This window comes from Gossypium raimondii, chromosome 5 (genome assembly GCF_025698545.1).
Source record: "Gossypium raimondii isolate GPD5lz chromosome 5, ASM2569854v1, whole genome shotgun sequence".
Taxonomy (NCBI): domain Eukaryota; kingdom Viridiplantae; phylum Streptophyta; class Magnoliopsida; order Malvales; family Malvaceae; genus Gossypium; species Gossypium raimondii.
Genome location: NC_068569.1, coordinates 20,903,554 through 20,972,149, shown reverse-complemented (window position 1 = coordinate 20,972,149; position 68,596 = coordinate 20,903,554). Strand labels below are relative to the sequence as shown.

The following is a 68,596-nucleotide window of genomic DNA, read 5'->3' as shown; positions in this document are numbered from 1 at the left end:
AAATCAATTTTTTCTCATTCTTGAGAGGCCAAAGTGTAATTTTACCATATACTAATTTAAAATTTTTAAAATTATAAAAGGACTAAAGGTGAAAATTTCTATTTTTTTAGGGGGGCTGCCAACCCCCTTTGGCCTCGCCCCTGATTGCAGTTATAACAAGTTAGAAATACATCAAATGGATATAAACCCAATTTTCCTAAATGGTAACCTTGATTAAGAGGTTTACATACAACAAATCTGACGTGTTTATTATAAAAGGAAAAAAAATAAGGTGTGTAAATTTGTTAGGTCATTGTATAGCTTATAACATGATCAAGTCTAGAAAGAACATATTAATTAAAAAGTTTTGGCATGAAAGACTTGGGTGTTGCAGATGTTGCACGTTTTGAAGATGCTTGATGGACTTGTGTTGTCTCAATCTCATCATGTTGAAAAAACTTCTTCGAAATTTTTGTGAAGATCACAATAGTATTGCAAAATATTGATGGACTTAGTACATCTATCAAATAATAAAGGAGAAGGAATACACTAATTGCAATATTCTAGGAAGCTTAGTGTGCACATTATGAATTGCACAACACTCTGAGTAAATTTACTAATAATTTCAGATAGAATCATAGAAAGAAATAAGAAGGGTACTCAAATATTTGAGATAGAAGTACACGATAAATAATGAACTCTGCTATACAAGATACCTTGCAGTATAAGAGCGCTAGAGTGATGTAAATTGAACATTCGATAGTAAAGATATAATATCCCCATGAGGATATGTTTTTACGTTTGCTAGAGCTATAGTGTATTGGGAATCCTCCAAGCAAACATGTATCACAAGATTCATGATGGAATTAGAGTTTATCGCTCTTGATTTTATATATACTAGTTTCTAATGTTAGATGCAATGCATGTTAATTTACGTGTTTAATTTTTAATTAATTTTAAATAATATAAAAATTGGAATTATATAATAAAGTAAACTATAGTTTTTTTTTGAAAAAATATAAGAAAAGGTAAAACAACATGTAGCAATTATAATAATAGTTAATGATAAATTTCAAAACAAACCCACAAAACATTTTTCACTTATGCAAGTAAATAAAAAGGGAAACGGTTTTAAGATGACTTGTTTCATATAATATAAACATATATAGAAAAATTAAAAATTTAATTTAATTTTTATGTATGTACGTGTGTGTGAATTCATTAATCAGACCCTTAATTAATTTATTATATACAGTCATGGTACGGCAAGAAATAAATTCCCAAAGACGTGGGGGATTTAGGATCACTGAAACCAAGTCAATGAGATCTCTCATTCAACATCCTATTGGCTATTACACATAAAATGAGCCATTAATTAATGTGTAAAACTGAGTGGGTAAACATAGATAGAGAGGTTGAATGAAAATGCAAGGCAATGTGAAAGTTTAAGCATGAAAAGACCATTTAACAACCGGGATGTAGTTTATAGCAAAACAGAGAGTGGGGCAGAGGTGTTTGATGTGGGGATGGATAAGTTGAAAAAATAACAATTCTCCCATTTACATCTCTACTGCCATGGGATGGACCACCATCATGGTGTTAAACTCCCACAGTTGTACGCTGCTCCACAATTAATTTCACCTAAAGTCAGGATCACAATGATAAACAATTAACATATATGTGTCATGTTGGACCATCTTTGTGGGGGGAACATTCCTAAATGCACCACAGTGGTGTGGGAGAGTGCATTCTTAAGGGGAATATTAAGCCCATTCAAAGCATGGAATTGGGGTACCCCTAAAATTGCATAAACAGATGTGAGGATGAAAGGATTAGGCACGACTCAATCAAATTTTGATGCATGATTATTTCATACACTGCCTCCTTCTAAAGTTTTTAGACCATAAAGTAAAATTTTCATGTAACAATTTTATTAAAAAAAAAAATTAAATGCGATTTTAATTGAAATGTTTAAGTTGACAACATCAAACTTACTTAAGGACATTATTAATAGTTAAATATTTAATTTAGTGTAGTGTCAGAAGTCAATCAAGTATTAATTCAGTTAAAAGAATTACAAAAATATCTTTCATATTTAAAATAAATTTTTTGATCCACATTATTTGTATTTGAACTTATGCCTGCTTATTTAAAGTGTTGTATCAAGTTGATGTCATAAGTCAACTCGAGACTTGTATCAAGTTGATGTCATAAGTCAACTCGAGACTAATTCAATTAAAAAATTACTTAAAAGTCATTTTTTAATAAAGAATTAATATCAATTTAATGGTGTCTTCGTCTTTCACCATTTTATGAAATGTTTAAATAAAACAACTAAAATACAATATTGTTTGAGGATTGAACTCAAACTTAAAAGAATGTTTAATTATAAACACTTTACCATTTAACTTATAACTCAAATTTTTATTTTTAAATATAATTTTAATATCATTTCTTTCACCCACATCATGGCTGTGACAAAATCTAATAATGATAATGTTGTTAATTGAGTTGGTATCACAAACCAATTCAACACTAACTCAATATTGATCTAAGTTTTAAAAAATAATTACCACCTTACCTATGACTCAATGAGTCAATTGTCAAATAAATATTTTATAACTATATTTTTAAAGTTGATTTTTTACCAACATTGTGACATTTCGATAAGTAATTTTTACCTAATATGACGCCATTTTAACGTGCTATAGAAAAATAACAACACGAGCTAAAAAGTAATTTGAGTGCATCTAATATTCTTAATCACAAGTATTTACACATTTAAACTTATTTTTACTCACAATTTAAATTAATTTTAAATATGTTAATTTTTATGTATTATATATATGTTGTTATTTCATATGCTTTATTATTTATTGAATGTTATTTTAAATGCATACTTATATTAAAAACCGTGATTTTCGGTGCAATTTAGTTACTAATAAATTATTATTAGTATAGAAATAAATTAATAGAGTTATTTAGTTAAATTTAATATCACGAGTGAAATGCGACTAAAACGATAACATTTTATAAATTTATATTATAATTTACCTTATATCAATTTATTAACTCATGTTCTTTTTCCTTTCATTACGTGTTCAGTGTCTTTTAATTTTGAAATTGAGCAAATTAGTATTTCTTAAAATTTTAAATCTTTTAATCTATGTCAATTTCTAAAGTGGGCATCAAGGACAATTAATCACATAGTTAATATCTTTCGTCAATTGCACATAATTTTGATTTATATAATAACAAATTTAACCTTCAATGTTTACATATTTTATTAATTTAGTCTTGATTCTAAAATTTGACAAATTTAGCCCTATCATTTATATATTTATAAACATATTACGGGCTAAATTTGTTAAATCATGACCAAATTGATGAATTTGTAAATTATAAGAGCCAAATTTGTTATTTTACCAGTCAAATTTATGTAAAATTGATGGAAAGCACTAAGGTTACGATTATTATCCTTAGTTGCTAACTTTCAAAATTGATAGAGATTAAATTATTTCGATTTTTTTATAAGGATCAATTTATTTAAGGGTAAACTACACCCATGGTCACTTTTGTTTACCTTAGGTTACGTTTTAGTCACTTATGTTTGAAATGTTACGTTTTAGTCATTTACGTTATCATGTTGTAACATTTTAGTCCTTGAGCCATTAATAAATCGTTAATGGTGTAACGGTAAGTGACGTGTACGTTAAATCATCATTTCAAACAAAATTTTAGGTTAAATTATACAATTGATCCCCATATTTTTTCGTTTTAAGTAATTTAATTTTTTCTTTTATGTTCTTTAAACTTTCCTCTTTTTTCCATTCTCTTTTGTTTCTCCCTATGTTTTCATACCTTTCCCATTTCTTTTAACATATTAGGAAGTCGAATTGGCAATGAAAAAAGAAGTAAGAAGTCGACTGTCATCATTTGCCTATAACCAAAACCCATAAACCCATACCATGCTTCTTTTTTCACTACCAATTCGACTTCCTGGTATGTTAAAAGAAATAAAGAAGGTAGAAAACAGAGGGAGAAGTAGAAGAGAATGGAAAAAAAAAAGAAAAAAAGTTAAAAGAACATAAAAGAATTAAATTGCTCAAAACGAAAAATTATGGGGACCAATTGTATAATTTAACCTAAAGTTTTTGTTTGAAATGATGATTTAACATGCCACGTCAGCTTACCATTACACCATTAATGACAATTAACGGCTCAGTGGCTAAAATGTTACAACACGATAACATAAGTGACTAAAATGTAACATTTCAAACATAAGTGACTGAAATGTAATCTAAAGTAAACAAAAGTGACCATGGGTGTAGTTTACCCTTTATTTAATATCAAAATTGAGGTTTTTACCATAATTGTATTAGTAGTATAATCAATCAGTTCTATTTTGTTTCACTTGCAAGTTGCAACCTAAAAGGCTTAAAATCCAATCCTTCACTGTTGAGACGGAAAGAACAAAGAGGGAGCGAAAAGAATGGCAAGCGAGGAAGAGAGCGCGGTGAAGGAGCCTTTGGATTTGATAAGGCTCAGCCTCGACGAGCGTATTTACGTCAAGCTCCGCTCTGACCGTGAGCTCCGTGGCAAGCTCCATGTTCGTTTCCTTTTTCCCCTTTTCTAGATATCTCTAACTCTAGGGTTCCCTTTTCCACCTCTTTTACTTTCAATGTTCCGTCTTCCAATTCCATTTTAGGGTTCCTTAATTTGAGTTTTTTCTTCTTCTTTTTTTCTTCCTTTTTCTTAAATTTAGGATATTCTACTTCAGATAGTATCAGCTAGCCCTTGATACACGTAATGCTTAATTATGAGTATGCTAATTCAGATAGTATTGGCTAACCCTAGGATATTGCTACTTCTATGCTCATATGCGAAATGCTACCAATTGCATGAATATACTTAATATGCCTAAACTGGATGAATTGAAATCTTCGTTATCTTTCCCCCCAAATTGTACGACTTGTTGCCTGTTGTGCAATTGATGTGCTGCAATGATGCTACTTTTTGTTTGATTAGTAAAATTTCTAGATCATCCTTTCCTGTTTGTGAAGAGCTTGAGAGGGCATTATTAGTTTGTCTATTGGATGATTCATCTACTCGATGACAATAATCTATGTTCTTAATTTCTAGATCCCTTTGATTCTTCGAGAAGAGTTTTTTTCTTGCTTAATAATAGTAATTAGGAATTATATCCTTATTACTTGGAAATATAATTGGCCTTAACATTTAGAAGCTTGTAGCTCTTATTTTGATGCCTAGTTCTTCTCTAATGTGGCTTGCAGGCTTATGATCAGCATTTGAATATGATTCTAGGGGATGTTGAAGAGGTTGTTACAACGGTTGAAATAGATGATGAAACCTATGAAGAGATTGTTCGGGTAGGTTATCTTATTACTTTTCCCTTTCAATATGATTGTTATTTGTTCTGATAGCTAATGTTTGAACTAGAGGTAATAGGCAAGTTTAGTAGTAAGTTTTGGCTGCAATAGTCACAAGTAATTTACTCCTTTTATTTGCCATGAAGAACACATGCTTTTTTTTTATTAGGTGTTAGCATTTTCAGAGTTGTTTTAACTTTTCATTTGAAGTTAGAAGAATGACTGCTTATTCACGACTCAAACCACAATCATACTGGCTTGTTATAATTAGTTTTTAGCTATGATTCCTTACTAATACAACCTTAAAGGTGTTTGTTTAGTGACGAACAGAATGAGCTCATTTTATCTTGGTAATGCAAGAATCTGGATATAGAGTGGAAGCAAACATGAACTTCTCCTATTAAGCTGGAAATTTTCTTTCTGATTTATGGTTATTGTTTCATGTTTTTGGATGATAACCCCATTTTCCTCGTTTCAGACTACAAAGCGCACGGTTCCATTTCTCTTTGTTAGGGGAGATGGAGTTATATTGGTTTCTCCACCTCTACGGACTGCTTGATTATGAGAACGAAGTTTCTAGTCGCTTTTTATGGGAATGAATCACACTATGAATCCTTTCATCAAATTTCCTACACTAAGCTGTTGGTTGATGCTGTAGTATGATTGATCCTCTAAAAGATAATTACTACATGTTGATGGAATTTGCACATTTTTAGATCATTGATGGAATATTTTTGTATGATCTACTATTTCAGACAAAAGGGGGTAATGGAACACAACTCTTTTCATTGTCTGCTTAAGTTTCAAATGTGAACCATTTGGACATGAAATTCTTGGCTTTTATCTGGCAAGCTAACTTGCCATGAATGGTACTGGAGGTGAAAGAATGAAATGGTTTTGACCGTAGATTATACTTCATTTCATGTTTGATGATTGATCCGAGCTGTGCTGGTTGAATCATCCCATGGTTTTAACCGTTACTCAAATAATCGTCAACACCTTAATGTTTATATGTTATTAAATAAATGGGAGAATGCAACGCCGCTATGGAGGCGGTACAAGGATTGCTCTATACTGCTTCGTCTTGCATTATTTTAAACACATATTATAAAATATAAATATGATTTATTAATGAGCATAGTTTAATATATATATATATATATATATAACCCCTTTTTTTAGAAAAAAAATGCATAACTAATATATATAAATTATATGTAACATTAGTATATATCTAGTATGTAAGCTAAAATGGATAGGGATATTAAAAATATTTTAGGTGTTAAAATAATGATTTTAAAAGCTAGTTAGCAAAATAAGCATTTATCCAAATCTTGCCTTACGTTTCAGGTTAATTTGTGAATCGGCATCCAAATTATACCCTTTCTAGTGATATTTGTAGGGCAAATTTATTATTTTTTTTAAAAAAAAAGAAACAATTAGTACGGTACTTTTTATCAAGTGAACCAAAGCGAAGAGCTTCAGAGGGGGACAAAATTGCAGTGGAAGAGAAAAAAAAAAAAAAAAGGGAAGAGGTTGTAACATTTGCATGCTAATATGTTTCCCCACTAACAGCAAACGCAGACCTTGAATGCCGGGATTTTTTAGATAGTACTAAATTGTTTTAAAAAATAACTTAATTTTTACTGTGTCAAAGGGTGCCTCTACTTCCTACAGTGGCACCACCTCTAAAAACTGATCCAATCATTGCTTTATAATTATAGAAATAATGGGATAAAAATCATTTGTTTTTTTGTGTCGTCACTTCCTAAGCGGCTCCCGTATAAATTTTTCATATTTTCCTATATATTTTTAAAGTTAATAAAAAATAATATATATTTTTTATTTTTGGTGCCGCCTCCTTTAATGGAGGCACTAAATTGGATTAAAAAAAACTTCTGATGTCGCATTCTTCCATGAAGTGACTAATATCTGTAAAAAAAAATTTCCCTGATGATTACTTGAGATGTGGCGGCAACAATATTAATTTTAAAATTTTTTAATGTCGCCACTTTACATGGTATTTCTAAAACAGTTTAAAATCTTTTTTTTCGTGGTCCCTACTATACCCTCAACCTCAACACAAGATCCTAATTTTTTTTCTTGTTACGTTGAAAGAAAAAAAAATGTTGAAGGAAGGGGAGATATTTATTATTATATTCTTTAACGAAAAAATTGTTTCGTTATGACCATCATCTATATAACAACACGTAAAATATAATATCGTTTTTAAGATAATAGTTAAGCGGTTAAGAGGTTTTATTCGTAGTGGTTACGCGGTTAATAGTCCATATCGAAATATCCCATTTAAAACTAAGGGACATGAGGGCTTATATCTCAAGTAGTCATTAGAGAAAAAGTTTTTCCTTTTTTTACAGATATTGATCACTTCATGGAAGGAGACCAAAAAAGTTTTTTTTAATTCAATTTGGTGCCTCCATTAAAAGAGGCGGCACCAGAAATAATAAAAAAAATTCAATTAACTCTGAAAGTACACGAAAAAATATGAAAATTTTATACAGGTGTCGCCTAGGGAAGTGGTAACAAAAAAATGACTTTTTTCATCTTATTATTTCTGTAATTATAAAGCAATGATTGAGTCACTTTTTGAGGTGGTGCCGCCATAGGAAGTGGAGGCACCCTTTAACACTGTAGAAATTAAGTCATTTTTCTAAATAATCTAGTACTAGGGTCATTTTCATAATTTTTTAATTTTTTAGGGTTAGTTATCTAAAAAACCCTTGAATGCCCATTTGATTGACGTAAGAGATGAGATCATCCTTTTTTTCCCCTCAGTGTTTAACAATTAACACATGAAAATTGAAGTAGAATGTCAATGATTACAGGAAATACACAACAGAACCTGAAAAGAAAGAAACCAGGAAAATAACTTACCTCCTTGTTTGCAATCAACCAGGTTTACCACTATCTTGCCACCTTTTCCGTTCCAGCGTGTTTCTCAGCAGCAGGAACACTACGGTAAGAATCCCTTAGACGATACATTCACACTATACTAGGAGGGTCCCCGATCCAATTACAAACAGCACGAGGCCAGCGTGTTCTAATGCAGTCTGCCAATGGTGCATGCTGGGGAGGTTGTTCTGGTTTAGCTACTTCTGCATCTTTCTGACTTGATTCACTCCCTGCATTACCAGGGGCAACCGCTGCATCAGCCATAAATTCCTCAGGAGTCCACCTTGGGGGTACTGAAACCCTCAATTTTGTAAGCCTGGGTCGTTGTACCGGAGTCTCACCTTCGGTTGTTGCTTGGCTGCCATTCAAATCTGATTTTGCAATCCCATTAAAATGGTAGAGATCAAATATCTTTCTACCCATCTGTCCAGTTGAATCCTTAAGACCTCCCAAGTTCTTGTCTAAATCCAAAATAACCTGCCAGAACTCACTCCATACTATGAAGCCTGAGTTGCAGAGGCTATCAAGTTTCTCAGATGGAAGTCGGATACTTGTCTCCCTCAGCACTTGATGGAAAGCTTCCACGCTAATAAACCCACCACCTCCACTCTGATCTTGGGCATCAAAAGCTTTCCGGATCTGTGATTCTCTTTCTTCCAATTCATTCTCATCTTGAACAGCTGTATCCAGAGCAAACAGGACAGTATAATGGGACTCACTTCCAACAACCCATATCGGCCATTTTGGGCATTTTAGATTTTGACCAACCTTACAGAAATTAAGGGATTCCAGAAGGGTGAGGAACCCAACCTCCACACTTGTAGATATACCCTTCAAAAACATGCCACCACCTAAATCCATCCTCCCATCAAATACATTTGGAACAGCTTGCCCGCAGAGCAATAAGTTCACAATTTCCTGAAATAAATTTGTATAAGGTGCAATTACAATGGAAGAATGCATCAAGGACAGCACTACCAATTTGGAGATATTAAAGCCCCATCCCTTCAATGGATATAGGAAAATTTACATACCTGAGAAGCATGGCCAAATGGTGCAGTTACTAGGGGTTGGCTGGGATCATCACGGTCAGCTTGAACACAGTCCTAAAGAAATAAGGAAGCACAGATAAAATTACATCCCCATGCAAACAAAATCTTAACTTTGGACATACAGGTATATGCTTCCTCTTGGGTTAAAGTACTTGGGAAGTCCCTGTATTATAGGGACTGGATTAAATTATTCCCTCTATTATTAAATGGTTCAATTTAGTCCCTATACAAATAAAAGGAATCAATCAAGTCCAAATTCTAACAGAGCTGACATTTACTCTGTAAAAGATGTCTTGAAAATTTTTTTCAATTGCAGTTAAGTTCAAAACAAAAGATTTCATTTACAGAACGATAAGAATTTTAAAAACTCTGTTGAACTTTAAACGATATTTCTTAAAGAGTAAATGTTAACTCTATTTCAATTTGGCCTTATATGAATCTTTTTAATAGTACAAGGACTAAATTGATCCATTTAATAGTAGAGGGACCTCTCAGGTACATTCACCCTTTTGAATTCCGAACTATCAGAAATATTGATGAAGATAAGGAGTTTTCAAGCCAACAAACTCACCAATCCTCGAGAAAGTAATGCCGAGATAAGGAATAGCAGCGCTCCCATGCGACTTTGAAAAATGGGAATCATTGCTTCAAGCCTCTTAAAGGCACTTGTAGGTGATGTGTATCTGTCTACTCTCAGAACTTTCTGCAAATCAGAAGCAGACTCAATTGAAAGACCTTCAAGTGCTTGTGCAATGATCTGACAAACACAAACAATTATCAGCATGCAATAATACAGAAAAGGGCATAGCGGCAATTTATTAAGAATTTAGGTCAACACAATTCCACTAACCACATCCTTTGAACTGCCTTCAGATCCTTCAATGCCGTGGGAAATAACACTTAAAGTTGCAATCACAGCCCTTTTGTTATTTCCACATAAAAATAACATCTCACTCATACTTTTAACCAGGGCTCTGTGTACAGAAACAAAAAATTCAATGAAATAGATAACAGGAAAAAGAAAAGGTTATGACTTATGAAACAGCTGCAAAACTTGAATAAGAAAGCAAATATTCCTTCCAAACTGATTATTACAGAAATAATGCAAAATATATACCACTAGCAGTCCACACAAACAACAATGCACCTCAGGAAAGACGCCTACAAATGAGAAATTGCACAATCCACCCAACTTCGCCTAACGAGAGCAGGCATTTTAACTTTTCCCAATTTCTTGACCAAACAACAATTTTAGCAGTACAGATTCTATCATTCATAAAAGCAATCATTAGAACGAACATTGAGACATGGGAGATAATTAGATGATTAATAAAACAAATACGAAGGCAACCATAGGCAGGAAAAGGAGTTACACTGTTGGATAAAATTGCAACTAAAAGTGCTCATGTGTTTAATCCTTTCATATCATGAACCATATGCTAGAAAACTTTGAAACACAAATGTGAGTTAAGAACACCTGTCCTTACGCAGTTTAGAAATAGACCATACAATTTAGCAGTAAAATTTAATTACCTTGCTTTTGCATCTTCAGTAAAAGCAGAAAAATTATTTGACGCAACATATTGACTTTTGGATCTCCTGGAATTCAAATTCTGTGGCATGTTTGCTGCGACTTTACCCAATTCATCAGGAAAGAAAAGAAGATGTTTAAGAACAAATGCCTGTACAGAGACGAAACATTGCCAGCAGAAGCGGCATTGAATGTTTATCAAGGGACAAACATCAAAACAGAAATCAAACTAGGTTAAATAAGGTGGCCATGCTAAAGAATGTAGTAATAAGGTCATCAATTCAGCATGTATCAATTGAAGTTCTCTTAAAAATGAACATCCAAAAAAGTTGCAGAAAATAAGTAAATAAGTACAGTGCATCACTGGTGGAAATAATATATCTAAGGTAGATTTTAAATAAGTGCATCATAGACAAAAATAATAAGTTTAAGCCATCACTGGTGAAAATAACAAGTTTAAGTCAATTTAACAGCTATGTTTTAAATGGATCCAATATTCCTCATATTTGAATATCCATTCAATAATATGATAATTCTATTCAATAACTAAAAAGCAAGGAACAAGCAATCCAGAGAATAAATTTTTTCTAAGGTCAGTGCATAATATTAGCCCACTCAGAAAAAAAAAAGGCAATTACATAAATTCTGGTTTTGCAAAATAAATCAAATAATTGTTGAAAGCATTAGGAACTCCAGATGGCACACCAATTGACAATTTACAAGCTGCCTGGTAGATGAAACTCACACACACTGAGAAATAAAGGAATTACTTGTATGGTTGCTAAGACACCACAGGGCCCACCTTCATGCTGCACTAGGCCCATAGATGTTTCTGGATCAGGGCTAAATCTGCATAATATTTAGGCATGTATTAGGCAATAAGCAAATATAAGAATCACCAGAAATTTCCAGGCCAGGTTCAGAACATGCAATCATAATACATTAAGATGAGGCAGTTTAGCACAAAGAATTGCAAATGATCATAGCCTGCTAGCATTCCGATAATAGGAAGATGCACATGTTGGATTTATAACTAGACAAACTTACTCACAATTGCCATCATCTCTAAGATCTTTCAGTTTAAGATTTACTATCCCTTTTCATGCCTTTTACCAGCTAGGCCACCAATCAAATTACCAGCATGTGAACATAGTGGATCCAGGATTTATGTTCATCAAGGTATGAACTACTGCAGTGTGGTTGGGCTTTTTAATGAGTTGATCGCTAGGTTGATTAGAATTTCAGGGGTTAATTTCTAGGATTATTAAAGGTAGAAGGAAAGGGAATTTATGTCAAGTATTCAACTTAAAATCAATTGACAATAGGAGATTCAACTTGAACATAGTCATAGCAAACCGAGACTTAACCATGTCATAACACAGTCCAAAGAAGGGTCTACTTCTGGATTTCATACTTGGATAACATACACTGTAAGAGGTCAAGATCCAAGATTTTGTACACTCTTAAGTCCAAGATGCTTAGTCACTTTTGATTCAAGGCTTTCACTTAATAAATTAACATGCAAGAGGTAACTTCTTCCAATTAATATAGAACAAGTATGACAGATATTTAGCACCTTGAGCATGAAAGGCCTATGGAAACTTAAGAATCATGCTGAAAAAGTCTGTGTAAAGCCTGGATTCATCTTCTTCTCTAATTTCCAGACTTTGATTGAACCCTTGTAGACTTGAACCTAACTGAAATGTGCTGACCATGAAACTCTACTCTTGAACTGCTAAACATTGTTCACAACACTATTCATGGCTATTGTCCACAGTACCAGGATGGCTCCAATGTGGCTTTCTAAATCTCATATTTCTTCATCAATTCTTAACCCCATGCAACAACAAATTTTAATTATTAGTCAACTTCAACAGAGTTTTTCATTAAGAAACCCTAGTCGTTAACCTTAATCATCCTAACCATTTCTAATAAGTTTGCTGTGAGATAAACATGTGCATAGTAGCAAGTGTTGATTGTTCTAGCAATTCATTTGAAACGCATTACGGATTGTTTGCATATACCAATGAAGAAAACATTCAGACTCCTAATATTGGTTTTATTCCAGGTAAAAAGTGTTTACCTCATAAACTAAGACGAAACTTTCCACCAACTACAGTAAGCATACCAAAATGAAGTACAAAAATTAACCAAATAATTAAAATTTTCCATCGAAGTCTGATATGCAGAAAACCGTCCATAGCATGTCCTATTCCATTATATAGGAAAAGTAGTTTGATGCTAGTGTAACAAATTCAAATTGCAATTTAGGCCGCCAATTTATCTTGGGATCAAAATCTTTAACCACCATATTTAAGGAAAATTCAATTGAGCCATCAATTTTAAATCCTTAAGTAACTCCCAATCTACGAGCAGTGAAATTAATTAAAAAACAAATTAAAATTTTAAAGTATTAGTAAAATAATATACTTTACCTTATACCCTGATTGCTCCACTGAGCAAGTATATCCTTTGAAACGCCAGTTCCAAACACCATAGCAAATAACTGATGAGCTTCTTTGTCTGACAATTCATTCCCTAAATTAACTTCTTTGGCTTTCTTTTCTGCCTCTTTCATTTCGAAATCTCCACTTCTTTCGTTTTTGGACTGAGAACTAGAAGGCGGAGCGGCTTTAGCCGCAGCCAGCACCCGTTTCTCAGCTGCGGCTGCCATGAGCTCGCGCTGCAACTGGCGGCTCTCCTCCGGCGTTGTCGCCGCCGGTAAGATGGCAGTGTCTCTGGGCTTGCTCCGTTTAGGCTCTGGCGGCGAATTCTGCATGCTCATCCGTAGAGCCATTCTCAGGTCTTCTTCTTCTTGTTGATCCGCCATTTGATAACCAGCAACCGAATTTTAGCAATTCAAGGCTTCGAAACAGTTGAATTTATATAGGGATCAATCGAATTGAACAAAACATTTAACTTCCATATGTTTACGAATTTGATTTTGATTCAGATTCAATGACTGATAAATACTAAAATAAAAAATAGAAAACCCTGAAAAACAAGTTAGGGTTTCAAATTTCAGGCTGGCTTTAACGAGCTGCACATTAAATTGAAGCGAGTGGAAATTCCGTTTAAGAAAACAAGGACGACCGATTTGATTAAAATTTTCGGTAGGGTTAAAATAGGAAAAGTAAAGTCATGAGGAAAAAAACTGAAGGCGTACGGCATATTGAATGACCATTACGTCCCTGATGCGTTACACAGGGTTTTCCACGTGAATTTGGAGAAAAGGTTAGGGCATTTTGGGTGATAAGGTATTTTGCTGTACTTTTAAGAAGAGGAAAGGTGGTGGAAACATTTTTCACCACTAGCAATTTACTTCTCCAGAGAGTATTCGTAACGAGAGAATTAGTCATTGAGAATGACTATAGATATACTGGTTTTGACCAAAAAAAAAAAAAAGAAAGAAGAGTGGTGCCTTCCTTGGCTTGCATTCCATGGGGGTGCTTTTGTTGTTGAGGACTGTAAGCAGATACCATAATCTAGCAATATATCGTATTATTGTACTTAATTTTGTTTATATATTATATTGAATTTTTCATGTATTATCATTTGTGGTTAAATTATCAATTACTATTGAATGCAATGGTAAGGAATATTGTACTCTTAATAAGAGAACTCATATTTGAATCTTCGAGATGACATTGTTTGGAGGGATAACTACGAACCTTAAATATGAATCGTAAAATAGAGGTAAAGATTATATCCAATTAAATTAACATGAATTAATTTAATTAAAAAAAAGTTAAATTCTAATCTAAAAATTAAATACACTTCACATTCTAAAAACATCCACTCAATAATAAAATCTAAATTATGGTTATTTGAGCCGGTTGAGTATAAGTTCGGAGAAAGGCTTTAGATAGATTGAATCAAGAATTGATATCGATAGGTTCAACTACTAAAAAATTGGTTGGATCGACTTTTAACATTTTTATTAATTTTTTAATAATTTATTTAATCAAATTGTCCAAACCGATAAAATTAATTGAACCGATGACTTGATCAATTCAACCATAAATCTCATTCGAAAAGCTTGATCTAGACTTAAAAATACTTTATTTTGAAAAACTTGAAAAAAACCGTTAAATTAAAAGAAAATTACTTCTTTAGTTATTTAACTTCATGTTATCAAATAACTAGATTGTTACCATGCAATGTCAAAGTAATTTTTTTTTGGAATAAATGTCAAAGTTAATTTTATTTGTAATATTGATACATAAATTTTACTTTTAATTAAAATGCTCTGAAATAAATTTTAAAATAATATTTTATATTTTAAAATTATTTTTTATACTATGCCTATCTCTAAATATAACCAACGAAGCTAACATTATTAATTTTAATTAACAAAAGGTAATTATGGATATATTGTATTATAATGGTGATATAATCGTAGCAAAGGCTTATAAACACCTCAATGAAAATGATTGGGGATTGAAAGAGGATAGATGGCGAGAAGTTTGGCATTACGAAAGACACAAAGAGTCGGGAATTTTCTTTGGCTTGCAAGTGAGGGGTATCCGACCGCTCATTATGTCATATTTGTGGTGAAACACAAGAGTCAATTCTCCATGTGCAACTTTTACAAATAGTTTCTTTAATGCTTCTCTAACCTTGGGGCTTAAAAATAATTTGCAAATAATGTGTGCCGGGGATAAACTTGGTTTAAGCAACGAACAAATAAAATAATGAAGAAATTGAAAAAATTAAACATAAATATTTTACATAGAAAACCCCCTCTAAAGATGATAAAAACTACGAGCAAAAATAATTTCACTAAAACGGTAAAAACAAAAAGTACAAAATATGGAGATAAAACTAAACCCCAAAACCCGAAATAAGAAACCTCAAAACGTAAACACAAAAATTCTCTGAAAGCTTGTAAAAGCTAATACCTAAATATGTAATGAATTATCTTTCTAGGGTGAAAAAATGATCTATTTATAGGCTAAATTTGTAGGCCAAATAATATTAAAATAAGCTACACTAATCAAAGTTTAAGTGGGAAACTAACATTAAAATAACCTATACTAATCAGAGTTTAAGTGGGAAACTTAAAATAGAGTTTAACGAGGAGAAGAAAAGCCGAAAAATATGAGGCATAACTCCACAAATCTCCACATTGACTCGTATTTCCACAACGCCTTCTTTGCCAAAGCATACTATGAGCTTATCTTGAACTATGCAGGATATTAACCGAGTCGAAGTTGTGCTTAGAAACTGGAAGACTTTTTGTCTTTGACTTGTGCACTGCCAAATCAAAACTGACCTGGGTCTGATTTCTACGAACGCAGTGCCCTATATTTTCAATTCTTGCACCCAAAAGAGAACATCTCTTATATGAAACAGTTATATATTTTTCTCTTCTATGACCAAGTTGTCTTAGCTTCAAATGAGTTGACTTCGACTTTTTAACAAACGAGGGATATCCTTCAATTCTTTTACCTTTTATCAAAATGAGAGCCCCACGAGATACATTAATGTCACTTGACTTGATGTTAATTCTACAACCCTTCAAGTGCAAAGTTTCTAAGTAGATGAGATTTTTCTTTAAGTCAAACACATGTCTGACATCTGATAGTGTCCTAATTGTCCCGTCATGCATCCTGATCTGAACAATACCAATATTAATTACATTACTGGGTAAACCATTCCTCATGTGCACAACTCCACCTTCAACTGAACTATATATGGAGAACCAGTCATTGTTGGGACTCATGTGGAAAGAACACCCCAAATCCAAGACTCATTCAGACGTAAGCTCGGAGCTTTCACTTGCTGATACCAAAAAGAAATCATAACCCTTGTCATTGGTCAAATTAGCACTGGCTAATTTTTCCTCGTTGCTCTCAATAGTCTTTTTATTTCATAATTTGTAACAATCTGTCTTGACGTGACCTAACTTTTTACAATAGTGACATCTCTTATCTCACTTCCTTAATGCTACCAAAACCGAGGCTTACCTATTTGACTTGCTATCTGAACCAAACTCATTGTCGAGCTTTTCTTTGCTCAACAGATGACCCTTCACATCCTCGAATCAGAGATTATCTTTGCCATAAATTATGGTATCTCTAAAATACTTGTATGAATGGGGTAAAGAGCACAATAATAGCATAACCTGATCTTCATCGTCAATATGAACCTCAACATTTTTTAAATCATTTAAAATAGTAATAAACTGACTGATGTGACCTATAAAGTGCACACTTTCGTCTATGCGGAACGTGTATAGAAGCTATTTTTAACACCAATCGGTTAGCCAAAGACTTTGTCACGTAGAGGGTTTCTAACCTTTTCCACAAGGTGAATGTCATTTTCTCCATCAAAACCTCTTGTAAGACATTATTTGTTAGACACAATTGAATCATGGATATAGCTTTTTTTTATCTAACCTATCCCATTCTGATTTATCCATGTCTGCAGGCTTCTTCTCTATAATGACATTCTTAAGATTGCTCTCAATCAAAATTGTCGTCATCCGAACTTGCCACAGATTGAAATTTGTGATGCCATTGAATTTATCAATATCAAACATTGTTGCTGCTATCTCTAAACTGGTTGATTGTAGAAATCGAACTAGCTTTAATACCAGTTTGTTGGGAGATAAACCTGGTTTAAACAACAAACAAGTAAAATAACGAAAAAATTTAAAAATTGAACATAAATATTTTACGTGAAAAACCCCATTCGAAAAGGATAAAAAAATCCACAGATAAAGATAATTTCACTAAAACGGAAAAAATGAAGAGTACAAAAGATGAAGATAAAACTAAACCCTAAACCTTGAAATAAGAACCTTTAAGCGTAAACACAAAATTACCTGAAAGCTTGTAAAAGCTAAGACCTAAATATGTAATGAGTTATCTTTCTAGGGTAGAAAAAATGGTCTATTTATAGGCTAAATTTGTAGGTCAAATAATATTAAAATAACCTACACTAATTAGAGTTTAAGTGAGAAACTAATATTAAAATAACCTACACTAATCAGAGTTTAAGTAGAAAACTAAAAACAGAGTTTAATTGGGAGAAGAAAAGCCGAAAAATACGAGGCATAGCTCCACATTATAAAACAATCAAGGGCATTGACTAGAGCTTGATCTTTGAGCTTGTCACCTAAAAAATATGGGAACAGCTCACTAATCTTATAATGTTGGATTACAGGCCTAGTCGAATAGTGGTTTGGGACCACAAATCCGACGAGGAAAATATGGTTATTATTATATTTTATGGTCTACAATTTCACGGAAAATTTTAGTAAAAATTTCGTTCGAAAATTTCGACGTTTGGGCACTCAATTTAGTCAAAAGGACTAAATTGTAAATAGTCAAAAGTTGAGTTCTACATCTTAGAGGTGTCTAATTGTTATGAAATTTTAAATTGGAGGTCTTTATGTAGTAATTAGACCATTAGTTAGTTGATGGACAAAAATAGACATAAGAAATGGGTGAAATAGATTTTTTTTAAATGGGGCATTTTAGTCATTTGGTTATTAAATAGAATTAAATGGGAAAAAGATGGCAAAATATGCTCATCTTCTTCATGGTGAACGAAATCAGCAAGGGGAAGCCATATTTAGGGTTTTAAGCTTTCAAGCTCCATAGTAAGTGATTCTAAGCCCGTTTTAATGTTCTTCGTATTTTGGAGTCCGGTAACTTGGTTTAGCTTATTCTACCATTAATTAGTGTTAGGGTTCATATTTGGAAAAATATCCATAGGTGAAATGTGTTTATTTTGCTGTTTTATGGTGGAATATGAAGCTACAGATTTTGTTAAACAACTTTTGCTAAGCAATTTTAAGCTTAAGCAGGTAAATAGACATAATCGGTAAAAATAATTAATATTCAAAAGTATGTGTTGGAGTAGAATTTGATGTTTCCATAGAAGGAAAAATGTTCAGCATGTTATAAAACTTAAGAATAAGTGATGAAGTTTAATTTCCGAGCTTGGGGACAAAAGTGTAATTATGCAAAAGTTTGGGGGCAAAATTGTAATTTTCAAAAAGTTGGGTGGTGGATTATTTTAATAAATGTGAATATTAAACGAGTTAAATTTGCTATTATAGATCAAGAAAGGCGTGAAGAGTATATCAAGCGGGAAAAGGAAAGATAGTGGAGTAAAGTGCAAAATTACGATATTTTGCACGAGGTAAGTAAACACGTGACTTAATGTATTATTTTGATATTATTTGATATATGTTGAGATTTATTTGGAATTAAAATAAATGTTTGGCAATATCCTAAAAATGTTGTTAAATCGGGAAAGGTGATAAAGGGTTGCAATATATGGGTTATGGGTTGAACACTCGGAATAAGCCGTAGTATGTTGTATATAAAAGGGGTTGCTGTGTGCTGATTCCCCGATTTATGGGTGGTGCTATGTCGTGATCCACCATATCTTTGAAATGTGAAAGGGGTTGCTATGTCTGATTCCCCAGGGGTTGCTAAGTCTTGATTCCTCGATTTCATTGGTGGTGCTAAGTGCGATATCCACCATATCTTTGAAATGAAAAGGGGGTTGCTATGTCTGATTCCCCGAGGGTTGCTAAGTGCTGATTCCCGATTCATTGGTGGTGCTAAGTCGATATCCACCATATCTTTGAAATAAAAGGGGTTGCTATGTCTGATTCCCAGGGGTTGCTAAGTCTTGATTCCCGATTCGGTGGTGGTGCTAAGTCGGGATCCACCAATAACGGCTAACATTCAGTGTTCAACGAAAAGTGTGAAAGATGAATATTGCCATATGGTGGAAAATTTTATGGGGTAAATATTGAGTTGAATACTAAATCGACCCATGTATGAGATGGGAGAAAATATCAAAAAGCATAAAAGGAACGATTTAATTATAAACTGTGTTGAACAACAGCAATTGGGTAACTTTGAAAAATCACCATAAATGGTGGAAAATGAATGGGAAGCTGAATAATATATGAAATTGAAGTTGAATGTATCTATTCTCATATGAAAGAAATAGAATAAGCAAAGGAGTTGTATTTTTGGAGATATCTGAATTTTACTGAAACAGGGCTGGATTGACTTCGAGATCCCTGTTCTAACTTTGGAAAATTACCAAAATTGTAAAAAATAATTATGGCATGAAATTTATATCCCTGGAATCCTTATTGAGTCTATTTTATTAGAAACAAGCGAAACCATTTTCAAATTTTGTACAGAGAGTTAAGTAAATTTTAGTGAGGAAGGGTCAGAACCGTTGGGCAGTAAAACATGGGAAGGTTTAATGAATAAACTGTACCAATTTGCTGGGTTAAAAATTCTGAAATTTTTATGGTGAAATGGTATATGAGTCTAGTTTCAGGGAAAATTTACGGAACTCAATTTGGAGCCCTGTAGCTCCAGATAAAAATAAATTAGCGACTATGACGCAGAAAAACAGCTTGCTGGAAATTGCCTAAACAATAAAGTTATTCATGAATAAGTTTATATTTTGGTGTAGTTATGGGAGTAATTACTTATTTATTATGTGTTTACTTACTAAGCTATATGCTTACTCGATTTTATTTTTCTCTTGGTTATAGTGACTTCCAACAACTCGGAAATTGGAACAAAGTCAGACAATCATCTACACTATCCTTCACATTTGGGGTATTTTACTACTAGTGTTCCGAAATTTTATGGCATGTATAGACACTTTATGTAATGTGGGATCATCATGTAAATATATGTTATGGTTCCCTTTTAAATGTAGTGTTTATTAATAGTTAAACTATATGTGTGTTTATACAAATGAAATTGGTTGGTATATTGGAATGTGTTCTAAATTTGCAGGAGGTTTAAGCAAAAATAAGTAGGAATACTGTCGAAAATTTTTAATAATTTAGTAATACCTCATACTCTGTTCCGGTAAGGAATACGGGTAAGGGGTGTTACAAATCTTTACTAGAGGAAGTTCTTGGTTAGACAAACTCATGCCCAATGTTTGAATTTTACCAGATATGTGGTCATCATCGATGAGAAAATAAGAGATAAAACTCCCAGGATTGGAAAGCAATTTGATTGCAAGATACCACCTAAAGAATGCTCAATATTAGGCCTGAAAATATCAAGAGGAGGTGAATTAGTATTTTAAAATTTTCTTAAAAACTATTCTAAATGATAATATCAAGGGAAAATAGTTTTTGGTATCAATTGTCTATCTCCACTATCTTAGTTGTCCACCACTAAAGATTTTTCAATTCACTACTAGAATTGATATCTTTCAAAGGAGAAACTATAATAGAACCTTTTCCCCTAGCTTTTATGATTAAATTAGGATCCTTCTTGATTTTTATGGTTCAACTAAAACTATCCCAATTTACAATTGGTGAAAGTAGGAAGGTGGATGTTTCCAAGTTTAAGCTTTAAATACAGAGATATGTTAATGGTAAAAGTTTTGACACCTATCTCTAAGAGAATATTTACAATAAAAATGAAAGAAGGAGATTTGAAAACTTTTCTCTTAATCTTTAATCTTGGATGTTGCTCTCATATATCTTTCAGTAGTCTTAAAGAATACTTACACTAATGAATGATTTTGTGGACATTTATGGTTGTTGAGGTGACATAGAGTCATTAGAAGCACTAGTTTCGGGTTAAAAAAGTGTCCCTGCGACTTATGTCTCAAGACTTAAGAGTTTTGTGTCTCAAGAGTCTTGAGGCTTAATTACTAAAACGCCTTAAAAACATTTTAAACACCTCAAACCACTTTAGTATAAACTCAAATACATTTGGATAAATTAAAAAATATTTGAAATATGTTTTTGAGTATATCGTAAGTATTTGAAAATGGTTGATAAAGTTTTCTACTATGTTTTCACCAAATGACTTAAGAAATAAATAATAAATATTTATCTTAAATATTTTTATGCCTTAACTCGCAAATTGATATTTAAACTATTCTTTTTCCCATCTTGATACCTAAACTTTTTTTTGGTCATAAGTAGTAGTAAACTTTTTTTTTTCCTAAGTTGATACATCCGTTAGTCAAACGCTAAATCTATTTAAAAAAGAAGTTTAACCCATAAATTGGCACCTAAACTATGCATTTTTCCCATTTTGGTATCTAAATACTTTTTGGGTTACAAGTAATACCTAAACTACTTTTTTTCAAGTTGGTACCTCTGGTAGTTCAATCATTAGCTAAATTGTAAGTCTATTTTTTAAAAAATAATGAATTAAAAATTGACATGTGGTAAAAAAGACAAAATGTATTATTTTATCTTTTATATTCAGTAAGGCCTCACTATAATAGCTACATTGTATAACAACATTTCACTATAACAGACAAGTTTCTAGAATAATCGATATTTTATATTTTATTTTAATCCTCTATAACAGTTTTCACTTATAACAACTGTACAAACCCAATAATGCCCGGGCACAAACCAATAAACGGGCCCAAACCATTAACAGGCCCAACAACTAATTTTGGACCCACCCCAAAAACATCAAAATTTGAAACCCTAACAGCCCCGCCTCAATGTAAAGAATTGGTGTCATAACTACTCCAGCGCATGCGCCTGTCGATCCCGCACATCGCGCCCCTCACATGCATGAATCTCGCGCCTTCCCCTTGCGAGACTGCGAGAATGAACATAAATATGCCAACAAAAGCAGAATAGATTCTTTTGGATTTTGTTCATTTTTTCCATTTTTCGCTATTTAAAGCCTTGAAAATCTGTAAAAAAGGGGAGAGAAAAGAGAGACTAGAAAAGAAATAAAGATTTAAAAGAAATACAAAGTTATTTACATAGGTGATTTTTTGTTTCTTTAGTTTATTTTGTGGGTGTTTGTGTTATTTGTTTATTCATTTAGTTTTTATTTTATCATTTTTTAACTTAAAATATAAAGGAAAGAAAGGGAGAAAACTTACCTTTACGCCGAACCCGTCGAGTTGTGGCCATCTCCGTCGCAATCGGAGCCTTGGCGCAAAAGGGGAACAATGACGCACAAAGGTTGAAGGAACCACGAATTTTTTTGAGAAAGAAGAAAGAATCTGACTCTTTTTTCTAGTTTTACCTTTTTAAAAAAAACCTCAAAGCAGAAACAAAGCAGCACCGTTTGGGGAGAGCGGGGCCTGCGCGTTTTGACCTTAAATGGTCTAATTTCGCATTTGGTCCCCCTTATTTTTGCAGTGTTTTTAATTAGATTTCTTAAGACTTTTAAATTTTACTGCACACCTTATTTCTGTTTCAATTTGGTCCCTCGCTGCGCAGCGTTCTGGAAGGGGGGAATAATGTCCCTTTTGATCCTCCACTGTTGTGCGCGCATTCAATTTAGTCCTATCTTCAAATTTATTTCAAATCCGCCCCACCTTTTCCGTTTTTCATTCAATTTAGCCCATTTTTTAGCTATCTTATTTTTCATGTTATTATTATAATTATATTATACAATTGTTTTTTTGTGTTACTATTATTATTATTATTCTTATTACTATATTCAGATCACTTGAGGCTTTTACATAATATATATATGCATTTTTTTCATATAGTACATACGCATATTTTTTATATATATAGTATATATGCATATTTTAATATATATATATTTTAGGCTTTTCGAATACATGCATATCTTTTATTCATACGTTATATATATTTTTTTTTCTTTATTTTTTAAAACTTTTATATACTTTATATTTTATACATATACTTATACATTTTTTTGTAAATATATACACATATACATATTTTTGTATTCTTTTCTTTTAAATCTTTTCATAATTTTCATATACATATATACATACATATTTTTAGAAATTTTTATAAGTTTTTTGTTTTATATATCTCATTCATTTTCCTTCTTTATATGTATACTTATATATATGCTTTAATATATGCTTACACATATTCTCAAAATTCACTTATATATCATCCTTATATATTTTATAAATACATGTACATGTATAATTTACATTAAAGTAATGTTTCATGTTATGCATTAACATTTTATCACATCTTTAAGGAAAATATATTTTGATTTCGTCAAAGCATTAAAATCATCATATTTTTACAAATTTCCAAAATATTTGGCATTCATGATTCTCGAGAAAGATTGTGTCCTAACTTACTGGATTGCGATTATTTTTCGATGCATTTAGAAAGCCAAGTATTCGTTTTGCAATAAATTCACAAATTTTAAATAAAAGCTTATTCTCAGGAATTCAAAAATGTTGGGTCCTAACTTAGTGGTCATGACATTTTCTTCTCGAAATAAGAATTTTCAAAAGCAAAAGGCAATATTCGGGTATTTTGAAGATTTAAAAACATTGTGCCCTAACTCACTGGGTGTGATGTTTTATTTCTTTGAAATAAGAATGTCTTACTATTTTGATTCATTCATGAAATAAAAAGTTTTCTTTAAAATCTTTTCAAATTTTCGACACCAAGACATTAAACAATCAATTTGGTACCGATTTTGGGTGTTACGAGGGTGCTAATCCTTCCTCGTGCGTAACTGACTCCCGAACCTGTTTTCTCAAATTTCGCAGACCAAAATTATTTTTAAGGTGGGCCGATCACACCTTAATAAAGGATCGGTGGCGACTCCAATTCTTATTTTTAAAGTCGACTACTAAAATTTTTGTTTTCAAAAAGGCGGTTTCGGCAGCTTGGCGACTCCACTGGGGACTTTAAAGAGTCGAGCCATAAACTGATTATATTTGTTTTTGTGTCGAAAATCAAAAGTTTTTAAAAAATTCATGAGTTCCCTTCGCACTCATTGATGTTTTATCATGATATTTTGGCAACTTTGCATTTGCATTTTACATTACATGGTCAGTTTTACCCTTTAAGTGGGAGCGAGAAACTAGTCCTTCGTGAGGTTTTCACCTCCGTGCAGGGTAGTGGACCGCTTCCGGGATACATCCGTACCTATGTCTTCGTGAGATTTTCATCTCCGTGCAGCCATAGGGAAATGTATTCCCCTGAACTGAACTCGGTCCATATGAGCCTATAATGGGTGAGGATCGAGGAATCTGCTGGTTCGGGTACCCTTACTCTAGAAACTAAACCTCATATAGTGAGATTTAAGAACTTGCCCTAGGTAGAGCTATACCAAACCTTAGAGGATTCCTGAATAAATGTTCTTGCTATTTCATGTTTGTATTGGATTATATCTTTTTGCTGCGATACTGACTTGGGTTTATTTTGTTTTGATTGCATAACATCATGATTGCATTGCATTTGCATCTTAGAAAAGAGATGTTAATTTGAGCTTGATTACTAGATTAGAAAGCTTGTTATGGAAAACGAGTTTCTTGATAAGGTGGAAGATAATACGGTGGTCCGAAGAAAACATGGCACGAAAAGCCTAACAAGAGGAGTATACGACTTTGCTGCATGACCTAAGGATTCAAATTGTCAAAGATTATTCAAAAGTCATCACAAGATCCCAACCTCCTAAAGAAGCTAATGAACGTAAGTGAGCAATGAGTTACGACCTAAATCAACAAAAAGGAGCTCAAATTCGCAAGATACATCTTAATATCTAAATGGTTGATGTCTTTGCTTAGAGTACGAGAGCGAAGCTGTATATATATCCGCTTTGTGTAAAGAGATTTGTTTTCTAGCGAGGTTTTCTAATAAAGAATTGAACCAGAATCAACGTCTCTTTTTTCATTCATTTCGTACATTTGCATTACATTACATCATATGTATCAAACACCTCTAAATGATTCTAATTGATTAAAATCATTCCTCAGTTAACCTGGAAACCAACCAAACTTCGTTTCAGCACTTGAGTAAATACTAGAGAAATGGACCAAAGGTTGGAAAGATTGGAGCAAATGTAAATACAGATGCAAGAGCAATTGACCAAATTTCAACAAGATATGAGAGATCAGCTATTAGAATTCCAAAGAGATATGATGAGCCAATTAACCCAGTTATTGGGTAAATGGTTAGAAAAAGGAAAAAGTCCAGCGGTTCACTTTGGGGATAATAATAAGACCCTGCCTATTCCCCAAAATTTACCCCAATAAGTGTTCAGATCCAGCCAGATACACATCCACGAGGGGCACTGTTTACTATCAGGCCTCAGCAATATCAGATTGGTACATCGACACTGATGAATCACTCGACAGGCCCAAGTTCTAATCTAAGAGGCAATCTAACCAGTCCTGTTGCCCTTAATGACCCAGCAGAAACAAAACAGGTAAGAGTAGAGCACCCAGATACTGTAAAAGCCCCAATGAATAAGGGGAATAAGGTGGATAATGCAAGTAGGTACAATAGGAGCTACTCAAAACCAACCACTGTGGAGCAGCCAAAGACAAAGACCACCAGCCATCAGGCCCCTTTAAAGCAAGAACCTTGCATGAGGACAAATACAGGAAGGCTTCAGTTCACACCCATACCGATGTCGTATAGAGAGTTATATCAAGGCTTATTTGATGAACACATTATTTCCCCTTTTCATGTGAAGCCTCTACAACCTCCGTATCCCGAATGGTATGATGCGAACGCACAATGTGACTACCATGTGGGAATTACAGGACATTCAATAGAGAATTGCACTGCCTTCAAGAAGCTAGTTGAAAGACTCATCAACATGGGTGTTGTCAAGTTTGGTGACTCATCGAGTGCAGAAAATTCACTACCCAATCACATTGATAATGAGATGAATACGACATATGAAGAAGAGTTGGAAAGCGTTCATATCAATGCCGTATATGAAGACACACTTGAAAAGGGACCTTGTTAGGTATCCACCCTTATAAACTTGGGAGCGTCTAAACAATCGGATTGCAAAAGAAATCTCTGTAGCATCTACGGCTTACTTAGAGTAATGTTCAGAACACACTTGTTGTCTTTAGCCTAGAGGCAATAAGAATTCCTTTATGAAATAGGCTCACGTCTGAACATTATTATTTTAATGAAATACATTATTGCAATCATCTTTGAGCAAATGTTATTTCATTCTTTACGATTTTTTCTTTCATTCTTTTGGATTTTTCTGCCAAACCATCCATTCATTTATTCATATTATTCAGATATTCTTTTGTATATTCTTTGGCACCTACAATAGGTCCCTGGATATTAATGACTTAATTGACACTATTACAGACTCTAAATCACCTTTTGAGTGAGACATGTGCTTAGAGAGATTCTATGACTTTGAAAATGACATGGATTGTAGCCTATTTCTGGACTTATTAAGGATGATAGAGCAGGAAGGAAATTTTACCTCATGAGGAGACAATAGAGACTGTGACCTTGAGGGAACATGCGTGACTGAAAAAATAAAGCAAGACATTGTTGAGTTACTTCAAACATTCAAAGAAGCATTCGCACGGTCATACTAGGATGTGCCCGGTTTAAGCGCTGTCATTGCAATCTGAATAACAGCACGATGCCAGAAAATTGCAGTATGTTCAAGGTGAATATCATGAATAGTGCAGTGAAAACTCTACCGGGGCAATGCCACTCTTTTCAGTTTATCACGATTTTTTCATTGAAGTTGAAATTCTTTCTCTTCGAGTTTTGACTGAGCTGGAGTAGGATGAAGATCCAATACCGATACGATTAGTTGAATCTACTTGAATGAAGAAGACTAAAAGCTATTCATCAGGGTCAGATGTACCAAGAAATGGATGATGCGAGCCTACAGCAAAAGGTTTGTCCCAGAGAATTCCACAATGGTGACCTAATGCTGAAGAAGATCCTCACTCTACAAAAAAATATAACGGATGCCAAATTGAGAAGAACATTATGTTATAGAGAAGGTCTTTTCCAAAGGAGCTTTGATTTTGAACGAGATGGGTGATAAACCTGCAAAGTCACATAAACTCAGATTCAGTCAGGAAATACTCTGCTTAAAGAAGGAGAGGACCAAGATAAAAACCCGCAAATGGCAGTTTGAGTCCTAAAAGAAAAAGAAAAAAAAGAAAAGAAGTGATGTAAAAAAGTAAAAATGAAAACTGAAAATAGAAAAGTAAAATAGAAAGGCTAAGGTGAAAACTCGCAAAGGGCGCCTTAGACCAAAGGGGATTTGAGTTAAAAACCTGAAAATGGCAGCTTAAATATTGATCAGAATAGGGCATGAGATTATCGGAGCAGCTCAAATACTGATGAGAACGGGGCATGCAATGGTCTTGCTATACCTAAATCAATAGGAAAGGGTAGGCGACATCTTGGGGCATCGACAAAGTACTCCTAAGCACATGTTAAACTCAGAATGATCTTCAGAAAGTCTGTACAGTAAAGTTCAAGCTGCGATATCTAAGGCACCTAATCCTTATACTATTTTTGTTATTCTTGGAACACTTTATTCATTTCCAAGATATGCATTCCTAAATCAATGTCTTTGTTATCCATCTTTATTATCTCTGATAATTTATTCATTTCGAGTTATGCTCAGAACCAATTCAATTTTATCCATCATTTTGTTCTCTTTGCAAGTGTGTTGCATTAGAGTAATGATTAATAGACTAATAAAACTTTCACAAGGGAAGTTTTGCATATTACTCTGGAAGTTTCTAAATAATATAGGAACCTTAAACAGGACTATTGTTTAGAACGCACCAAGTTCAAAGGTTGGAAATCTAATAAGGAAGAGTCTAAATTAAGACTATCCCTTTGAATTTTGTTGTCTAAAACATCAATTGAACAAAATGGCAATATGTCATGTTGGTGACAAAGCTTAGATGAACAAGCAAACAATGATCACCGAATAATAATAAGAAGTTGCTCTTGGAGAAGAAAATTCTTCATTTGTGCATGAGCCTTTGGTAGGACACCTTGGGAATGGTGTAAGAGACCAAAGAGTTTCACATCCTGTATCCTTGAATTGTGATAACAGAGGATTGAGAAAAGGCCAAATCTTTTTACTCTTGGGTTACAACGGGAGAAAGATGGTACAAATTTTACGCCCCAATAGATCAAACTTGGAAGTTTACAGTGGGGGGCAATATGGTAAAGTGTTTCTTTAGATACGTCAGCCGAGCAAGAAGAAGCTATAGCACATTAGCGATGAAACTTTAACTTTGAGTAATGATAACCTAAGTGATAAAGAAGGATCATTCTCAAAACACGACATTCTGCATTCATTCAAATGTCATTCATACACGTCTAGTTAGGAGTATTTGATTCATTCTGATCATGTCATCCTAATCACTAGGCATAATTAGGTTCATAAATTGAATTATACAGGTCATGTTCCCGAGAGAATAAACCGGCGAAACCATAGATCTTACTTCCTTAGTAGTGCAGTGAAACAGATTGAAACTACGACAGCGGATCTAGTTTTTCGGACATTACAATTAAAAAGATTGAAGCCACAACGGTGGATCTTACTTCCCTGACGGTGCGGTGGAACAGATTGAAGCTACGACGGTGAATCTGGTTTCCACAATATTGCAGTTGAATAAATTGAAGATAACAGATCTTATCTCCCTAAGCAGTAGTGGAGCAGATAAAAGATGGCAGATTTTACCTCCCTGTGGTTACAGTGGAGTACATTGAAGCCAGTAATTCTACTTCCCTCAGCAGCAGCGGAATAGATTGAAGATTTCAGATATTGTCTCCCTAAGCAGTAGTGGAGCAGATCAAAGATGGCGAATTTTACCTCCATGTGGTTACAGTGGAGTACATTGAAGCCAGTAATTCTACTTCCCTAGGCATCAGTGGAATAGATTAAAGATTTCAGATCTTGTATCCCTAAGCAGTAGTGGAGCAGATCAAAGATGGCGGATTTTACCTCCCTATGGTTACAGTGGAGTACATTGAAGCCAGTAATTCTACTTCCCTGGGCAGCAGTGGAATAGATTGAAGATTTCAGATCTTGTCTCCCTAAGCAGTGGTGGAACAGATCAAAGATGGTGAATTTTACCTCCACGAGGTTACTGATGGAGTACATTGAAGCGATAATTCTATCTCCCAGGCAGCGATGGAATAGATTGAAGATTACGATCTTATCTCCTAGGCGTAGTGGAGTAGATCGAAGATGATGATTTTACCTCCCCGAGGTTACTGATGGAGTACATTGAAGCCGATAATTCTATCTCCCGGGCAACAATGGAATAGATCGAAGATTACAGATCTTATCTCCCTAGCGATGAGTGGAGCGAGATCAAAATGGCGATTTTACCTCCCGAGGTTGCGGTGGAGTATATTGAAGCCAGTAATTCTATCTCCCTAGGCAGCAGTGGAATAGATTGAAGATTATAGATCTTATCTCCCTAAGCAGTAGTGGAGCAGATCAATGATGGCAAATTTTACCTCCCTGAGGTTACAGTGGAGTATATTGAAACCAACAATTCTATCTCCCTGGTCGATTGTGGAATCGATCGAAGAAAGCAGATCTTGTCTTCATGTATTGGCATGAAGTAGATCAAATAGAGCAAATCTTGTCTTCCCATACTGGTGGGGAAGTAGATCGAATATACAAGTCTTATCTCCCTGAAGTTGCAGTGGAGCGGATTAAAACCACAGATTTTATCTCTCTGAAGTTGCAGAGGGCGGATCGCATCCAGTCTTATCTCCCTGAAGTTGCAGTGGAGCAGACAGAAGAAACCAATCCTATCTCCTTGAAGTTGCAATGGAGTGGATTAAAACCACATATCTCATCTCTCTGACGTTGCAGCAGAGCAGATCGCATCAGATTTATTTTTAAGTTGTAGTAGAACAAGTTGAAGCTATAAGTCTTATCTCCCTGAAGTTGCAGTGGAACAGATTAAAGACAGCAAATTTTGCTCTTTTTGAGAAGCTACAACGTAGAAGCCTATCTCCCTGACATTGCAGTGGAGTGGATTGAAGCACTAGTTCCTATACCTATGAAGAGGCAGTAGGAGGGAATAAAGCTATTTGAAGCCATTTTGCACTGAAGAAATCGAGGCTTAGTAAGACCGGGCACAATTGGGCTTTTTAGTCTTTGCTCTATTCCCGTTACACGATAATGAGCAAAGAGGGGCAGCTGTACAAACCTAATAATGCCCGGGCACAAACCAATAAACGGGCCCAAACCATTAACAGGCCCAACAACTAATTTTCAGACCCCAGCCCAAAAAACATCAAAATTTCAGAAACCCTAACACCCCTGCCTCGGTAGCAAAGAATCGGTGCAGAACTACTCCCACGCGTTGCGCCCGTCGATCCCGACATCGCCCCTCACCACCGCTGAATCTCGCGCCTTTCCCATACGCAGATACTGCAAAGAACGAACATAAATATGCCACCAAAAACAGGATAGATTTTTTTTGGATTTTGTTCATTTTTTTTCCATTTTTCGGCTATTTAAAGCCTTGAAAATCTGTAAAAAAGGGGAGAGAAAAGAGAGACTAGAAAAGAAAGAAAGATTTAAAAGAAATACAAAGTTATTTACAGAGGTGATTTTTTTTATTTCTTTAGTTTATTTTGTGGGTGTTTGTGTTATTTGTTTATTCATTTAGTTTTTATTTTATCATTTTTTTAACTTCAAATATAAAGGAAAGAAAGGGAGAAAACTTACCTTTACGCCGAACCCGTCGAGTTGTGGCCATCTCCGTCGCAATCGGAGCCTTGGCGCAAAAGGGGAACGGCGCGCACAAAGGGTTGAAGGAACCCTAAATTTTTTTTTCAGAAAGAAGAAAGAATCTGACTCTTTTTTCTAGTTTTACCTTTTTAAAAAAAAACCTCAAAGCAGAAACAAAGCAGCACCGTTTGGGGAGGCGGGGCCTGCGCGTTCTGACCTTAAATGGTCTAATTTCACGTTTGGTCCCCCTTATTTTGCAGTGTTTTAATTAGATTTCTTAAGTCTTTTAAATTTTACTGCACACCTTATTTCTGTTTCAATTTGGTCCCTCACTGCACAGCGTTCTGGAAGGCGGGAATAATGTCCCTTTTGATCCTCCACTGTTGTGCGCGCATTCAATTTAGTCCTATCTTCAAATTTATTTCAAATCCACTTTCATTCAATTTAGCCCATTTTTTAGCTATCTTATTTTTCATGTTATTATTATAATTATATTATACAATTGTTTTTTTGTGTTACTATTATTATTATTATTATTATTATTATTACTATATTCAATCATGAGGCTTTTACATAATATATATATATGCATTTTTTCATATAGTACATACATATATTTTTTATATATATAGTACATATGCATATTTTTAATATATATATATTTTAGGCTTTTCGAATACATGCATATCTTTTATTCATACGTTATATATATATTTTTTTGTTTTTTAAAACTTTTATATACTTTATATTTTATACATATACTTATACATTTTTTTGTAAATATATACACATATACATATTTTTGTATTCTTTTCTTTTAAATCTTTTCATAATTTTCATATACATATATACATACATATTTTTTAGAAATTTTATAAGTTTTTTGTTTTATATATCTCATTCCTTTTCCTTCTTTATATGTATACTTATATATATGCTTTAATATATGCTTACACATATTCTCAAAATTCACTTATATATCATCCTTATATATTTTATAAATACATGTACATGTATAATTTACATTAAAGTAATGTTTCATGTTATGCATTAACATTTTATCATATCTTTAAGGAAAATATATTTTGATTTCTTCAAAGCATTAAAATCATCATATTTTTACAAATTTCCAAAATATTTGGCATTCATGATTCTCGAGAAAGATTGTGTCCTAACTTACTGGATTGCGATTATTTTTCGATGAATTTAGAAAGCCAAGTATTCGTTTTGCAATAAATTCGCAAATTTTAAATAAAAGCTTATTCTCGGGAATTCAAAAATGTTGGGTCCTAACTTAGTGGTCATGACATTTTCTTCTCGAAATAAGAATTTTCAAAAGCAAAAGGCAATATTCGGGTATTTTGAAGATTTAAAAACATTGTGCCCTAACTCACTGAGTGTGGTGTTTTATTTCTTTGAAATAAGAATGTCTTACTATTTTGATTCATTCATGAAATAAAAAGTTTTCTTTAAAATCTTTTCAAATTTTCGACACCAAGACATTAAACAATCAATTTGGTACCGGTTTTGGGCGTTACGAGGGTGCTAATCCTTCCTCGTGCGTAACTGACTCCCGAACTTGTTTTCTCAAATTTCGCAGACCAAAATTATTTTTAAGGTGGGCCGATCACACCTTAATAAAGGATCGGTGGTGACTCCAGTTCTTATTTTTAAAGTCGACTACTAAAATTTTTGTTTTCAAAAAGGCGGTTTCGACAACAACAATATTCATCGTTATGAAATACGTGCTTTATTAAATTAGTTCTCTACAACAATATGTGATCTAACTTTTTAAGTAAAATTATAGCCATTTCATATAAGTTAGCCTATTAATTATCATTTATTAATTGAAAATGATTTTAATTAAATATTATTTCAATAAAATAATTAAATTTCACGTGAAGAAATTTATTAATTATATTTTATTAAATGAAAATAATCTTCAATGAGTGGAATTAAAGATATCAATTCAATAAACTATTAAGTTCCCTAATTAAATATTCTACTATGAATTTGGAGCATCATAAATTTATAATTTGATTACTTGAATTTAGTAACTCATGATAAATTAATTTATTTATTTTGATTACTCATTGATTAATTGAACTTCTTAAATTTATGAACTTTATAATTAATCATGTGAAAGAATGCGAATAAAATATGCATAAAAGCAATAATACATGCACATGTTACGTCGTCTTTTAATTTTGTTGATTTGATTCTCACTTTCTTTATTTAATGGAAATTCATTATATAAATTCTATAGTAAGCTTACAACTATTATCTTTCTATAAGAGCATGATGTTATAGGTGTATAATAGTCAACTCTCTATAACAGGCAAAACCTGGATAGATAAACGGGGTTGTCATAGAGAGTGTTGATTGTATATTGTTTTTATTTCTTCTTTCTTTAGAATTGAACTGATGGTCTAACCAATCAGGCCACTAACTCTCAGTTTGATCAGTTCTTCTAATTCGATCAAATAAAGTATTAAAATTTCATGAAAAGGAAAAAAGAAAAATATTTAAAAATAGAGAAAATCGATTTAATTATTTTTTTTAGATTGCTTCAATTGGCCTGTATCGGTTTGTGAGTCAACCAACTCAAGTCCAATCTCTGATTCGGTTCTAAAAACACTGGTTATGCTCAATGGAATAACTTTTTCGGTCTCGCCAGGTTGAGCAAGCAGGTGATGAAGATCAAAAACAGAATTAATCAGGAGCATATAGTATTGTCATACATTATAAAAGAAGGAAAAAGAATAGAAAAAAAAATAGAGAGAAATAATGTAAAAGAAAAATAAAATAATTAAAAATATTTTTAAGTTTATATGATGTGGCAAAATATTATTAGTTGGAATTTTTAATGGATATAACATATTTGTCTAAAATGGGTAACAAAAGAATAGTTGAGGTACTATTTGTAACAAAAAAAAGTTTACATATCAAAATAAGAAAAAAATGAATAGTTTAAATATTAATTTATGAGTTAAGCTTTTTTTCTTAAATAAATTCAACGGTTTCACCAACAGAATTATCAATTTGGGAAAAAATTTAGATATCATTTATAACAAAAATAAATAAATACTAAATTTAAAAATAATATTATTTAAATATCAATTTATGAATTAACCCTATTTTTATATAAAAAAATTATATATAAAACGTAACAAATAAAATTAAAGAGTGATGGATAATTTGAGAAGACAAGTAATAGAACTACAGCAAGGAGCCTGATTCGAAATTTTCATGTTGAGTATCTCCATTCTTGAAGAGCCAAGATTCAACCACTCCTATGCAACTGAATAAGATCCTTACAAGTGATGCATGAAGGGTCACTTTTAGAATAAGTCATTGTAATAATTGCTAGAACTCTCTCCACTTTCTTTTTTCTTCTTTTTTTTTTTTAAAAAAGTTTGGGTGACACGTGGTAACAAAAAACTACACAGTATTGTTGAAAAGATAACCAACATCTTAATCCAATAGGGACACTTCAAGTTTTCACGTCGTGGGTGGGTGGGGGACCATGCAGTAATTACAAATATGTTTCCCTCAATCAATTTCAAACCCCCATTGCCCTCCTTCTCATAATATTATTTATTATCTCGCAGACTCCAAGGGCCAATAAAATCTCATGCAATAATATTTTTAAACAAATTAAAATTTTTAACAGCTGCTAACATAAAAATTAAATATTTTAAAATCATCGCATAACAACTTAACTTTTATAAAAGTGTTTAAATGAGGTAAAAAATTAAAATCATCATATAATAACTAAACATTTTTAAAGTGCTCGACGTTGTATATTAGGTTTTAAATTATATTTTCATTTTTTCAAGTAATATATGATTTATTTGTCATTTTTTAAATATGTCAATATTCACCTCATTTTTTTACTTAATACTTTTATACGTTATAAACTCTTTATATAAATAACCCTTAAAAGATTAGCCCTAATTTTACACATTTAACCTTTTAAAATAATTTCTTTAAAGAAAACCCTTTTAAAAGAATCTACCAATCTATAACCATAAAAATATCTTTTCTTTTTAATTTTAAAATAGTGGTATAATTTCAAATATATATACCTCATGTTAACACATAGCACACCCACCATGTAACGATCTGGTTTTTAGTAATGTCGGAAAATGTGGTTTTGAGATCCCATTTTCATACATTGATTATGTAAATATTTAATAAATATTTACGTAGTTATCATATTGACAATTTGAAATTTGGTTGAGTGATTTAACCGAAATTGTGAGTAATTATGGCTTAGAGACTAAATTGTAAAAATTTAACCGCTATAGATTTTCAATTAGATTAAGGCTTGAGGACTTAAATAACAATAAACCAAATGACTAAAATAAAAATAGACCTGTTTTAATTATATGTTAGTGGGTATGTTAATTAGTTCAAGTAATTAAGGTTTAAATTAACTAAAACATAATTAAATTAAACTAATTAACTTGTAATCAAGTATATGTGTGTGTGTGTGAGAGAAATAGTGGAAGGAGAGATAATTTCATCTTCTCCAACCATCCAAAATTTCAAAGCAAAGGGAAGGACGCCGTTGTAGGGTTTCCAAGCTTTTTACCTTAATTTCAAGTAAGCCCCTTGCTATTTTTATTTGATTTTTATGGAAATTGAATCAAGAGAGCTGCATTTAGCTAGCCCATGTACCAAATTGTAAAACTGTTAAAGTTTTAGAAAGATTTCATGGTTGAGAATTGAATGCTTTAGGAGTTATTTGCATTTATTATGGGCATATAAGTATGTTTTATTATGGGCAAATAACATGAAAATAACATGAAAATGCAATCAATTAAACGACCTTAAATCATAATTGTACAAACTGAGATTTATTATGGGCATATAAGTATGTTTTAGCTTGAGTTGCATTATTGTTAATGCATGTTGTATATATATTGAATCATAAATGTACCATAGAGCCTTATTGCTCAACGTACGATTTGTTTTTCCGTGCACAAGTTTATGTTCTTTTTGAAGTCCTAAGACTTGAAGTCAGCATCCAGATTATCGTTTCCGACCCAACAAAGTTTGTATAAAATAGCTCATTTTGGTATTTTGGCATGTACCTAGGGACTTTTGGCTAAATGTCTCAAAGGTTTATGTTGTATATAATATGATCTTTTGCTAATGACTTGAAATGGTGTTCGGTTAGTTTGGAGTATGTGGGATTGAAGTTGGTTTAGATAGTTAATAATTTTGGTATTTTATCACTTGAAATTATTGATAAGTTGTGAGTTGGTTGCTATACATAAACTTTTAGGCCTTTTTTACCTTGAGGAGGCTAAATTTTGATAGAAACATATTGTCATGTTGTGACAAGGAACAAAGTAGGATTCTCGCGATGGCATTGTTACTTTGAGGTCACAACGAACCTTAATAGAGAGTCACGTCACAACTAGGAAACCCCGAAGTTGTGACGTTGACTCGAAAATTTTGTATTCTTTACATTTTGGTCCATATTGATCTCAGTTTAGCAAACAAACCTTCGTAAGCTTGTATAAGACTCGAAAATGATTATATATTGTATAATAATCATGATTTACTTGTAATTGAATGTGTATTGATAGCCAAATTGAAAGTTGTAATTTGTAGTTGCTCCGGGAACAAATGCTGCACCTTGTAGTTCAGATCCGATGGGTCGGTATCAGGGTGTTACACACCATGCCTTTTTTCTGTTCTTTTTCAATTTTAGTCCTTCTAATATACTTAAAATTGAGATTTAATATTTATACTTTAATTTTTAACATAATTCAATCTTTATATTTTTAAAATGTTATTGATTCATTCAAATAGTTAATATAGTTAACTTTTCAATTAAAATGTTACATTTATATATAATTTGAAAGCGGATTTTTAAATCCAATAAGTAAAGGGATTAAACTATTGAAGGACTAAATTCCAAATGTACATAGTGTAAAAACTTAGAGTCATCGTTGTTTGAACCAAATCGAATTGACAGGGATATCGACCCGAAGAGAGGCATTAGATCAATTGAGCCGTGAATTGGTATGAATCGATTGAACCAGGCTAAAAATGGATTGAGCCGAGGTTTTTTTTATGATTTTTAATGATTGATTTAATTACATCATACAAACTACTGGTATGACGAATTTGACCATCAGTCTAGTTCTGAAAACCTTACTTAGAGTATATTTTAATCTTCAAATTTTAACTCTACAATTTGACACCATAAATAATTAATCCAGTGTGAAGTATGGATAAACCATACTAGTTATAATTAAATAGTATCCATTATATTTAGTGTTATTTGAATAGTTATATAATAAATTGATTACATAATTCTAAAAATGTATTTGAAAATTTTGAATTAATAATCAAAACAATTTAATTAGAACTTAAATATAATAAGTTCAAAATATGAAATTTCAAAATGCAAAAATACTTCTACTTTATCATTGAATAGAAATTTCATTACATAACATTATTATATTTTTAGGCATAATGATAAATTAAACTCTTAATGTTTACATATTTTGTTAATTTGATTCTTTTTTTTAGTGAAATTTAACTCTCAACCTTTTAAAAGAGTTAAATTTGACCATTAATCTTTAAATGAAATAAATTATTGGTTTTTTTAATGAAATGTTAACTAAAACATTAATTTTTAAACATGAAAGGTCACATGGCAATCCACGTGTTGTTTATGCTAAAATTGAATATTTTAATAAAATTTAAATTATTTGTTGACATAACATATAAGACAAATGTGGCATATCAATATGAACCACACATGGGCCGTCATGCTAACATAATTAAAAATTAATATTTTAATTGTTTGACTCATTTTAAAATATTAATGATCAATTTTAACTAAAAAATATAAATATTGAAAATTAAATTTATCATTATACCATATTTTTATCATTGTATCTACAAGTCACTTTTTACGTGGGTTATAAAAATGAATGAATCCCAATTTATAATATTTGTTTTAAAAGATGTTCCAAAAAAAATGTTTTGAAAAATAACTTATTTAATTAGATTTCTGTCACTTTCACTCGTGACACTGATTAAGGGTGAGTTTGGATGGGCGGTGGGTTGCGGTGTGGTGTATTTAATTTACTTTTTGTCTCACGCTACAGTATTTAATCTCATCACAGGGGTGAAACCAGAACAATTTTTTAGAGGGGCGAATGAAATTTTAATTTTTTATAGTCTATATATTTATAAATTTTAAAGAATTAAATCGAATTTTTATAATTTTAAGGGGGCTAAAGTGTAATTTTATCTTTACTCATCACGACCGTTATTTTTACACTAATCATAGGTAAACACACAGCTCATCTAAACTCACCCTAAAACTATTTATAGTTTAGCTTTTACCTCTAGTGAGGTGCACTTAAAAGCCTAGCCGGTGCCAAACGTGCTTCAGCCGCTGTTTGGATAACCAATAGTGCAGTGCATTAGAACTCATCACACCTCTTATTTTTTATTGGATCTTTTTGGTCTAGTGAAAACTTACAAAGCTAGTGAATTTTTAATTTTAGTCTATAATAAATCCAAATTTACTGTAATTGTTAATTTTAATCTCACTAAAAATATAAATAAAATGTTTTAAAAGAATAAAAAATATGGCTTGTTTTTTAAGGATGGAGGTGGTCTTATCGCAGTCTAACACAAGGTGTTGACTCGAGTGCGACGATGCCCTTAACAATTTATACTATAAGGAGATTATCTATTTCAATGCACACCTAATTGTGTTGCAGATTTTTGCAAATCTTATCTTTAATTAATTCATATATTCAAACTCAAATCATCATTGTAAAAAGGAAAAGCTTGTGAGTGGGGTGGGTCTATTCTTAAGCAGTTAAACCCACGTGTTACACATATATTATCAATAGAAACACCTTAATCGTTGTAGTTTCTACAAATTAATTTTTAAAATTACAGGGAAAAGGCCGGAAAAATAAGCATTGGAAAGTGAGACCAAGTAAAGTAACCAATGACAAGCAGCCGCCTATAAATAGAATCCCAACTGCGGTCGATCAAACCACCCCCTGTTTTCTCTCCATTTTCTCAGATCTACTACAATCACCTGCGGAAAGCATCATAGAGGAATTTTATTTTAAGGAAATAAAATTTCCTTCCCATTTCACAAACTTCACGCCATTCTTCCCTTTTCTAAGATCTAAAAAAATAAAATCATGGCTGGGGCCGTAGAGATCAAAACTGCTTCACCGAAAGTTACCAGGAGGAACTTCGATCCCACTGCTGTAGTACCGGAACCGTTGCCTCCGGTTGTTACGGCCGCAAACGGTGAAGATGCAGGCGTGGATAAGCTGGATAAGAAGAGCAGAGAGATTGTGTTGGGGAAGAACGTACACACCACGTGCTTCGCTGTCACGGAACCGGAAGCGAACGATGAGTTTACCGGTGACAAGGAGGCTTACATGGCTGGTGTCTTGGCTCGATATCGCAAAAGCCTCATGGAGCGGACCAAACATCATTTAGGTAAAGAAATTAACGTCTTTAATATTAAAAGCAGGCTGTTAAATTTGAGTTCATTTTTGGTTCTGTTGAGAGATTATATATATATATATATATATATCCATCTAGCTCACAAAGAAAAGGGTAATCTGCATATTGTGCCTGGAATTTTTTTACATTTATGATGATGAGAGTTAATAGTAAAACAGAGTGCGTTATCTGGTGTCGTATTTGTTTCTTGAAGAATTTGTGAATTCAAAGGCCTTAATTTTACGTTTTCCTTTACATGCAATTTGGGTATTTGAAATGTCACTGCAAAGCGAAAGCATATAGACATGGTAGAAGTTAAGCTAAACTGTAATCAACTAAAAATTAAAGAAATGAATATAATGTAACATCGTCTTAACGTAATTGTTCTAAAAAAAATGTAAAATCACGAAATGTTCATTTGCTTATGTATTCGAATGCAGTTTTGCTTTTGCTGATAACGATATGGCAGACTCAACTTTCCAATGAATTTTAATTCAATTGATCCTCGGTACACTTCTGTTAGGGCCATGAAATTTCTGGGCTATTAACTCAAGTGCAACCTTTCAGGTTACCCGTATAATCTGGACTTTGATTATGGTGCACTAGCCCAGTTACAGCATTTCTCAATCAACAATCTTGGAGATCCGTTTATCGAGAGCAACTACGGAGTTCATTCAAGGCAGTTTGAAGTTGGTGTGCTAGATTGGTTTGCCCGTTTGTGGGAAATAGAGAAGAATGATTACTGGGGTTACATTACAAACTGTGGCACAGAAGGCAATCTTCACGGCATTTTAGTTGGGTTAGTGGTTTTTTCTATTACATCGGAGTACTTATTTTTCAAGCATTGTAATCTTCTCGTAATTGAAATGTGGAAATAACTGATTAAGTTTTCAGGAGGGAAGTGTTTCCGGATGGAATTTTGTATGCATCACGGGAATCACATTACTCTGTCTTCAAAGCAGCACGAATGTATCGAATGGAGTGTGTGAAGGTGGATACTCTAATCTCGGGTGAGATTGATTGTGCTGATTTCAGAGCTAAGTTGCTTGCTAACAAGAGCAAGCCAGCTATAATCAACGTTAACATAGGTCTCTCTCTCTCTCTCTCCATATATATAACAAAAAGTCATGGATTTTGTTAAAATGAGAGAAATAACCAGATAACATTGTTTACTGTAGGAACAACTGTCAAAGGTGCTGTAGATGACCTGGATCTTGTGATACAAACCCTTGAAGGATGTGGTTTTTCACGTGATAGGTTCTACATTCATTGTGATGGAGCTTTGTTTGGACTCATGATGCCTTTTGTCAAACGGGTAAGTTAATCGCGTGTATAGCTTTGTTTTAACGTGGATTTGAGGATGGCATAGCTGAGTTGTTCCCTAATCACATTCTCATAATCTGACTGTTGTCGATACATAATTTTTTCACTTGCAAGTGGCAGAATGTAAAATGGTATATGTTTCCTCTGGATTTATCTATGAAAAAATTGAATTAGCCTATAATTAGGGCTCAGAAAAACATCAGGCTGTACTTACTAGAAAAGGTCAGCAGGACAAATTATTTGATTTCTTTCCTGCTTTGAGCAAAACATCACAAACATTCTAAGTTTGTTTAAAAGAAACAAAAAGGAATAAATATGTTTATTAAGCTTTTTTATTGACTGGTCTGTGAGTCGATGATTTTTAGCATAATCTTAAATAAGTTTGTTTCTCAAACTTCTCATATTGTGTTACCTTTTTTTGTGGATGTTATCCCCTCTTACGCTTGATATCATTATTGGTGGTGAACAGGCACCGAAGGTTAGTTTTAAGAAGCCCATTGGAAGTGTGAGTGTTTCTGGGCACAAGTTTGTGGGTTGTCCAATGCCTTGTGGTGTGCAAATCACAAGGATGGAGCATGTCAATGCGCTCTCAAGCAATGTTGAATACCTTGCATCAAGAGATGCTACAATCATGGGAAGCCGGAATGGTCATGCTCCTATTTTCCTTTGGTATACTCTCAACAGAAAAGGTTACAATGGATTTGCAAAGGAAGTTCAGAAATGCCTCCGAAATGCTCACTACTTGAAGGATCAGCTGCGTGCAGCTGGAATTGGTGCTATGCTAAATGAACTAAGCAGTACAGTTGTGTTTGAGCGGCCCAGGGATGAGGATTTTGTTCGTAGGTGGCAACTTGCGTGTGAAGGGAATATAGCACATGTGGTGGTGATGCCTAGTGTGAGCATCGAGAAGCTGGATGTCTTTCTGAATGAATTAGTTAAAAACCGATCTACTTGGTATCAAGAAAAACAACCTCCTTGTATTGCTGCAGATATAGGGAAAGAGAATTGCGCTTGTCCTCTGCACAAGTGACAGAATGATTTTTTATCATGATTTGGAATTATTCCTCTGTTTTCTTGTAGCATGACACTTGATTTTAGTGGTATCTAGATTTCATTTACAAGTTTTTCCTTCTACTATGATGATTTTTCATTCTCATATCGTGTAAATGCAGCTGCTTGTACTTGACGCACTATAAAATAAGACAGCAAACAACCTGCCTGTGATCTGAGTAGTAGTAGTAGTACCATGAAGCTCGTGTTTGAGGACTGCCATGAAAAGAGCTACATTTTTTAAGCATTGTATCATCTTTGCTTATATGTGCAGATTATGGATGAAGATGCAGATTTCCCAGTTTCTCCAGGTTCATTCGAGGTCACATTCATGGTCGGCAGCTGAATCCCAGAAATGAAAATTCCACTGCTGTTTGCTTACATCAAATCTGGAAGGATCAAACTTTTGAGGATCAACAAAAGTTGTGGGTCGGATTCCAGATTAACTAACCTATAAATGATGAAAATTTCGGTCCATTTTTAAAGCTTCATGAGTCAAGTGAAAATTATTATGGTTAAGTTAAAGTTATTATGGGTAAAATGGTGATATAACATACTGCATCATAACTATTTTTAACTAATAAGAGATAAATAATAATTTTTTATATTAATCATAAATTAAATTAATTAAGTCATAAATTAAATAATTATTTTAATTTTAGTTAATTAAATTAACAAGAGATAGATAATATATAAAAGGGTTTAAATTTCGTGCATCACTCCAAGTAAAAAGTTTACATTTCATAAGAATTTTTACTTGAGTGATTTACCAATGTTGTTAGACTTAGACTATATTGGCCGGTTAGACTTGTTGGATCAGAAATTGATCTAAGTATTGATCTAAAAAATAAATTTAAATCTATTAAACCGAGAATCGACTAAAAAATCGAAGTATTAAGTTGGTTTAAAGCTTATATAACTAAAAAGCTATAAGAGTAAGGTATTTTATTAAGCTTCAACTACGTAATATCACCTTAGACAGCATAGGTAAACAATACATTGAACTATTCCATGCATGTTGGATTCACTTGAAGAGTTTGATGAGCCTATGTAAGAGCTGCAGTTGTGGTGTCATTACCTACAACTAGCAGTGTTTAAAATATTGTTGATTTGTTGATCGGTAGGTTTGTTTTCATCTTCTCTTATACATGTTCCACTGTTCCATTATCAGTTAAAATTCTTTCACGGCATTTGTTGATGTCTGCCCATGGTGACCCGAATAAGTTGCTAGAATGACACATAAAAACTGGGATCCAAATTTTTTATAGCAAGGAACTCCAAAGAGGCAATGCTCTCGGGGCATGATAGCAAGTCTATCATTGACCTAGATTTTGCCTATGTTCCTCTAAAATTCCTTGATTTATTTCTATTTTTCTGTGATTCTTTTAATTTCTGTAAATTCCTTTGGTCCTTTATTGTTTTTTTTTTTTACTTGATTCACTGGGGAGTTCTGGAAATCCTAGCCAAGTGTTAGATTGGTGTAAACTCGCTGTTGCAAAAGGAGAAATGGCAGTATCATGGTTGCGTCGCCGCCGGAAGTGTTCGAAGAGGGAATTCAAATCTAGCAGTATTTTGTTGTTGCGCAATTTCTTGAACAAACCTCCTAATTTTAGTCTTGGGGGAAGTTGGGCAGTGTGCATCTAAAATCGATGGAACAAGCTGCACCTGGTCAGACTAGGCTTGCTTATGCCAAAGTCTGCGTCGAAGTTGACGCTTCTAAGGTGATTCCATCTTCTATTGAAGCAGATTTACGATGGCACGTGCAATAAACAACACTTTTTATGAGTGCGATTAAAAAGTGTTTTTTTCACTCAATTTATTAAATTATTTAAATATTTCATGTATCATCATTATATTAAATTATTTCAATCTTATTTATTTATTTTATTTATTTTTAAATAATTAATTTTACAAACAATTTATATTAATTACTTAAAATATATTTAAAATTTATATTTCATGTTTTAATATAATATAACTTAATTATTTTTTACTTTTTACTATCATATTTAAAAATAACATTTTAATCTTTAATCACAATTTTTTGTACAAATTGAGAACACTAAAAATTAAAAAATCAAAATTTTCACATCTTTTTACCAGGCGATTTAGAATTTTTTTTAAAAAAAAAATACTTTTCAACCACAACATCAATAAAGAACAAACCCTTTCATTGCTTAAACAGAAGAAAAGAGCTCGGATTGAAAAGGTGAAGAAAGGAGGTATGAGAGGACGACTTGTCTCAAGCAGTCAACCTTTAATTTCCTCTTCTATTTTATTAGAAAGTAGAATGAAGCAAAGTAAAGCTCAAAAGTGGTATTTGGTTATAATTTTCTACATAACTACAATAAGGTTGAAAATGGCAACATCTGGATTCTTTGAAGTGATAACTCAAAAATTCAGCTTGTTGAAGAGTTTGTTCAATGTATCACATGCAATTTTGAGTAGGGTTTTCTATCTGGATACTTCACTCTAGTTTAAGGCAAAAATGGGGGTAGAGAAAAAAAGGTTGATGGAGCATTCAGTTGATATTCAAGTCAGAAGGGGTTGTAGGCGAAACTCTACGTATATTATAGATTTTATAGTTTTATAAAAAGTCTGCTTTATTTAAAATAAATGGTAGATAATAGTTTATGTATCTAAAACAATAAACTTACACCTATTGTACTAAATAGATAAATATGCTATATACAATAAATGTTGGATAAAAAAATTAAATAAATGAATGTTTCGGTAGAGGTGAGCGTTTGATTGAATCGAATTAAAAATTTCGAGTTAATTGAGTTGACAAGTCCTATTTTATCATTCTAACTCGATTTGAAATTTTTTCGAATCGAGTCGAGTGAAATGAAATCTGGGTCGAGTCGAACTGAGTTAAATTGTTCGATTTAAATTAAAATATTAAACATGTCAACTTAAAATCTTGTTACAATATAACTAATTTCATGTTAAAGCAAAATAATAATAATAATACTTTGGTATGATAAACTTGAATCATTAATTAACTTATTTAGGTCCTAAAATTGTTATTTTAAAAAATTAATTTTTTAACTTTCTTTATACATTTTAGAATTTTTTATAAATATAAATTTTGGAATTTTTATAAATATTTTAAAATTTAAAATTTATTTTGAATTTTCTTGTAATTCTTGTTGAGAGAGAGAACCAATTTGCTCATTTTCAAATTTGATAAGGATTAAAAGGGTATTTATCTCAATCATTATTTGAATTATAAAATTTAACTCGATTCGAACTCGAAACTCAAATTACTTATTTGAGTCTACTTAAATAATTCCATTAACTCCAAATTTAAATTTCTCCTTCCAAACACATCTATAAAAATATATTTTTTTCATCTTCTAATTTTTTACCCCTTTCAATTTTTTAATTTTTTTCCACTCCGTCAAAGACTAAATGCTCCGTTGTCTTTTATATGGCTAATTATTAACTAAGCCTAAATTATTAAATGCAAATGCTGCACATGCAATCACTTATCTCTAATGGCAAAGTTTTGATGTTTTTACCAACTCCGCCCCATATATATAATTGCTTGTCGTATGCGGTGCAAAAATGAGAAAAAGAAGCATACATATCATCTCTAAGCTGTGCTTGTTGCTCCCCATAGCCCGCGGGAAAAAAGAAAATCATGGCTGGGGACCTAGAGATCGGAACAGCATCACTGAACGTGAACCAGAAGAACTTCCATCCAACTGTTGTGGTAGTGGAACCGTTGCCTTCGATTGTTATGGCCGCAAATGATGGGGCTGGCGAATTTCAGGATGAAAAAAATTTAGGCGTGGAGAAAGAGAGTAGGGAGATTGCACTGGGAAAGAACGTGCAAACTACGTGACTCGCGGTCACAGACCCGGAGGTAACAAGGAGACTTACATGGGTGGCATCTTGGCCCAATATCGTAAAAATCTCATGGAGCGGACCGAACACCATTTAGGTAAAATAAAATTGATGTGGATAATATGATTTTTGTACCTTTAACTTTATAACACTTTGATAGTTAAATTTGGTGATTAAATTTTTTTTATTCCTGAACTTAAATTTTGTAAAAATTTGATGATGTGACTAGTGTCATTAGAATAGGATCAATTGACAAAACATATTCGACCAATTTAATATTTAAAAATATTTTTTAGAAATTTATGATTTTTTAATTATTGTTGGTTCGACTATTGAACCGGTCGAATTGGTTTAATCAATAGCTTGTGGCCTTACCTGTTCAACCACCGGTCCAAGTATTAAAATATTGAATGCAACACTCTGAGATTGAACCACGCCATCAGCTGAAAATTTATATAAATTTTTTAATTTTCAAGTAATAATGTGGCACAATCTCGGAGTGTTACATCATCAAAATTTTATATTTTTAAAGTTTAGGGAACAAAATGGATCTAATTGTCAAGTTCAAGTGTCAAAGTAGAATAAAAAAAAGTACAGATACCAAAATAAACTTAGTTGCCAAATTCTGAGATAAAAAAATTTATATTATTCCATATTAGAAATAGTAAGTTGTTAAAATTTGAGTTCATTTTTGTTCTATTGAGAGATTAATCTTTAATGTGTTACATTTAGAGTTAATAGTATTCATAATGATTTATTTGGTCCTCTAACTTTACAAAAAAAAAAGTTATTTAAGCCCTCCATTTAATATTGCATCTTTTATCAAATATTATTCCATTTAGAGTTAAAATATTATTCCATACACGTAGTATGACACGTACGCAATTAATTAATTTTAAAATTTCAAAAATATATAAAATTATTTAAAAGTACAAAATATAAAAAATTGATATATATTTTTAATTTTTAAAATTAATTAATTGCTAATATAACATACACATGGGCCGCTACAAGGATGTCATGTCAATAAAGTTAATAATCGTTAACTTTTTATCAATTTTGGGGTGATTTGATAAAAATGTAAATTTAAAAGGAAAAAAACAAAAATTAAGTGAAACACTAAAATAATTTTTTTTATAAAGTTAAAAAGTTAAATAAATCGATATGTTTGTTTTTAAATATTTTCATTATTACATTAATTATTCAAAATACATACATTGTAATTACCTTTATATTGTATCCTTCGCATGCAATCATTATGACTTAAAACTAGTTAAATAATAATTTTTATTAAATTAGATCTATTTATTCTTTTATTTAGTATCTTCACTAGACCTGTCCATGGGCCGAGCGGTTCGGCCCGGTCCGACTGCCCGCCCGAAATATGGGAGGGTTCGGGTAAAAATATAGGCCTGAAATATGGGCTTGGACAAAAAAATGAGGCCTGTTTAAAAAACGGGCCGGGCCCGAATATAATAAATATATATTTTTTATTTTTATTTTTTAATTTTAAAATACTTTTAAAATAATTTTTTTTTATTTTTTTATTTTTAAAATAATTTTTTAATGTTTATTTTAAAAATGGGCCGGGCCGAGCTCGGGCTTATGATATTTTTTCCAGGCCGGGTTTGGGTAAAATTTCAGGCCCATATTTCGGGCCCGAGCCTAGGAGGTGGACCAAAAAAATTTCCGGACCCGGCCCGACCCATGGACAGGTCTAATCTTCATGTTATTGAGATACATTTTTGTTAATGATACATATCCAATATTTAAATGGTAATGAATAAATCAATTATTATATTTTAATTTTTTAAAGCAAATTATTGATTATTTTTATTTATTTTACTACTATTAATACTGAAATATTTATAAATTAAATATTAATTATTTTTATATAAATAAACTGATACTAATAAATTTTGAATTATCCATTCACTACTTCTTTTATTTATTTTAATATATATGGTTATAAATGACAATAATAAGTATATTATTATTATATCTTGATTTATTCAGGTTAATGAAAAGGTAAAATATTTATTTTTAGCATTTTAAAATTTAATAATTTAATTCAAAAGAATAAAATGCAAAACAAGTAAAACAATAATTCAAAAATCAGGGTTTATTCATGATTTGGTCTCTAAATCATACCTGCTTTTTCACTTTAGTACTTCAACTTTTTTTTTTGTTCATTTTGATATCTAAACTATACTGCTTTTTCTTATTGAATTTTTAGATAAAATATTATAATTTATGTTAGCAAAATAAAATATATGAAATATATTTAAAAAGAATACAAAGTCTTAACGGCTTAACCAATTTATATATTATAAAATATAAATAAATTTAAAAATTAAATATTAAGTTAATCTATAAGTTTAATTAAAAAATCAATAACTGACATAACTAAATCAATCAATTTAACCTCTAAAACCATTTAAATCAAAAGGTTAATCTCCTGTATAGCTGATAGTTTAAGGCCCAATCTATTTAAATTTTATGGCTCACTTATTTCGTTCTTTATTCACTCATTTTGGTACAAATTTAATAGTTTAGAACTTTAGCTAGGGTTGTCTTTTTCTTTTGGTAAATTACATCAATAATCTTTTGAACTTTACTTAATATTACTTTCCCTCACTCAACTTTCAAAAATTACGTAACAGTTACTAACTTTATCGAATTGCTACAATTTGGTTGTTCATACATTAACTTCAGTTAAGAGGATAACGTGACCAGTTAATTCAAAGGGTTAATAATTAATTTGACCCTTAAATGTATTAAAGAGAAGGATAAATTACATTAGAAAATATTAAAAATCTAAATATATTATAAAAAAATTCATGTTCCTTCTTTTCTTCCCTTCTCGCAACTGAACTAGCGAATGTTTGTATTCAAGTAAATCTAATAAGTAACGCATCTGAAAATCAATAAAATGAACCCTTCTTTTTGTCCTTTGTCACAACCCAAGCTGTGACAATGGTGGCTAGACTCGATTGATTGGATTATGATAAGATTGAGTTGAATTAGATTTAAATTTGAATTAATTGAGTTAATTTATGGAGTTGAAGTTAGAATTAATAATTGGACCAATCATCGTCTTTCAAACAATTCCCTCGTATCATCGGTAGCCCATCCACATTTTTTGTAGAAAGCTCTTGAGTTTTTGAGAGTGTTCATAGGGCCGCTTAATGGTTATTGGACAACCGATTGTCATCCCCTCACTCGCACCACCCCTATTCTCGCCTCTTACACTGACAATCGATCCTTTTTCTGGCATGAAGAGGCTTGATTTGAAATAATAATTTCGCAAACTTGGGCTTGGCTTTTGCTTTTTCTTGATGGAATTTTGATGTGTGGTGTTGGCTGGCTTACTCTGACTTTGATTGATGTTTTCTAAGCTCTCTTCACATTTCTTGTTTCGGGTAAGTAGAGACGTTGGTTAAGGGAGCGAAAGCTTGGAAAAGGACTCGTTTACGATAAGACGATTATGCTCACTTTGATGGTATGTTCGTCAAGGTCACATGCATGACTTTTCGAATCCTAACGATGACATTATAAGAAAAGATAATCATAAATCTTGAAGAAATTATTTTTTATGAATTTGTGTTAATTTTAAAATAAAAACAAATCTTTTTATCATCGCGGCCTATAAACATAAAAAATATTTTTTTACTGTTCCTTTCCTCTATCCACTCCTTTTTCAATCATTGGTCATAGAAGTGTAATCATAATCAATAATTTTCTTTTTATTTTTAAATTGTCAAGGAGAATAAAGTTATTTAGAATTAAATTTAAGCTTTTATGCCTACAATATAATGCTCTTGTCATTGAGTCAAGAGATTGTTGACATAATCAGCTATTTTTTAAATCATAATTAGTGATGGGTCTAAAATATACTACAATGATAATGATTATTATATTAGTTATGTATTTACAATAAAAATATTATTTGCTAGTTAAAATTATCACATTCTCATATGTAATAGGTAAAATATATCAACAATCCCTATATTTTTAACAAAGATTGAGATGTAATTTTATGCTTAATACTTTATAAGTTTAAAATACTTCTTCAATTTTAAAATTTAATTCAACCATTGACTATATCCATAATTGAATTAAGATATTTAAAAAAATTAAATATTTAACTTTTTTAAGTCCAAAAACATCTCAAATTTTATTAAAATATGTCGATTAAGCTTTAAAATCAATTTACACGGCTGTTGTTGTAATAATTAGGAGTTGAATGTGTGTTCGAACTAGACCTGATCATGAGCCAGGTTACCCGTCTAAGCTCGCAAAAATATAAGGCTGAAAAATGGGCTTAGACAAAAAATAATACTCGTTTTCTAAACGGGCCGGGCATTGAGTAAGAATTTTTAAACTTGGGCTCGGCCCAACTCAGCCCAAACTGCCTAAATTTTTTCCATGTTGTTATTTGTTGTCGTTTGCTACCATTTTGTTGTTGTTTTAGTGTCATTTTGTTATTATATTGTTACTATTTTGTTGTTATTGTTTGGATATTGTATAACTCTTGTTTTATTGTTAATTTTGTTACTATTTTAGAAGTATTTGCTTGTTAAATTGCAACTATAGTAGTGTTATTAAGTATAAGACTTTTTGTAATGTATTTTCAATTTGTTGGGAAACATTTTTTTAATGCTTTTAGTGTATTGATGTATTATATTTTTTAAATTTGTTTTATATAAAAAAGTTTAATACGAGCGGGATGGGTTGGACTCGGGTTTAGCATTTTTTTATTAGAATTGAGCTTGGATACAATTTTAGGCCCATTTTTTGAGCCGGGTCCAACTTAGAAATCGAGCCTAAAATTTGGCATTGGTCTGGCCCGACCCAACCCATGATTAAGTTTAGTTCGAACATGCTTAAGTGTATTTTTTTTGTTGACTTAAAGATTGAAGAAAATTTATAGGTAGAAGTAAGCATTGTATAAAAAAAATCACCAAAATACAAAGACTAATTTCAAGCTAAATAATGTTAGGGAGAATATTTGATGTATTGTCGGTGCATAACTCCCATGCACCATTGGTAAATAATAGAACATGACATCTCATCATTAAATAATACAAAAAATAGTGGAGGGCTTATAAATAAATACAAACAACTTATTTAAATATAATTAAATAATAATTAATTATAAATAAATGCTAAAACCGAAAATATAAACCCAAGACTCTAGACCCTTCAATCCAATATTCTAAATCCGAGAGTTATTAATATTTATTTATACTAGTTACGATTAATGCTTAAATAAAATTATTAGTATTTAATTACAAGTCATCCATATTTTATTTAATTTAATGATGATATGTTATATTATTATTCACAGATAAATTTATGCACTAACAAAGTGCATCAAATATTATTCCATTATATTAATTATTAATTATTTATATTTAAATAATTTTTATTTAATCTAATAATAAAATGTCATGTTACTATTGATTATTAATGTATACATCAAATATTTTTCAGCTACAATAATAGAAAATGTTGAATGTTTTATGATTTTTAAGTGGAATATTAATTTAAAAAGGAAAATCGGCTTTGGTTGGAAGTGAATTGATCCGCACCATTTTCCATAATTGGATTGTCCATTTCCATGGTCAGCCTCACACTTATGACTTATCCCACCACCATTTGTTCTTAGATTTTATCTCTAACACAAACCAAGTATTTGCCAGAAAGGAAAGAAAAACCTTAAATATTAGAATTTAAATTTCAAGTTGATTGAATTTTTTATTGCATCACTAAATGTCAAAAATCTTTTTTATGAATTATAAAAATAAAGTAAAACTTTAATAACAACATAATTAGTGCAACTCGAATGTAAGTCACATCAACATTTGGTTGCACAAATTGCACAGTATCATAAATAGCTACTCCGGGTATTACCCATCCACCAGAAGAGTTTATAAACAAATACAGATCTTTGGTATCATTCTCTATGCTGAGATATACTATAAGATCAATAAGTTAATTCGAGATCTCACTATCAACCTCTTGACCTAAAAAAAGTAATATTTCTCGATAAAGTTGGTCGATTAGAATAAAATTATATCCCTTAATAGCCGTGCAGACACCTTTTGATGCACACGGTTTAACAAAAATTGTAAAAAAAAATCAATATGTAGACTCCAGTCATCCTTGAATTTTTTTCTCATTTTAGACGACAAAAATATTGATAATGAGACCAACATGGGGTTTGATGTGGAATGCGCAGTGGTGTTTTATTTGGATGGTGGAAAGAGGACAAGTATCTTGGCTTTGGATAAAGGATTGAATTTCTTGACTCCAATTATGTAGGGTACCTTTTTGACTCATCGATTTATTATTTGAATATTGGGACCAGATTTCATTTATAAAAGTTAATGAAATATACTATCCAACTGGGTTTTGTCCGGTCTGATTTCAGCTTAAGTATCGCCATTCGGTCCATAAATACTTACAAGTAGAGGAAAATTATGTTATTTTAGTAAAAGATTTAAGCTATGCAATTTAAAAAGAAATTGATTGATGGATGATAAATAAGTTTAATTAAAAATAAAAATAATTTTATGATTATTATATATTCATACTTTATATATTATAAAGTTATATTGTTTATATGAATCTTTAAAATGTATTTAAATATTATTATTTTAAGATATATTTTATTTATAAGATATAAAATAATAAATTTAAATTTAAAAATTAAAATAATAATTTAGGAATAATTTTAATTTTTATAATTTTAAGTGTATCAATAAATATCCTAAAAATCAACTCAGTGGAAATCGTTTGAAATATATAATTTAAAAATAAAATATAATCCTATGCATAAAAATAACAAACTAAAAAAATCAGAAATTCTATCATACGCCTATGAGCGTGAAAATCACGGATTTAAAACACAAATGTGTGTTTTAAAAAACATACAAAAGATAATGAAACGTATGGTTTGAAACTTAATTAATCATAAAAACTCATGAAATTTGTATGGTATTAAAATAAAAAAATAGATTAAATTACGAGTAAAACAAAATTTAAACCCATAACTACATCGATAAACAATACTAAATGCACTACAATTATTTATCTTGATTTGTTAACCATTGTGAGTTAGTGTCGAGTTGACTTATAACACCAAACTCAATGAACGACATTATTAATATATGCAACTAATGGAGATAATAATATATTGTAAATATTAAAATAAAATGTATAAAATACATTAAGATGAAGTTTTGATTGAGTGATAAATTTAATATTTTACTAATTTAATTGGTGCGGGTTCAAATCTCGTCATATATATATTAATTAATGATAGTCATATAATTTTTAATCGATTTGGTGACTCAATTGAAGACGACACCGATGCAATAAAACACTTAATAAATAGTATAGATTCACAAAAACTATACCACTAGTCTAGTTACATACTTACAGATGTTAAAATTTGACATGACAATAAATATAGGCTAGTTTATAAATACATATATAATTGCATTAAAATTTAAGCATAGGCCCTTCAATTTTATAAAAAAGTCATTTTAGCTTTTCATTTTAAGTTTTCGTACTTTTTAGCTCTTAAACTTGTGTTTTTTGTCAAATCACCCCGAAATGAAGGAGAAGTTAGTGTTTTTAACTTTGCTGATGTGGCATATATGTGGATTGTCACATGGATGACACATCAGTATTTAATTAACTTTTTAGAATTTTAAAAATTCAAAAAAAATAAAGTTATTTTTAAAAATTAAAAATCATAAAAAAAATAAAAAAAATATTTTAAAAATTTTAAAAATTAATTAAATGTTGATATTTCATCCATGTGGCTATCAACGTATATGTCATGCTAGCAAAATTAACAAACGTCAACTTTTCCATCCATTTTGAGGTGATTTGACAAGGCTAAAAGAAGAAAAAAAATTAAATAGAGGACTAATATGACTTTTGATAAAGTTGGAGGGTAAAAAAGTCATTATCCCTAAAATTTATAACCTAAAAATTGAAAACTAAGACAAGAAAAAAATCTAAAAAGAGAATTAGTGAAAATGTTCAACGCCACAAGACCAGAGTCGTTGAAGAAGAAAATGGTTTCTTTTTCTTTTGTGGTTTCTCTTATTGGTTGTTACTTTTTGTTAAATATGTTAATTGGGTCATTTTTATTAGAACGGAAAAGCGAAAGCAACCTATGAAATGATGCTAGCAAAAGCAAACACAATATTTTACCTATAAATTATCTTTCTTTTCTTTTCTTTTTTTGTTGTTTTTCTAAAGGTTTTTTAATAATCAAGTTTTTCTAAAGGTATGATAGGTCTCTTTCTTTAAAAAAAAAGTTTAAAACAACATTTTATTTATATTTACATATTATTTTACAAAGTACTTCATTCTTTATTGCAACCATATACATCTTCCTTTTCTTTCTTTCTTTTTCCAATATAAACATAACTAAATATGCAAAATAATTTAGGTAGGTTCATAATTTAAAGATTTTATAAATAGTATAAATTATGTGATAAACACATATAAATACAATATCTATGATTATTTTTTAATATTTAATTTTATTGAGATTTTAAATTTATGTCAATTAAATTATACATAATAGGGTTCCTCAAACTGAATTAATGTTATTTTATAATTTACTTAAACTCAATATTAATAGTAAAAATTAGGGATGGTAAAATCCGAATCGTTCGATAGATTTTGAATTAATCCGCTTCTAATGGAGTAATTTTATTTTTTTAAAAGTGAATTAATGGAGCAATTTTTTGAATAGGACAGATAGTAAAATAAAGTGTGCCAACAATAAATGACGATAGATTTAACAACACAATTAGTGTTGTTAATTTGGGTGATCAATTATTTGAAAATTAGTAGAAAAAAGGATAAAAGGAAAACCTAATCATCATTATAATAAATTCAAACGCATCCTTGTCTCAAAGTTGGATCAATGATTAACGGGTTCCATACATGAATTATAGTGCAAGGTAAAAAAATAAGGTGATAATATTTGATAAAAATTTTATTATAACGAATAAATTAATTTCAATATAAATTATTTAATATTACAAAAAAAAATATTGCTATCAAAGTAAAAATTCGAAAGATCTAATATTATGTGAAATTGAAAAAAACCAATCATAAAAAAAAAAAAATTGGAACTTTCATTATTATATTTAAATAGAGACAAACGTAAAGGCAAATGAGTTATGAGAGTAGCTGCTTTCGCCCGACTAGAGACCAGTGAACAAAAGGAAACAGAGGCGTATACGTAAAATGTGTGCAAGAAGCAAAAGAGGGCAATTATTAAACCCAAAAATAATAATATTATGGGAGCATAAATGAGATGAAAAGCCATTGTCTCTTCCCTTTAGAGCTCCATCATACAACATGTATGGTTGGTCTGACCGATATGATGATATTATAGTGTTTTAGTGGAAAGTTGAAAAAAAAGGCATTAAAGAACAATGTATCTATCTCACCATTTTCTTATGAAAGCTTTTATGCAGTCCCAAATAATATTTTGTTACACTACAACAATCTCTTAATCTAATCACAAGAATAGAGTATTTGTATTGTGACATGAGAGTTTAGGTTTAATGATCACGTTCTAACCCTAATTAATAAAAGACACACTATAAATATATGAATCTTCAAAATTTATATAATATAAATTTAGATTATAAGAAAATTCACTTAATAAAATAAAGTATAAAGTCTTGATTTGTAAGGAGCGCTTAGGGTAAGTGAAATTAAGTTGTTTATTTTACGATTTTCATTATTTTAATAGTTTATAGCTTTATAATTTTTTAAAAGACGAAATAAAAATTTATTTTTAAGAAAAATGTAATTTTATCGTGTACCAATTTAAAATTTATAAATTCTAAAAGGTTAAAAGTTAAAATGTTTATTTTAAAAAAGTGATTGAAGCTCAAAATCAATACTTATCGTAACATTCTTTGAACATTAAATAAAATGAAAAGAAAAAATATATAAAAAAGTAATGGGGAGGTTGGTGGTAGTCGCGTGGATAGCACACTCCTCTTGGTTTATTTAATATTATCTGATCCCCAGCATTCAGTGCTCTCTCATTCAGCAATCCATTTATTTTGGGTTCTAAGCATATTAAATAATTTGGTAATTACTCTGATGTTTTAAGTCCCACCATACAAATATGAATGTAATCATAAGTCTTGTAAATTTAAAGCCTAAACCTATGTATGACTTTATTGTCTAATTGGATATTGCCGAAAGACAGTCCCCTCAAAAAAGGGTATATTGCATAATCAAAGTGGTATTGTAATAGGAGCTTTGGTTAGATTGATAATTCTATGGCCATGAGCTTAATCTTTTCTTGAAAGGAATTGGACTTTGAAAAGCGGGTGTTTTCTTTTCATGCCATTTGGGAAATATATTTTCCCAAGTTTTTATTCCATTAAATCTATAATGGGTAAAAATGAAAAATGGATAACCGAAGAAATGGAAAGATTTGAAACGCTTAGCACTTCCTTTTTGTCTTGTTAAAAACTCATGCTTTAGTCATGAATTTGTGTTCTGGTGTAACTGCATTTCTTGAATTACATTGCTTCTGGGATATGATGTCATGTCTCCTTGATTTACTAAAGGACAAACATCAATATCTAAAATCACTTGTTGGGTTTAATTTTTTATACTGCATGACTTGATTTCGTTATTGAAATATTTGATAATGAAAGTAAGTTGCTACTAAAAACATTATGATAAAAAATGCAGGGTTTCCATCAGTATAGATGTAACGAATACGATACGGATGCTTATCTAGACTGCCACCGCCCCAGACCCTAAATTCCCTACTTCTATTTTCCCCATCTAGAATTTGGCAGCAAAGTGGAGCTAGCACTTTTACCAAATGTGGCCATACAAATTTGAAGTGTGGAGTCAAGGCTGGTAGAAGCGATTCACTGAGCAACAAAGCTTGTTTTTTTGGTTAAGAAATCATCTTTAAATATTTCCCAACACCATGCATGATGATAATAGCAATGGGTTACTTAGAAGCAATATGGCCATGATACCCTTGGACTTCCATATCATAAATTTTCCTCTTTGCCCTAAAATTTACAACTTTAAATTAATTATTTTTATATAAAGTTTCTCAGCCTCAGGTATATCAGTCACTTTTGCCTTGTGTTATTTGAACTTTGCTCTTTTTCTTCATTAGCTCCTTAATTTATAGTATAAAGGATATCCAAGAATCTAAGCTTAATATATATGAATATATAATCTCGCAGGAGAGTTCTTTTGTTTCTTTGATATTAAACGTGTAAACTATACACTCCATTGCCGGACGACAAAATTTTTTAGGCCCGCATCTAGTAGGAAAGATATTGTTATGAAGTTATATATGTAAATTTTTATTTCATTCTTGGTGAAAGATTAGTAGTTAATTTTGTTGATGAGTGCTTAGTATACCCCACATTTGCCTCCTCCACAGTGAACGTCTCCCTCAATAAATACCCTGGTAGAGGGGCGTGTGTCCTCCAGACTTCTCCATCTTTCCTTCACTCATTTCCTTTTCATTCTCTAATTAATTTAACATATTTCTCTTTGCCATTTTCCATTCATGGAGACAACCAATGGGACATCCATCAATAACCACAAGTTCACCATCCCTGCTGTGAACGATGTCGAGCAACAACAAGCAAGCATGGAACTCGAACCCACCGACGATTTCAACTACTCGAAACGATCACAATGGCTACGTGCCGCGGTCCTAGGTGCCAACGATGGGCTCGTCTCCACCGCAGCCCTGATGATGGGTGTTGGTGCAGTAAAACAAGACATTAAAGCCATGATATTAACTGGTTTTGCTGGCCTAGTTGCAGGGGCTTGCAGCATGGCAATAGGTGAGTTCGTTTCGGTGTATTCACAGTTAGATATAGAGGTGGCCCAGCTTAAGAGAGACAAGCTAAGAGACGAAAATACAGAAACAACAGATGAAGAAGAAGAAGAAAAAGGAAGTAAAGGAGAAAAAGAGTCATTGCCAAACCCTTTACAAGCATCAGCGGCTTCAGCCCTTTCGTTCTCAGTGGGGGCAATGGTCCCATTGCTAGCTGCATCGTTTATAAAGGAGTATAAGGTGAGATTAGGTGTAGTGGTCGGTGCAGTGAGCTTGGCTTTGGCGGTGTTCGGATGGTTGGGAGCTGTGTTAGGGAGAGCACCAAGGGTGAGGTCTGCAGTTAGGGTCTTGGTTGGTGGGTGGCTAGCCATGGCTATAACTTTTGGGTTAACCAAGTTGATTGGATCAAGTGGGCTCTGAAAGTCTCTGAACTTCCCTAGCCTTTTTGGCTAATGTGAATCATGGAACTGTAACCTGGTTGGTTTTGTCTGATATGTATATTATTTTCTGCTCTTTCCCTGGACGCAATACTTGTATACGTCGCTTTATGAAAAAACATATATATACATAAATAGTTTTGTTTATGCAATATATTATATCTCCGTCTAACTTTGATATATATTAATTTCTTTCGTATTGAAGAGGGCATGGTTGAAGACAATGGAAATGGGTGTTGATATAAATTTAACCTTCATTGTCAAGCTTAATAGTTCTCAATACTTTTTCCTTTTTTCGATAATTAAGGTTATCAAAGTTGGAAACTTAAAAGATAATTAGAATCCTTTTATAACTCACATGAATAATGCTAATTGTTCTCGATATTGTTTTTTTAAAATAATATACCTAAAAAAATTGAGTGATTAATACACGTTTGTGGTGGATGAAGGCGATAAGATGTGAATCAAGCTTGAAAGACATGAAAATTTGTTGTCAAGTCAAAGTGTTAAATTTAGATAGAACAATAGAGTGGTAACGTAGATGAATAAAGAAAAAGGAAAAGTAAATGGTCTCACAGAGACACGAAATTCGCAAGAGACAATAGTAGTAAAGGGGAAGACGATGCTTTTATCTTGGTGGATTCTCACACACGATACGATACCATTTTTAAAGGAAAGCTTATCTATAGTGTGTTTTTTTTTTTTTATGTATATGGGGCCTTTTATGTGTTAGTGGATACTCCAGTAATGAGCCTATAATTGAGGTTATTCTTTCAGACTGCAATCTAAAATTCAGATAAATTTTCTAATATTAACTACTAATTAGTTCATAATAGAGATGTTAATTAGTATTTCCTTTTTCCTTCTCTAATATCTAAATTCACATATGCTTAATTTATTAAAGTCTAAAAATATTTAAATTTATTAAGACAAATTGTAAAATGAAATAATAACAAAATTTGCGAATCGATTCATATATTTAAATTCGTTATTTATATAAATGAAGTATGTTGTGATTGAGGTTCGAGACTTGTTGCACTAATTATATATCTTCCAAAATTGAATAAGGTTTCTTGCAAAGAGTTAATAGTTCAATTTCACTTAGTTCATCCACTTATATCTCATCAAATCATTTACCTTGAGCGTAAAAAGTATTGGGATAAGTCTTCACAAACTCTACCCACATCTCCTCGTATTCATATCTAAATGTATAAGAAAAGTGCAGCTACAATAGAAGGCAATAAGAGTTCACTTCAGATTAGCTCAAAATAAAGATTATCCATATTTGACTTTATCAAGACCGGACAAAGCCTTTTGAATAAGAATTTAAAATGGAGGTTTCTCGATTAAAAGCGCTTATCAAATGCTAAAAGAAGATATATGGAATGCACAAGACAATAAGTGGAGGACCATATGGAAATATCAAGGACCACACCGTATACCGTTTTTTTTTGTGGCTTATTTATAGGCAACAGTTGCTTGCCAACCTTGAGCGCTTGTGAAGGGGAATTGGCCAGAATGCTACTTATCTAGTGTGCCATCATAATACAAAAGATATATTGCATGTTCTTAGGGATTGTCAAATTGCTAAAGAAGTTTGGCTGAGTATAGTACCCAAAAATCGTCAATCACACTTCTTCTTAGGCAATCTCTTGGAGTGGGTTGGGCAAAATTTAAAAAAAAAACCGAGAATGGGAGCCAAGAGCAGATGGCGCCTATGGAAAAACAGGAATTTATTTGTTTCCAAGGAATTTCATGGAGTGGTATGGAAATCATATATTAAGTTAGCAGTTAGTTGGATAAAGCAATATATTGACACTAAAAGATAGGACCCTTCTGAGATTGAAATTTAGATTTTGTAGGAACCATAGGAGAAGTATTGGCTTATTAAGGTCACAAATAGTCTATTTTAAAGAATTTTGTAATGAATTTTTTTATCACAAAAACAAAATTTTATTGTTAATAAAACTCTATTTCAATTTATTATACAAAATCTCCATAAAATCATGCCAAAAATGCCAACAAAAAGTAAAAGCAAAATACGCACCACAAGTAACTTGCCTTCTAATATTTTTGACCAAACCTATAGCAAATACTTCAAGCACAAAGATAAGAAAACTAGAAGAGAATGTTACTCATTAACACAACCATCAACCAACAAAAGCAATTCATAAAATGAAAACAACAATATCTAGAAACAATAAAAGTTTCAAAACAATCTAGCAAGTGAAAATAAAAGCTTATCCTCCCCTTTACCAAAAATGAAAGAATATCATATTAATAACAAACCACTTTAGTTCATCAAACAAATATTCATGGAGTCTATTATACTCTACCAGAGTCATGGATGTAACACCTTACACCCGATTCAGATGGCGGTCGAATATAAAATGTTACATTCTTTTGTTAAAGTAACTCAAACAAACAATTTAAAGTCAAAACACATAATTTCGAGATTATAACATGTTATATAGTGTTTTGGATAATTCCAAATCAATACATGTAAAATTGAATTCAATGAGTTATGTCTTAGTTCAGAAACGTTACTTGATGTTGTCAAATTTGATATTGTCTTTGCACTTTGGATTTTCATAGACAAGTTATATTCTACTAGATCTACTACAAAGATCATGAACTTTCGGTGTTCATTACATGCTCAGTGGAAATGTGATACGAGCATGTGTGACTATTTGCGACACAGCATATTTTTTTATATCAAATATATTTCTACCATTCTTGATGGGTTAACACCAAAATATGAGTCTATAGTTGCAATTATTACAAATAGTAGACAAGATGTGATATCAACTTCTATAGTTTACGGAATTTAGTTACAAAATTATATTTTTTTACCATACTAAAATCGGGTCTTATATAGCAATTAAATTTAAAATTTATTAATGGGGATTATTAGCACACATTTATTTAGTTTACAGTACATATTTTACTAAATTTGTTTTAAACTTGCCTTATTCACTTCCCTCATCATTGTTTCACTTTTATTAATTGTATTTTACTTTTACTTTATACTATTTTTCTAGTTAGTATTATAATTATAATCATAATTTTATATAAATATTCAACTTGTTATCATTTAAGTAATTTTGCAACTCCAAATCAATTTATTGCATCAAAAGTCCAATGTTGATCGAAAACGATGGTGATGATGATAGCTTGAAGAAGAAGATCAAGATGGAAGATGATGAATCGAATTCAAATAGAAGATTAAGATAGAAAATTTAAATATATTTGTAATATTGTTAGTATTTGTTTTGAAATTAGATTTTATTTTAACTTTAATGCAATTAGATGATCTAATTTCAATAATTGTTTCATTTACGAAAATAAGATATTAGAAAATTAGAAATTATATTATGATTCATGGAATTTACTTTGATTATATTTGATACAATTTGAATTTACCTTTTAATTAATAAAATTATTGTTTGGTTTTAAATTAGAAAAAATGTAAAATGCTAAAATAATTGTCAACACTAGAATTAAAAAATAAATTGAATTTAATGTTTTAAAATTAATTTTATCTATTAAGAGTGTACACATACAAATTAAATCTCAATCTCAATTCTCAAAATGCTTTTTACCTTTTAAAATTAATCTTTAAAATATTGAGGTGAATTTTCAAGATAGAGTTGTTCTTTTACCTTTATTCAAACTCATAATGAGTGTTGAAATAATCTATCTTTAATTACATCTTGAGTATAATTTAAACTATTCAATCTAACCAATAAGCAATATCTTATTATTTTGTAAAAATTAAAAGTATAGATACGCAGTAGGTTCATCTTTTAAATATTCCACATACATACTTCTTTAATATTGTATAAAAATATAAAAAGTATATATATTCACATATATTGAAGACTAGTTATTTAAACCAGACATATTAATTATATATCCATTTTATTTCGTGGTGTTGTTTTTCTTTTTGAGTCATTTTATTTTTCTATATAATATTTTTGTTGTATCACAATCTATCCTATGTTTTGTAAAAATTATCATAATTATTGGAATTTAATTTTAAATTTATTTTAAAATATTAAACTATTAATTATTAATAAGTAATATAATAAAAATTAAGTTTATTTATTATTTTTTTAATACTTGGTTTGAAATAGATCTGTCGAAGGTGCACTCAAAATATTGAAAGGCTTGAAAATGTAAAAAAAAAAAAAAAACCCTGAAAAATGAGCGCGGATCAAAGTAAGTCCGTTTTCTATTCGGGCTAGGCCTGATAATATATATTATAGTAATAAAATGCTTATCCAAACCCAAATATTATTTATCCCAAAGCACAGGCCCATCTTTAATAAATAAAACTCAAGCCCATAACCAAAGTAACCCCTACCAATCATTCTCATTTGTTGTTGCTGCTTTCAATTGCTAATTTTGAAATATTAACGTTCACATCCTTTCAGGCTTTCAGCATTGTTTTTCTAATTTTAAATCTTGATTGTCGAAACTATTTTTTAGAAAAAGGGCGTCGACTTTGGTTTTAAAAAACGAAAATGGAGTCGCCACCAATCCTTTTTATTTTGGTGTGATTGGATCACCTAAAACAATAATTTTTTGTCTACAAAATCCAGGAAAAAGATTCGGGAGTCGGTTACGTACGAGGAAGGGTTAGCACCCTCGATGCGCCGAAAATTGGTACCTACTTGATTACTTAATGTCGAAAGTTGAAAATTTGAAAAGAAATTTAAAATATGATCCCTTTTTTGTTAATGTTATTAAAAAATTCTTGAATAAATCGAAAAGGAAGTTAAGGACCTACTCGTCTCGAAGTAACGAAATGTCACATCCCGTAAGTTAGGACACGATATTTGGAACCTTTGAGAATAAGCTTGCCTTTGATTTTTATTGAAATTTCATATATTTTGAAATTTAAAAGGATATTTTGCTATTTAGGTTTAACGAGAAGGTTGAAACCCCATAAGTTAGGGTACAATTTCTCGAATCTCCAAAAACGCGAAATATTGCCTTATTTTAAAACTTTTTCCTTTTTTTTCGAATAATGGCGAGTACAATCCTTGAACGAGGTGCATTTGTTTCGTTTAGGATAAAATACAACGGTTTATCGGGGTATATACAAATTGAACGCAACTTTCAAAGTGATGAAATGAAATGGGATGATAATATAGAGCATAAAATAACAATTTATGAATAAAATGTTGCATCAATGAATGACAATAATATGGAAATACGAACAAACTAGTTATAGTTCACATGATGGCAATAATCACACAATATACATTATTTTTAATACTAATTAATAATCAAAGACAAATGATATAAAATAATATACAATAACAATTTAAAGTACATAAAATAAAAATTTAAAATAAATAATATAAAAAGAGGTTTCAAAATAAACAATGTAAAAATTTGACAAAAATAAAATATCAAAACAGTTTGGAATAAATAATTTAAAGCAATTTAAAATAAACAATGCATAAGACAATTTAAAAGAATAATATATGAAAAATCTAATATAAATAATTTATAAGACAGTTTAAGATAAAATAACATATATGGCCATTCATAATAAATAATATATGAAATAATTTAAAATACATAATATCTAAAATAATATAAAACAATCTAATATAAATAATATATAAAATTTAAAATAAATAAAAATATAAAACTGCTAAAAATGAGAATATATGAAGAAAAATATTAAGGGTTAAAATTAGGCAGATTAGGGATTAAATCGTAATAAAATGAAATTTAAAAGTAAAATTATAACAAAATAAACAAATGAAGACTAAAGACAAAAAAATGCGAAAAGGTCAAGGACCAAATGGGCAAAAAATCCAAATTCGGACACGTGTCCATTTTCCAGCGCGTCAGTGGGTCAGGGACCCGATTGAAAACCAAACAAAAATCTGGGGCCAAATTTTAAAAAAATAAAAATAAACAAAAGGAGTAAATTAAAAAAAGCATAAACGTGGAAGGACGAGGGTGGTAAATAACTCATTTAACGAAAATGCGCGGATCCCCTTTGGAGTAGGTCGGGTCACACGTGGCTGGCCTTATACGGCACTATTTTGAGGCCACTGAAATAGGCCCTAAACGACGCCATTTCGCGTCCTTTATAAAAGTAAATTTTTTTTTTGATATTCATTCTGCTATTCTCTTTTAAAAAAAAACTCTCATATCCTCTCAACTCTCAACCCCTCTCCCTTGACCGGCGTGGGTCCTTTCGACGGTCTGCCACGCCACCACCGTGGCCAGTGACTGGCGATGGGAGAAATGGGCCTTTTAGCCCTCGCTGTACGTCGTCCTTGAGAGCCAAGCCCTCTCAACCCACAAAAAAAAAAAAGGAGGACTCTCGACCCTTTTGGACTCGGTTCCGGTGACGGAGAAAAGCCCTCCGATAGTGTGGTCACGGGCATCTCCGGTAAGCCTCCCTTTCCCTTTTTATTTTTATTTTTATTATCGTATGTAAAAAATGAAAATAAAATTAAAAAAATCAAACAAGAAAGTAAAAAAAATCACCTCTGAAATATGTTTTCTGTTTTCGTTTTTTTTTATTAATGTTCTAGAAGAAACCAATACAAAGAGGACATTTTGGCTTTTATAGCCAAGTTACAACCTCTTCATTTATATTTTTTTTCTTCTAGTTGTTTCTTCTGTGGTCTTGCATTGATTTCTCTCTGTAGGTGTCAGAGGCGTGCGACGCACGTGGAGGTGGCGGTGGCTGGCATGTGGCGACCAGGCGTAGACCTAAGGGAAGACCTAGGTGCGGCGCACCTAGGGTAAATTTTTTTTTTTTTTTCTGTTTTTGGGTATTGGGCTGATTGGGCTACTATGGTTAGGTTTAGGTTGGGTTTGGGTTTGTAATTTTTTTGGACTATGGACTGTTTATTTTTTTATTTTAGGTTTTGTTTATTTAGTTTTGGGTCGGGGCAAAAATGGGTCATTATATTGATGTTTTTCAAAACTCATGGATTGATACATGCAATTTTAGTTGGATTTTTGTGAATTGTCTTTCAAATCTAGAATGGTTAAATTATTTTTCTTAATGCCAGTATCTTTGAATAATTTTTTATACCTTTATTGATGAATACAATTGTAGATTATCGAAAAGAATTTAACCTTAAGTAGGGTTTGGTTGGGCTCAAATTACCTTATTATAGGGTTGAACTTAAACAAAATATCAAGCTCATATTTTTGGATAGGCTAGATTTAAGCAAAGATAATCTCTAAAATTTTTTATTTACACTTTGCTTAAACCGACTCAATCAGGTATACGAACACCTCTAGTGGGTATACTTCAAAAGCATAACTAAATGGATCTCACCCTGTAACACCCCTTACCCGAGACCGTTTCCGGAGTCGAGCACGAGACATTACTTAGCTTATCTTACCAATTCGGAGCATAAAAACTAGGTTTGAAAATTTATTTCATTATTCGCAGCAAATCTGTCCAATCGCGCAGCAGTTACTAAATTAATTAAAACTTGAGCTACAGAACTCGAAATTTAATTCTTTAAATTTTCCCTGAAACTAGACTCATATATCTACTCACCATAAAATTTTTAGAATTTTTGGTTCAGCCAATTAGTACAGTTTATTAGTTAAAGTCTCCCCTGTTTCACCACCTGACTGCCCTGACCTCTAGTCACTAAAAATAAGTTTTCTCACTGTAGGATTTTCATATGAAGTTCTTACTTGTTTCTACAGAAAATAAACTCAATGAGAAATCTATACATATAAACTATAACTCATAACCATTTTTGTACAATTTTTAATGATTTTCTAAACTCAAAACAGGGGACACCAAAAACTGTTCTGACCCTGTCTCACGAAAATTCACATATCTTAAAATATAAAATTCCTTTTGCTACACCGTTATTTTTCCATGAAAATAGACTCACAAGCTTTAATTCCATATATCATTTACCCTCTAATTCATTTTATACTATCTTGGGTGATTTTTCAAAGTCACGTCACTATTGCTGCCTGAATTCTGTTTCTTTGCAAAATTTCATCCTTTCATGATTTCCATACATAATTTATCACCTAGACTCTTATAACAACAAATACCTTCATACTTAACCATTTTAATAACCATACATCATCAAATACTTACACACCATTCTTTAGCAAAATCATAATCACAAACATACAAAATAACTAAATCCCTATACATGCCATAACTCAAACGTGATTCGATATAAAATACCGAAAGCGGTTGTGGTTGATAGTGTGGACGATCTCCGACTTCTTTAGGATCCTTGAAGTAGCTTTGCAATACTATAAGAGAAAGAGAAATAAAAGAAGTAAGCATAAAGCTTAGTAAGTTTACTAGCAAATAAATAACAATATTTAACTTAAATAATTAAACTCAAATGTCTATATCTCTAGTTTACTCTTTAGTTAATCTCATACTAGTTCTCTTGCTTGTTTACTTAGAATACTTGTGTACATAACTTACTCAACTCTTGCTGCATCGTTGAACATCAATTGATAGTATAAGAAGTTCTTAAGTCTTACAACTTACCTGAGTTTGCCATTTATGCTTTAAACTGAACTTTCATGAACATGATTCGTTTACAAGCCCCTTGAGCTACATTGGAATAATAAGGATACTCGGGTCTCTTCTGATAATAACACGCCAAAGCCATGTCCCAAACATGGTCTTACATGGGATGTTCTCATATCGGTGCCCATGCCATGTCCCAAACATGGTCTTACGGGGGACCTCTCATCTCGGTGACAACGCCATGTCCCAGACATGGTCTTACATGGGACCTCTCATCCCGGTGCCAATGCCATGTCCCAGACATGGTCTTACATGGGACCTCTCATCTCGATGCCAATGTCATGTCCCAGACATGGTCTTACATGGGACCTCTTTACCCAAATGTCATGACATTCGTATCCAGTACCATCCTTATGTATCAACGGGACTTTTTAATTTTAATTCTCTATCATTTCATGCTTAGATCATCATCAAATAAATTCATAAAATAAATTCATAGTTGCTGGAAAATAACAACACTGATAATAAATATTGAAATATTGCATTTATTTACCGTAAACTTACCTCGGTACCAATTATAGCCAAATTCACCAACTTAGTCTTCAACTTTATTCTTCCCTTTGTCTAACCTCGAGTTTCGTACTTCTTGATCTAAAATAGTAAATTTAACTTATTTAATAATCACATTCATCAAAACAGCCCTCGACTCTAACTTTTTCAAAATTACAATTTTGCCCCTAAACTTTTACATAATTACATTTTTGCCCCAAGGCTCGGAAATTAAACTTCATCTCTTATTCTTATGTTTTATAGCATTCTGAACATTTTTCCCTTCTATGGAAACATCAAATTCCCACTCTAACATGTACTTATGAACATTAGGTATTTTTACCGATTATGTCGTTTTACTCGTTTTCACTTAAAATCGCTTAGCAAAAGTTGTTTAACATAATTTCTAGCTTCATATTCTATCATAAAACATCAAAATAAACACTTTTCACCTATGGGTATTTTTCCAAATATAAACCCTAGGTTAAATTATTGCTAGAATAAGCTAAATTAAGCTACCGGAATCTCAAAAACGTAAAAACATTAAAAACGGGACTTGGGATCACTTACTATGGAGCTTGGAAGCTTGAAAACCCTAACTATGGCTTCCCCTTGCTGATTTCGTCCTAATGAAGAAGATGATGATTTTGCCATCTTTTCCCTTTTAATTCATTTTAATTACTAGATTACCAAATTGCCCCTAACTTAAAAATTTTCTATTTCACTTATCTCATGTCCATTTTTGTCTACCAAGTTACCAATGGTATAATTACCATATAAGGACCTCCAATTTAAAGTTTCATAACAATTGGACACCTCTAACATGTAGAACTCAACTTTTGCAATTTTTTCAATTTAGTCCTTTTGACTAAATTGAGTGCCCAAACGTCAAAATTTTCGAACGAAATTTTCAAAAAATAATTCCGTGAAATCATAGACCATAAAAATATAAGAAAAATAAATTTTCCTCATCGAATTTGTGGTCCCGAAACCACTGTTCCGATAACCTTGAATTTAGGCCATTACAACTCTCCCCCTTTTTTAGGATTTTCGTCCTCGAAAATCTTACCAGTAAAGAGATTCGGGTATTGCTTCCTCATTGTCTCCTCCGGTTCCCATGTTGCTTCCTCAATCCCGTGCTTTTGCCATAGCACTTTCACCAGATTTAC

The 68,596-nt window shown here is 31.6% G+C and overlaps 4 protein-coding genes across 5 annotated transcripts; 3 read left to right on the top strand and 1 right to left on the bottom strand.

Moving 5' to 3' along the window:
* The first annotated feature begins 4,390 nt into the window (after positions 1 to 4,390).
* Positions 4,391 to 6,169, top strand: LOC105770582 (sm-like protein LSM3B). Its single transcript, XM_012591849.2, has 3 exons — positions 4,391 to 4,588; positions 5,274 to 5,369; positions 5,848 to 6,169. Exons 1-3 carry the CDS (start codon positions 4,472 to 4,474, stop codon positions 5,926 to 5,928), a joined length of 294 nt encoding a protein of 97 aa, XP_012447303.1. The 5' UTR covers positions 4,391 to 4,471; the 3' UTR covers positions 5,929 to 6,169.
* Positions 6,170 to 8,121: 1,952 nt separating this feature from the next.
* On the bottom strand, positions 8,122 to 14,040 carry LOC105769814 (uncharacterized). Of its 2 annotated transcripts, none has more exons than XM_052631268.1 (7): positions 13,301 to 14,040; positions 11,636 to 11,714; positions 10,868 to 11,016; positions 10,185 to 10,308; positions 9,906 to 10,037; positions 9,317 to 9,388; positions 8,122 to 9,200 (listed from the first exon to the last, which is right to left on the bottom strand). In XM_052631268.1, exons 1-7 carry the CDS (start codon positions 13,693 to 13,695, stop codon positions 8,373 to 8,375), a joined length of 1,779 nt encoding a protein of 592 aa, XP_052487228.1. In that variant the 5' UTR covers positions 13,696 to 14,040; the 3' UTR covers positions 8,122 to 8,372. The 2 variants fall into 2 exon arrangements, with proteins under 2 accessions (XP_052487228.1, XP_012446155.1); XM_012590701.2 differs by having other exon boundaries at positions 9,906 to 10,091; positions 13,301 to 14,031.
* A 25,260-nt stretch (positions 14,041 to 39,300) lies between these two features.
* On the top strand, positions 39,301 to 42,270 carry LOC105769807 (serine decarboxylase). Its single transcript, XM_012590687.2, has 5 exons — positions 39,301 to 39,820; positions 40,394 to 40,625; positions 40,721 to 40,914; positions 41,005 to 41,141; positions 41,619 to 42,270. The coding sequence occupies exons 1-5, from the start codon at positions 39,514 to 39,516 to the stop codon at positions 42,177 to 42,179; spliced, it is 1,431 nt and encodes a 476-aa protein (XP_012446141.1). The 5' UTR covers positions 39,301 to 39,513; the 3' UTR covers positions 42,180 to 42,270.
* A 15,298-nt stretch (positions 42,271 to 57,568) lies between these two features.
* Positions 57,569 to 58,523, top strand: LOC105771098 (vacuolar iron transporter homolog 4). The gene has a single exon (XM_012592501.2). The coding sequence runs from the start codon at positions 57,657 to 57,659 to the stop codon at positions 58,350 to 58,352; it is 696 nt and encodes a 231-aa protein (XP_012447955.1). The 5' UTR covers positions 57,569 to 57,656; the 3' UTR covers positions 58,353 to 58,523.
* Positions 58,524 to 68,596: the final 10,073 nt, after the last annotated feature.

Coding starts and splice junctions, on each gene's coding strand:
- LOC105771098 (XM_012592501.2), top strand. CDS start 57,657: ATGGAGACAACCAATGGGACATCCATCAATAACCACAAGTTCACCATC.
- LOC105769814 (XM_012590701.2), bottom strand. CDS start 13,695: ATGGCGGATCAACAAGAAGAAGAAGACCTGAGAATGGCTCTACGGATG. Junction 11,715..13,300: donor TGGAGCAATCAGGGTATAAG/GTAAAGTATATT, acceptor AATATTATGCAG/ATTTAGCCCTGATCCAGAAA. Junction 9,201..9,316: donor CATTTGGCCATGCTTCTCAG/GTATGTAAATTT, acceptor AATTTATTTCAG/GAAATTGTGAACTTATTGCT.
- LOC105770582 (XM_012591849.2), top strand. CDS start 4,472: ATGGCAAGCGAGGAAGAGAGCGCGGTGAAGGAGCCTTTGGATTTGATA. Junction 4,589..5,273: donor AGCTCCGTGGCAAGCTCCAT/GTTCGTTTCCTT, acceptor TGTGGCTTGCAG/GCTTATGATCAGCATTTGAA. Junction 5,370..5,847: donor CCTATGAAGAGATTGTTCGG/GTAGGTTATCTT, acceptor TCCTCGTTTCAG/ACTACAAAGCGCACGGTTCC.
- LOC105769807 (XM_012590687.2), top strand. CDS start 39,514: ATGGCTGGGGCCGTAGAGATCAAAACTGCTTCACCGAAAGTTACCAGG. Junction 40,915..41,004: donor TATAATCAACGTTAACATAG/GTCTCTCTCTCT, acceptor TGTTTACTGTAG/GAACAACTGTCAAAGGTGCT. Junction 41,142..41,618: donor TGATGCCTTTTGTCAAACGG/GTAAGTTAATCG, acceptor GGTGGTGAACAG/GCACCGAAGGTTAGTTTTAA.